The sequence below is a fragment of the Henckelia pumila genome, chromosome 4 (assembly GCF_033568475.1).
Source record: "Henckelia pumila isolate YLH828 chromosome 4, ASM3356847v2, whole genome shotgun sequence".
Classification (NCBI taxonomy): Eukaryota; Viridiplantae; Streptophyta; class Magnoliopsida; order Lamiales; family Gesneriaceae; genus Henckelia; species Henckelia pumila.
In genome coordinates this window covers 80,657,390-80,729,478 of record NC_133123.1, presented here as the reverse complement: position 1 = coordinate 80,729,478, position 72,089 = coordinate 80,657,390, and the positions used below count along the sequence as shown (strand labels likewise).

Sequence of the window (72,089 nt, the reverse complement as noted above, 5' to 3'; positions counted from 1 at the left end):
TAAGAATCACAACTCATAAGATAGAATAAAGAACTAAAGACAGTAAGAAGAACTCACGTCATCCGAATAACTCAGGAAAACGCTGTCTCATGTCGGATTCTGTCTCCCAAGTTGCTTCCTCGACGCCGTGATGGCTCCACTGCACTTTCACCAACGGAATCAACTTAGTTCTGAGTTGCTTCTTCTTCCGATCAAGGATCTGAATCGGTCGCTCGAAATAGCTCAAAGTCTCGTCTAACTCGGCTTCGTCAGGCTGAAGAATATGAGAAGGATCTGGATGATACTTCCGCAGTATAGAGACGTGAAAAACGTCGTGAATACAAGATAAAGATGGGGGAAGTGCAAGTCTGTAAGCAAGATCGCTGTAAGGCCCGAAAATATTACATTAGTAATTATGGGATTTGAGAATTAAATTCCATATTATGGGTTAATATCGATTTGAGAAGTGAAAGATATTATAGATTTAATTTCCAAGCCGAAAATATTTAATTTGAGAATTTATGGATTTTGAGAATTAAATTCCGAGAATTCTTAAATTAAAAGAATAAATATTAGATTTGAATATTTATGGAATTTGAGATTAAATTCCATATTTCGGAAATTAAAGAAGATGTATTTTGAAGATGAAACCCGATCAGGGGTTGATTGGAGAATATCGAAGATTCGAGGGCTAAAGTGCAAAAGGTCGGGATTATTGATTTAATCCGAATTTATTTAATTTTAATCCGAGTATATTTAATTTGATAATATTTAGAGTTTTGATTTTAATTCTAATATTCTTAAATTATTTTGGATTGAAATTGAATTAAAAAGAAAGTCGAGGACTGAATTGCAATTAATGAAGACTTGAGGGACTAAATTGCAATTTATGCAATACATATCTGATTTTAATCAGATTATCAACATGTACACGTGCTTATGTTGTATACAATTCAGAAAAGTGAAGAAATGAACAGAGGAGCCGAAGCTTTTTCCTTTTCCTTTGAATTCGATTTCTTCAAATCGTCGTAACTTTTGATCCGGTTGTCCGATTTTAATTCCGAAAAGTGTTCTGGAATCCTTGAAAAAAGGCCTTCGAAGTGATGTAAGTTTCTGAGTACTTCATGTATGTTTATGGATCGAAATATTATAGAAATCAGTATGTTGATATATAATCATGTTCTTCAACTTGTATATGTTCCGATATCGAAACCGAATAGACGAACAACTATTGTTTGCATGAGATGTGAATTTCCAGCTTATGGTTCGAACTCTCATCCTTCTAATATGGCTGATTTATGATATATGTTGGCTGGTTTAATATGTAAAAGAGTTGGAAAGGATTGAGACATTGTTCGGGTATCGAATTTGAGCCATTACGCCGTTGGTTTTGCGGTTTATGAATTCTGAGAATATGATGCTGTTGAGTTCGAGATTATGATGCTGAAATGAAAATGATTTTAGTTGAATCAGTTAGATATATTGTTGGTTTGATATATATACATGAGTGTATATAAAGTTTGAATGATTTCGATATTTCGTCGGTTACCGATTTTGAATCGCTACGCCGTCGATTGATGTTTTGAAGCCATTTTTGATAACCAATGACTGAACTAAGATGTTATTGAGATGTTGCTGATGATATAGCAATTTTATTCTTCAATTTCAGTCAAGTTTGGAAGACGAACGACGCATGACTCCAATTATGAACCGAAGAAGAAGAAGTGAGGTTTGAAATGAATTCGAATGAAGATATATTGATGAAATTGACTTGATTCTAAAATGCTTAAATGGAATGAAGTTTGATGTTTCTGTTTTGATGATTATATTTCAGATTGAAGCATTCAGAACCGAGGTATACAGAGGTATAAGACGATATCGAGATTCAGGACTATGATACTCAAGATTGATGAATCTTGAGTAATCCGCCAAATCACATACTAGTTATGTTTATTTTGATTATGAACTTTTTATTGTTCTTGTCGATCCATTACAGGTAGTGGATCTTTATTGCTTTTGATATGATATGATGATATTGAATTGATTCTAATGCCAAGGTCAGATGGACCTTATTTTCGAGTCTGATGAGACGACGATAGATGGATATCCATGTCAAGATCGGTTACGAATCTTGATAGCAACGAAGTGATAAGAATCAATTCTTGAGTTAGCGCGCTATATAAATTGAGTCTTGATTTGAAGTTTGAGTCGATATATGCGTTATTTTTACTCTATTCTTGAGTTGATATGTTTAGAGTTGATATGAATTTATTTAACGCATTTATATGTCGATTATATTGAGAATGATTTCTCACCGGAGTTTATCCGGCTGTTGTTTTGTTTTGTATGTGTGCATCACAACAGATGGGGCAGGAGCTGGTCTGAGATGACATTGACAGCTTGGGAGCGAGACTTAGCACGCACGTGAGGACTCGGGTTTATAGCTGAATGAATATGTATTAGAGTACATCAAACCTAGTAGAAGACTTGAGACTTGAAGCTCACTTATGTCATTGGTGTAGCTTGTGATTTAATGTCTTTTACGTTATCTGTTTAATGTAAGAATTGTATGATTATATGCTCAAGTCGTTACATATGATTTTATGCATGTTCCTAGATATTGTAGCATGCTTTTGGTGAATTAGATTGTTGGTGCATGAATTTGACAGCACCAAAATTCTTCTGAAACATTATTTTTTTTCAGAACAGAGCTCCAGGATCGATCTGAAAGAGTGGGTGCCCGGTGAGCCAACTTGTGGCTAAGGGCTTTGATGATTCTTTGTATAAACAATCTTTTGTTTAATATAATTTACACTTTTATTAATGGCAATGACTTTATCTTTCTTCATATTGTGATATACTATTGTTGTTTTGATAAAGACCTTGAATATACTATAGTGTATGTAAGATGTGGTAGTGCATGGGGATGACTATCATGAAACACATCTTATAGTCACTGTATATTCTAAATAGTTCCAAGTCGATTGAGCCGTCCGATAATAAGGATAAGGATCGCTCGAGTTTGAGACTAGCATTTGCGATACAGAGTACCACGTTTCATTGGTAAGGAACATAGAGATGTTCGAAGCATGCAAATGGATATTCATACGATGAATGATCGAATTACCCTATCCGGACTTTCCAAGTGGTTATCACTTATCGAGTGGATAAAGTCCGCGGTTTTGGTTGTACACCATTAGTCCTTACTACTTGAAACATCATTGAGACTCTATATGCTAGTACTGTACTTTGACTTGTTTACCGACTCTATTGGGGTCATCAGGTGTCGGGATTGGGTACATTTACGACACATATAGGAGTCGATGCTTTGTTGTCAAGGATTCACCACATACTTGCGAGTGTGGATATCCTATGCAATCTGAGGAGATATTAGTGTGACGAATCTCTGGCCAGAGTACATGATGTGTTTTAAGAAATGGTTTCTTAGTAACACATGCGATGTCACTATTTGATCTTCAAGATGCATTGCATAGTTATCGAATCTCGAACGACTCTCGATTTACCAATGGTTGTTGATTCGATCGGGATATATGGATGAAGGGACCGTACTGTACGCTAACCAAAATCTATTGGTTCTTGCAGGCACTATCAGTGATACCTAGGGAATCATGGGGCGATGTTGCTAGGCGCTCTTACCATGATTCGATGGGCAAGTCGGAAATTGTTGTTCCGAGTCACAAGGAGTTGTGAGCCCACGGCTAGCTGTATCCCTGAACCATTGAGGGTCACACAGAGTAATGGATTTTTAATCTCCGTTGAGATAGTTAAATTTAAAGAGTTAAATTTAATGAACAAAGAAGTGGGACTTCTTATTTAAGAGTAGAGCAGTAAGATTTCCTAAAATGACATAGGGATGGGCATTTTTGGAAATCACTGAATTCGGATTCAGAAAAATTTATCTTGACTTTAAAAGATGCAGAAATGGTTTCTGTGCACATTGGTGAAATTGGTTTATCAATCTGAGTCACGATGAATTTTATATTAATTTCTGAACATGCGGGCTTTGCTTGTCAGGTTTGAACTTATGACTAATGGGCCCTAAGCTGTTAGCAGCCCACATTATAAATAAGTTATTGCAGTACAGAAATTACACAACAGAGGTCACAAAATATTTTTGAAAACCCTAGCTATTTTTTACACAGTGGCCGCCGCCCCCTCCCTCTCTCTGTCAAAAATTCCAGCCTGTGAATTTTGAATTTGCAGTCTGGTTTAACGGATCAAATTCGTTAATTCTCTTTGTAGAAACTTCTGATAGATTTTCTAGTGCAATCTATCAGAGGGATTAAATCTCTGTTCGTGGACCTGATTGAAGAACAGTTCGTCCATCAGTTCCAGGGATATACAACAAGAGCAGAGTAATCTGTTGGTGTCCATAATCTCGATTCGAGATTGGAGGTAAAAATTTATAATTGTTATTTAATTTTTACACACACAATTTAATCGTAAAGTTTTGATACCCATTATGGAATCGTTCCATATAAAATTTTTAAACTTCCGCTGCACCGGGTATCAATTATGATTGATCTGATCGCCGTTCTCCAACAGTGGTATCAGAGCCAGGTTGCTCAGATCAAGCGATTAAATTAATCGGTTGTACAAAAATTTTTAAGCCTCGGTTTTTGAAACAAAATAATTTTTTTTTTTTAAATAAAATTTTTTCGGGCAAAACACGGGCAGCGATTGGATCGCTGCCCGGGGGGCAGCAACGGGCTGCCCGGCCCGAGCCCCTTTTGGGCGCGGGCAGCCCAAGAGCGTCCCGGGCGGCCCGCAAAAATTAATTTTTAATTTTAAAATTAAAATTTTAATATGTTAAAATTCTATTTTTGGTCCGATCGAAAATTGTTTTTGATTGGTCCACGAGGCGTCGGATCGAATTGTTCGAGTTCGAAAATTTTAAAATTGATTTTTGGATAAATTTGAATTTTTGGAAAATTTAAAGATTTTATCCGTTAAATCAGATTTTATGAAATTAATTATTTTTGGTACAATTGATGATAAGATATGATCTTATGGAAATATTGAGTAAAATATGATTTTATGTATAAAATTGGATTTTATATGTAAAATATGATTTTATTTGATAAAAAGATAAAATATGATTTTGTGTGTAAAATAAGATTTTATATATGGAATATGATTTTATCCTTTTAAATTTAATTGTCATTGCATGTTATCCAATAAATTAATTTTGAATTAAATGTTATTGGATAAGGATGATCGATTGCCATGACCAATTTTGTAGGTGTATGTTAGGAATTTACATTTGTTTTTATTGTTGTTGGATTTATTAATGGGCCTGGTTTATGACCCAATATGAATTGTCATATGTAATAAAAGTGGGCCTGGTTTATGGCCCGTTCCCACCCCTTAAAATGTATCCCCTACTTGTCATGGTTATTTATTGTAAATACATTAGACTTAGTGGGAGATGAAGATTTGAAGACGGAGGTGGGCCCAGCAGACAATAAAGACTGAAGAAATATAAATTGGAAGCTCAATGTAATAGGATTGCATTGCATACCTGCATATTACCTAGGATTGGACTTAGACTCGTGATTGGCAACCACGGGTCGATTAGAAATGGAATCGATCATCCTATATAATATATGATATTATAGTTGTATGCATGTTTTAGACAAAATTGTATGAATCCCGCAAGCATACAAATTTTTAAAATGATGAGACAAATTTTCAAAATTAAAAACCCTCATTTTAAATATGATTTAAAATTGATATCAAGATAAATAAAGGAAATTTAAAATTGTTTAAATATTCCTACCTTCCATCAACGATAAATGTATGAGATGCTACCCGCGGATACGGTCCGACTCATATTATTGGGGGGGCCCGTTCGTCGGAAAGCTGTACATTGGATCGACACATGTTGTAAGTTTGGTGGAACTCCCATGGGATCGGCTCATATTATTGGGGGATCCACATGGCGACCGTCCATCACAACTTAATATTGATGGGTCATCTTAACATGTCACAATAAACGGCGTCATATTATTGGGCCCTTATTGGACATGAGGTAAAAACGTGGAGGTTGCTTTGGAAGCAATTGGGCTCTACCTTTTGAAAATTATGGTTGGCTGATATTATTCGGGACCATAGTTTGTCAATTGGACTCCATGTTCTCACTAAGGAAAACAGTTTCCCGTTTTCACTAGAGGGTAGTGAAATCGTTAAAATAGTAGGAGTGAGATTCATAAAATAAATTTCGCCTATTTTATGTCTTAGTAAATTAATTAAACAATCACTGATTATTGTCTGTTTCTTTTCAGTATTTCATAAAGATGAATTCGCGTAATCCACTATTCTCTATCCTCGAACAAAATAAACTGAATGGCGCAAACTATACGGAATGATTCCGTAAGTTGAAGATTGTCTTGACCTCGGAGAAGATGCTCTACGTGTTAGAAAAATCTCCTCCGAAGGAAGCACCAGCTGATGTAAGTCCAGAAGAGTTGGCCAAACTTGATACATGGTGGGACCATGATATCAAGGCCAAATGCTATATGTAAGCCTCGATGTCTGATGAACTCCAGAGGCGATTTGAGGATACCGTGAATGCTGCTGACATTCACGTACAACTCAAGGAACTTTTTGGGGCTCAATCGAGAGCTGAAAGGTTCGCTACTGTAAAAGAGATAATGACGTGTCGCATGCGTGAAGGGACTTCGGTCCGTGATCATGGGGTATGAGTGATTTAGCTCATACAGAAGTTGGTAACGCTTGATTTGGTGTTGGAGCATGAACTCAACGTGGACTTATTGCTTCTATCTCTTCCTTCTTCGTTTGACGGATTTGTGGTGAATTTCAATATGAACAAGATAGAGGCTTCCCTTGAAGAGATGGTCAATATGCTTGTAACATATGAATTCACTTTAAAGAAGGATAAACCGGCTTTCTTGGTGGGCTCCTCTTCTTCTGCTAAGAAGGGGCCAAGTACAAAGGGTAAGAAACGTTCTGCCCCACCCAAGAAAACCGAACCGGAGAAGAAGTACAAGACAAAGGCTTCAAACATGGAAAAGTCCAAGGATGTTTGCCATTACTGCAAGAAGCCCGGTCATTGGAAACGTAACTGCAAGGAATATCTAGAGCAGTTGCGAACTGCGAAGGGTATGTTCTATATTGAAATAAATGTTTCACTTAATACTACTTCTTGGGTATTGGATACCGGATGTGGATCTCACATTTGCAATGATTTGCAGGTGATGACAAGAAGTCGCAGGCTTAGAATGGGTGAGACCCAGCTGAGGCTTGGAAATGGTTCTAGAGTTGAAGCTAAAGCTGTGGGAGATGTTTATTTAATTTTGCAGAACGATTTTAAGTTACTTTTGAGAGATGTTTTATTTGTTCCAGATTTGATTAAAAACATTATTTCTGTTTCTATGCTTGATAGAGATGGTTATTCTTGCAATTTTGTAAATGGGATTTGCAATATTTACAAGAATGAATGTTTGATTGGAAATGGACAACTTGAAAATGATCTATATAACTTAAAATTAAAAGACGTTCCAATAAATTATGTTGATAAACCGGTAACAACAAACAAAAGGAAAATCGATAGTCAAAACCCGGCAAACCTATGGCATGCTAGGCTAGGTCATATTTCCTCAAGGAGGATGAACAAGCTAGTGGGAGAGGGCATGTTTGATATGTCTGATATTAACTCTCTACCTACTTGTGAGTCCTGCCTGAAAGGAAAAATGACTAAATCTTCTTTTAAGGGGAAACCTGAGCGTAGTCAAAATCTGTTGGATTTGATCCATACAGATGTTTGTGGTCCATTTAGAATTGGTACTCAATATGGCCACACCTACTTCATTACCTTTACTGATGATTATTCTAGGTATGGGTATTTATATTTAATGAAATATAAGTCTGAAGCATTTGAAAAGTTCAAAGAATTCAAGGCTGAAGTAGAAAACAAGCTAGGTAAAAGTATTAAAGCACTTCGATCGGATCGAGGTGGAGAATACTTAAGTACCGAGTTTTTGGACTATCTGAAAGAGAATGGGATTCTCTCTCAGTGGACTCCTCCTATGACACCTCAGCTGAATGGTGTATCGGAGCGTCGTAATCGAACTTTGTTGGACATTGTTCGATCCATGATGAGCTTCACTGAGCTTCCACCTTCGTTTTGGGGCTACGCGCTTGAAACGGCGGTGTTGTTGTTGAACAACGTCCACACCAAAGCAGTGGACAAAACACCATACGAGTTATGGAATGGCAAAGCTCCTAAGTATTCGTACTTGAGGATTTGGGGATGTCCTGCTTACGTGAAGCAGACAGTGGGAGATAAGTTGGATAGTCGATCCACCTTATGTTATTTTGTAGGGTATCCGAAGAATTCAATCGGATATTATTTCTATCATCCTGCTGAAACAAAGGTGTTTGTTTCAAGGAATGCCACCTTCTTGGAGAAGGAGTTCTTATTGGATAAGAAAGGCGAGATGATGGAACTCGAAGAAATTCGAGAAGAACCCGAAATACAAAATAATGATCCAATACCTCAGGAACCATTGATGCACACGCCTATACCTAGAAGATCCGAGAGGACTTCTAGACCTCCCATTCGATATGGTCTTCTTCTTGAAGGGGATCAAGATGAACCCGATGTTGGATGTGATCCAAGAAACTTCAAGGAAGCAATTTCTGATGCGGATTCAAATTTATGGCTTGAAGCTATACAGTCGGAAATAGATTCGATGCATACAAACCAAGTTTGGTCTTTAGTAGATCCTCCCGATGGAATTGTTCCAATAGGGTGTAAATGGATCTACAAGAGAAAGCTTGGGCCTGATGGTAAGGTATTGACCTACAAGGCACGATTGGTGGCGAAAGGTTATACTCAAAGACAAGGAGTTGACTATGATGAAACCTTTTCACCAGTTGCAATGTTTAAGTCCATAAGAATCTTTATTGCCATAGCTGCTTGGTATGACTATGAGATATGGCAAATGGATGTGAAGACTGCATTTCTTAATGGAAACATTAAGGAAGAGATCTATATGACGCAGCCTGAGGGATACACATCCATGGGAAGCGAGCATAAGGTATGCAAGCTTCAGAGATCAATCTATGGTCTCAAACAAGCATCAAGAAGTTGGAACCAGAAATTTGATGAAACAATAAAGGATTTTGGTTTCATCAAGAACCCGGAGGAACCATGCGTGTACAAGAAAGTAGTTAAGGATGCTGTGACATTCTTAGTACTTTATGTTGATGACATCCTACTCATTGGGAATGATGTAGGGATGTTGCAGTCAACAAAGATATGGTTATTAGGTAGATTCTCGATGAAGGATTTGGGTGAGGCATCCTATATTCTAGGGATACAGATCTATAGAGATAGATCTAAGAGAATGATAGGACTCACTCAAGCAACCTACATCGACACCATATTGAAATGGTTTTCAATGGATGGGTCCAAGAGAGGACATCTACCTATGTGTCATGGAGTTTCTCTATCCAAGTCTATGTGTCCTAAGACTGATGAAGAGATAGAGAAAATGACACATGTACCATATGCGTCAGCCATAGGTAGTATCATGTATGGGATGATATCTACCAGACCGGATGTAGCATTTGCTCTGAGTGTCACGAGCAGATATCAAGCTAATCCCGGTCAAATGCATTGGAAAGCCGTGAAGGACATTCTTAAGTACTTACGAAGGACTAAGAATATGTTCATGGTATATGGAGGAAGAGAACTAAAATTGGAAGGCTATACCGACTCTAGCTTCCAAAGTGACGTGGATGACTCGAAGTCAACCTCTGGATTTGTGTTCATGCTCAATGGCGGTGCTGTCTCTTGGAAGAGTTCCAAGCAGGACACCACAGCGGATTCCACCACTGAGGCAGAATACATTGCAGCATCAGCTGCTGCTAAAGAGGCCGTTTGGATGAGGAATTTCGTCCAAGAGTTGGGCGTTATTCCGGAAGTTGTTGGTCCAGTCCCGGTGTACTGTGACAAAACGGGTGCCGTTGCTCAGGCAAAGGAACCAAGGTCTCATCAATGATCCAAACACGTACTGAGGAAATACCACATCATCCGGGAGATCGTGGAAAGAGGAGACATCACTGTCGAAAGAGTGGCCTCTGCAAACAATATCGCTGATCCACTTACTAAGCCCTTGCCAGGACCATTATTTGACAAACATCGCGAAGCAATGGGTCTACGTAGTATGACTAGTTGGCTTTAGGGCAAGTGGAAGATTGAAAGAGTGGGTGCCCGGTGAACTAACTTGTGGCTAAGGGCTTTGATAACTCTTTGTATAAACAATCTTTTGTTTAATATAATTTACACTTTTATTATTGGCAATGACTTTATCTTTCTTCATATTGTTATATTGTGATATACTATTGTTGTTTTGATAAAGACCTTGAATATACTATAGTGTATGTAAGATGTGGTAGTGCATGGGGATGACTATCATGAAACACATCTTATAGTCACTGTATATTCTAAACAGTTCCTAGTCGATTGAGCCATCCGATAATAAGGATAAGGATCGCTCGAGTTTGAGACTAGCATTTGCGATGCAGAGTACCACGTTTCATTGGTAAGGAACATAGAGATGTTCGAAGCATGCAAATGGATATTCATACGATGAATGATCGAATTACCCTATCCGAACTTTCCAAGTGGTTATCACTTATCGAGTGGATAAAGTCCGCGGTTTTGGTTGTACACCATTAGTCCTTACTACTTGAAACATCATTGAGACTCTATATGCTAGTACTGTACTTTGACTCATTTACCGACTCTATTGGGGTCATCAGGTGTCGGGATTGGGTACATTTACGACACATATAGGAGTCGATGCTTTGTTGTCAAGGATTCACCACATACTTGCGAGTGTGGATATCCAATGCAATCTGAGAAGATATTAGTGTGACGAATCTCTGGCCAGAGTACATGATGTGTTTTAAGAAATGGTTTCTTAGTAACACATGCGATGTCACTATTTGATCTTCAAGATGCATTGCATAGTTATCGAATCTCGAACGACTCTCGATTTACCAATGGTTGTTGATTCGATCAGGATATATGGATGAAGGGACCGTACTGTATGCTAACCAAAATCTATTGGTTCTTGCAGGTACTATCAGTGATACCTAGGGAATCATGGGGCAATGTTGCTAGGCGCTCTTACCATGATTCGATGGGCAAGTCGAAAATTGTTGTTTCGAGTCACAAGGAGTTGTGAGCCCACGGCTTGCTGTATCCCTGAACCATTGAGGGTCACACAGAGTAATGGATTTTTAATCCCCGTTGAGATAGTTAAATTTAAAGAGTTAAATTTAATGAACAAAGAAGTGGGACTTCTTATTTAAGAGTAGAGGAGTAAGATTTCCTAAAATGACATAGGGATGGGCATTTTTGGAAATCACTGAATTCGGATTCAGAAAAATTTATCTTGACTTTAAAAGATGCAGAAATGGTTTCTGTGCACATTGGTGAAATTGGTTTATCAATCTGAGTCACGATGAATTTTATATTAATTTCTGAACATGCGGGCTTTGCTTGTCAGGCTTGAACTTATGACTAATGGGCCCTAAGCTGTTAGCAGCCCACATTATAAATAAGTTATTGCAGTACAGAAATTACACAACAGAGGTCACAAAATATTTTTGAAAACCCTAGCTGTTTTTTACACAGTGGCCGCCGCCCCCTCCCTCTCTCTGTCGAAAATTCCAGCCTGTGAATTTTGAATTTGCAGTTTGGTTTAACGGATCAAATTCGTTAATTCTCTTCGTAGAAACTTCTGATAGATTTTCTAGTGCAATCTATCAGAGGGATTAAATCTCTGTTCGTGGACCTGATTGAAGAACAATTCGTCCATCAGTTCCAGGGATATACAACAAGAGCAGAGTAATCTGTTGTGTCCATAATCTTGATTCGAGATTGGAGGTAAAAATTTATAATTGTTATTTAATTTTTACACACACAATTTAATCGTAAAGTTTTGATACCCATTATGGAATCGTTCCATATAAAATTTTTAAACTTCCGCTGCACCGGGTATAAATTCTGATTGATCTGATCGCCGTTCTCCAACACGATCCTGGAATTTCACAGGATCGATCCTGGCCCAAAATGATTCTGGGCAGAAACTTTTCTAAAGTCCCAGGATCGATCCTGGAAGTTCCCAGGATCGATCCTGACCAAAATTTAAAAAAAAAAAATTCTGCTCTTGGTTTATTACTTTTAATTGTTTGATTAATTGATTAATTAATCATTAGTTGTCCTAAGACGAGATTAGCAACCCGAGGTCCCCACAATCGCCTATCTTCTCGAGAATCTCATACGGACCGATGAATCTCAGAGATAACTTCCCTCTCTTCCCAAATCTGACAGTACCTCTGAAAGGAGAAATCTTAAGGAATACACGGTCTCCCTGCTCAAAACTCAGAGGTCTACGTCTGACATTTGCATACTTCACCTGTCTATCTTGAGCTGACTTCATTCTCAACTGAATGATCTTAACTTGCTCTGCCATATCTCTAAGCATATCCGGTCCCAAATCAGGTGACTCGGACAAATCATCCCAAAACAAAGGAGATCGGCACTTTTTTCCGTACAAAGCCTCAAAAGACGCCATACCGATACTCGCTTGGAAACTGTTGTTGTAAGAGAACTCGACAAGAGGCAAAGAATCTTGCCAACTAGTGTCAAAGTCTAGCACTACCGCTCGAAGCATATCCTCTAACATCTTGATAGTCCGCTCTGACTGTCCATCGGTCTGAGGATGATAAGCTGTACTCAGATGAAATCGAGTACCAAGTTCCTCCTGAAGACTGTGCCAAAAGTGCGACGTGAATCTAGGGTCTCTGTCTGAAACAATCGACTTCGGCACCCCATGCAATCTCACCACATTGCTAACATACAACTCAGTCATCTGATCGTGACGATACGCCATTCTGTACGGAATAAAACAAGCAGACTTTGTCAATCGGTCGATCACTACCCAAATAGCATCGCATCCTCAAACAGATCTCGGTAGTTTCGTGACAAAATCCATAGAAATGTGATCCCATTTCCATTCAGGAACTGATAGACTGTGCAACAGACCACCCGGTGGCTTACTTTCTGCTTTCACTTGCTGACAGTTCAAACACCGAGATACATGTTGGAAAACCGTGATCAGATCAATCAGAATTGATACCCGATGCAGCGGAAGTTTAAAAAATTTATATGGAACGATTCCATAATGGGTATCAAAACTTTACGATTAAATTGTGCGTGTAAAAATTAAATAACAATTAAATTTTTACCTCCAATCTCGAATCGAGATTATGGACACCAACAGATTACTCTGCTCTTGTTGTATATCCCAGGAACTGATGGACGAACAATTCTTCAATCAGGTCCACGAACAGAGATTTAATCCCTCTGATAGATTGCACTAGAAAATCTATCAGAAGTTTCTACGAAGAGAATTAATGAATTTGATCCGTTAAACCAGACTGCAAATTCACAATTCACAGGCTGGATTTTCCCGAGCAGAGAGGGAGGGGGGGCCACTTTAGAAAACACAGCTAGGGTTTTCGAAAATATTTTGTGACCTCTGTTGTGTAATTTCTGTACTGCAATAACTTATTTATAATGTGGGCTGCTAACAGCTTAGGGCCCATTAGTCATAAGTTCAAGCCTGACAAGCAAAGCCCGCATGTTCAGAAATTAATATAAAATTCATCGTGACTCAGATTGATAAACCAATTTCACCAATGTTCACAGAAACCATTTCTGCATCTTTTAGAGTCAAGATAAATTTTCTGAATCCGAATTCAGTGGTTTCCAAAAATGCTCATCCCTATGTCATTTTAGGAAATCTTACTCCTCTACTCTTAAATAAGAAGTTCCACTTCTTTGTTCATTAAATTTAACTCTTTAAATTTAACTATCTCAACGGGGATTAAAAATCCATTACTCTGTGTGACCCTCAATGGTTCAGGGATACAGCTAGCCATGGGCTCACAACTCCTTGTGACTCGGAACAACAATTTCCGACTTGCCCATCGAATCATGGTAAGAGCGCCTAGAAACATCGCCCCATGATTCCCTAGGTATCACTGATAGTGCCTGCAAGAACCAATAGATTTTGGTTAGCGTACACTACGGTCCCTTCAACCATATATCCCGATCGAATCAACAACCATTGGTAAATCGAGAGTCGTTCGAGATTCGATAACTATGCAATACATCTTGAAGATCAAATAGTGACATCGCATGTGCTACTAAGAAACCATTTCTTAAAACACATCATGTACTCTGGCCAGAGATTCGTCACACTAATATCTCCTCAGATTGCATAGGATATCCATACTATCAAGTATGTGGTGAATCCTTGACAACAAAGCATCGACTCCTATATGTGTCGTAACTGTACCCAATCCCGACACCTGATGACCCCAATAGAGTCGGTAAACGAGTCAAAGTACAGTACTAGCATATAGAGTCTCAATGATGTTTCAAGTAGTAAGGACTAATGGTGTACAACCAAAACCGCGGACTTTATCCACTCGATAAGTGATAACCACTTGGAAAGTCCGGATAGGGTAGTTCGATCATTCATCGTATGAATATCCATTTGCATGCTTTGAACATCTCTATGTTCCATACCAATGAAACGTGGTACTCGGCATCGCAAATGTTAGTCTCAATCTCGAGCGATCCTTATCCTTATTAACGGACGGCTCAATCGACTAGGAACTGTTTAGAATATACAGTGACTATATGATGTGTTTCATGATAGCCATCCCCATGTGCTACCACATCTTACATACACTATAGTATATTCAAGGTCTTCATCTAAACATCTTATAGTATGTCACAACATAATTATATGATAAAAGATAAAGTAAACGCCTTTATAAAAGTGTAAATTATATTAAACAAAAGATTGTTTATACAAAGAGTCATCAAAGCCCTTAGCCACAAGTTGGCTCACCGGGCACCCACTCTTTCAATACAAACCTCGCAACATCGCTCTTCATTCTCTTCCACCAGAACTGGTTCTTCAGATCGTTGTACATCTTACGACCTCCAAGATGAACACTGAACCGACTGCAATGAGCCTCTCGGAGAATACGCTGTTTCAGCTCCGAAATATCAGGCACAACAATATGGTTATTCACAAACAAAAAGTCATCTCTAACCTGTAATTCATACTGATGCCCAGATCTGACTTTTTCTACTGAAACCTGAATGCTCGGATCAGACTTTTGTGCTTCTTTGATCGCAATAAACAATTCCTGCTCGGCTTGAATAGCAAACACTCTGATAATCTCCCTATCTGTTTAAAACTCTAAACCAGAAGTGCAACAATCATCGATTAACTGAGAAACACCAATAGTAGAAAGGGATAAAAAACAAAGCTTTCGGCTCAAGGCATCTGCAACTGCATTCGACTTTCCCGGATAATATTTGATTTTGCAGTCAAAATACTTCAATAGATCTAATCATATTCTCTGTCTCATATTCAGCTCTGCCTGTGAAAACAAGTACTTAAGACTCTTATGATCAGAAAAGATCTCAAAAGACTCACCATAAAGATAGTGACGCCAGATCTTCAAGGCAAAAACGATTGCAGCTAGTTCAAAATCATGAACCGGATAACGAGTCTCGTGCGGCTTTAGCTGCCTCGATGCATACGCTATCACATGCTTATGCTGCATAAGAACACAACCCAAGCCTCGGTTAAAAGCATCACAATAGACTGTGAAACCTCCAGTACCTTTCGGAATAGAAAGAATCGGAGCACTGGTCAGTCTCCTCTTCAGATCAACAAAGCTAGTCGCACAATCTGTAGTCCAGATAAAAGGCGCATTCTTATGAGTCAGCTGGGTAATACGCTTGGAAATAGCTGAAAATCCCTCGATGAATCGACGATAATAACCAGCTAAACCCATAAAGCTTCGGATCTCAGGTACTGATGTCGGTCTAGTCCAATTCATAACCGTTTCAATCTTGCTGGGATCGACAGAAATCCCATCTCCAAAAATAATATGACCGAGAAAGACAACTCGATCCAACCAGAATTCACATTTAGATAGTTTGGCAAACAACTGCTCAACTCGCAAAATCTGTAAGACGATTCTCAAGTGCTCTGCATGGTCAGTACGGTTCTTCGAATAGATAAGAATATCATCGATGAAGATAATGACGAACTCATTTAAATAATGCTGAAAGATACGGTTCATCAAACCCATAAAAACCGCTGGAGTGTTAGTCAAACCAAACGGCATGACTATAAACTCGAAATGACCATAACTCGTTCTGAATGCGGTCTTAGGAACATCTTCCTCTCGCACTCTTAGTTGATGATGACCTGACCTCAGATCAATCTTCGAATAGACAGAAGAACCCTGCAGCTGATCAAAAAGGTCATCTATTTGGGGTAAAGTATACATGTTCTTGACTGTAGCCTGATTCAGTTGACGGTAGTCAATACAGAGCCGCATAGAACCATCCTTATTCCGAACAAACAGAACAAGAGCACCCCAAGGCGATACACTAGGTCTGATGAATCCCTTGGCAATCAAATCCTAAAGCTGCTCCTTCAACTCTCTCAGTTCAATAGGTGTCATACGATAAGGAGCTTTGGAAATAGGTTGAGTACCTGACACTAAGTCAATGCTGAATTCGATCTCTCGAATAGGCGGTAATCCAGTAACATCTTCCGGAAACACATCTGCAAAACCTCTAACCACTGGTATATCAACCAATGCTGGGCTAAATTTCAGTACATCAACTGCGTAAACCAAAAATCCCTCTGCACCTCTCTATAACAAACAAGTCATAGATAACACTGAAATCAAAAGAATCCTAGATCGAGAACCCTTACCAAAGAATTTCCACTCGTTTGCCATTTCAGGTCTGAACCTGACAACTTTCAGAAAACAATTGACGGTTGACCTGTACTTGGTTAAAGCATCGATACCGACAATACAATCAAAGTCTGACAGCCCAAGTACAATACAGTCGAACTCTAAAATATTTCCCTCAAAACACAGTTCACAGTTCCTGACTAATCTGACAGAAACAATTCCTCCACCCAAAGGTGAAGTAACAGCTACTACAGTATGCAACAACTCAGTAGGAAAAGCATGCAATAACAAAAATTTCTCAGATATAAAGGAATGGGAAGCACCTGTATCTATCAAAACATGAGCAGAATAACCGAAAATCGAACAGTTACCTGCTATAACATCATCAGGTGCTTCATGAGCCTGATCCTCTGTCAAAGCAAAGACTCGTGCTTGCTGTCTCGGAGGCTGGTTTGCACTAGGGTTACCTCCCTGTCTGTTCTGCTGCTGGGGCTCGAAGGAGTTAACTGCAGAAGACAGTCTCTCAGGCTGAGCTATAGGTCGAGATGAACTTCCACCCTGAGCTCGATCTCTGTTATGCTGAGGGCACACCTTAGAAAAGTGTCCCGGTTGCTGACAGGTGTTGCAGTTTCCGAAGACTCCTACACACTAATTCAGTGAGTGTCTACCCCCACACTTATTGCAGTACATGGATGAAGATCCAGAACTCTGTCCTGAACTGAACTGCTTGGAACCACTGGAACTAGAAGAACTGTTCCCCTACCGCTTGAACTATTTTCCCCTTGCTTTGTACTGATCCCTTCTGTTTCCCCCACTGTTTCCACCTTCGTACCTCTGTTGTTGGTTTTGATACTGAGGTGGCTGATTTTGATGCTGAGATGGTTGGTTCTGAGACTGCCTCTGCTGCTGAAACACCATCTGATTACCTCTCTACCTCCACAAGCCTCCTTCATCTCCCTTTGCGTGATTCATGGCATCCGCAAAGTTATCTGGCCTAGCAGTGTTCACCAACATGAAGATGTCGGGATTCAAGCCATTGATGAACTGATCGGCTTTGGCTTCTTCACTGTCGGCAATGTGCGGGGCAAAACGCAACAAGCTATCAAACTTGGCTACGTACTCCTCGATGTTCAGATTCCCTTGCCTCAGATTGGAAAACTCTGCTCCCTTGTCCTTCCGGTACGAAACAGGGAAAAACCGCTTATAAAACTCAGTTTTGAAAAGAGACCAATTGACAACTGTACCTCTGTTCTCCATGGATCTCTTTGTCGTGATCCACCAGTTCTTGGCAACACCACGAAGCTGATGAATGACTAACCTGGTTTGGCGGTCATCTGTGTAATCAATGGAATCAAACAACTGATCAATGTCATCTAACCAACTCTCACAGTCAACTGGATTCTCAGTACCCATCAACAACGGCGGATTAAACGACTGAAACCTCTTCAGCAAGGTTTCCATAGGAGTCGTTGTAGCATCTAACTGATCAACTTCAGTGCTAGCTTGCTCAGTAGAAGGAATAACTGGCGGTGGGTTTCTGTTTATCACTCGACGAGGACCCATATGATAATCAAAGGTTAGGACACAAGATATCTCAATCGCTACAAATCGATGCCCTTACAACCGCTTGGAATACCGGATACCAGTCGATAATAGAAGCAGTTATATCTCAAGTAGTTCATGCTTTACAAATTAAATCACACAGTCATGTAATTAAATTAATTCTCAAGTAATAAAGCATGCTCGCATGGTATTAATTAAACAATTAAAGAACTCAAACACATGCGAGGAGTCAATACATGTGGACTCGAACTACCCCGCTCACTCTAGTTCAACCAAGAATCTTAACGCTTTGATACCACTTAATGTGAGACCTCGGTTCTAAACAACTAATCTCGGATTAATCAACAATTAAGCATACAAGATCCAAGACTAAAAGCAAAGCAAGAAATTTAAAAAAAAAAAAAAAAAAAGGGCTGCGCTCGATCGCATGAACTCGTGTGATCGAGCGCACCAAAAATTACTCAAGTTCTTCTAGGAATAATCAATCTGTGCGCTCGATCCTACGAACTCATGGGATCGAGCGCACAAAAAAAAAAGAACTTCTCTGCCTCGAAAATTTGGAGGGCCGCGCTCGATCCTACGTACTCGTGCGATCGAGCGCGCCCTCTGCCCAGAAAATAAAAACAGAACAATAAGCAAGGCTAACCAATTCCATTCAAACCATTCAATGCTTCAAAACATAAACATGCATTACCACTCAATTCCTCCAATTAGTACATGAAATTCTGGAGTTCAACAACTTCTCCAAAGTAGAGAACATGCAACAACAACATAACGACGAAGTTCGATAACTAAACATGTTCTAACATAACTAGGTTGACATGCTGAAATCGACTTCTAAACCGAGTCCCACGACTAACTCTCCCTCTTGCTGCTAACCAGGCCTTCGCTGACTTGGTCCTGCCCTACCTGTTGCCAAGTACACATACAAAATAAAGCAACAGCCGGACAAACCGATAAGAAACACATTCCCAGTAAAAGTAACATAACAAGTAAAATATCAACACATGCTATCAAGATAAAGCTAATGATATGCATGTCTTTTAAAACCAGGATTTCAATTCTGATAAACAAGGAAGTTTTGCTCTGCTTTTGGGATCCCGAGGATGAGATCACGCAACGACTCACCGACTCTCCCAATCGAGGTGGTGCAACGTATCTCAATCCTCTAGACTTTGGTGCAACTATGAGGAGTATGCTGACACTAGGTGAATTTCTACAACCTAGGCCACTCACAACATAGCCCCCAAATGTCTAAACAAAAAGGGCTATTCTGCCCGCTGAAATCAAAGTTGGCTCAAGATGAATGCATAACGAAACATAAAACATAAGCCACATAACAAAACTCAATCAATCAACAAAATACAAGTTCCACATGCTAGAACAAGTATTGATGCAATATGTGATTTTTAAGGGAAACTCGAGAACCAACTGTCCCGAGTATGCTATTCCGCTAACGATGACTGTTTTTACCTTTCAATGCAGCAGTTCCAACTTTGGATAAGCTACAACAAAAGATTGTATCAAAGACTATACAATCTAACAACAACTACGGTTCAAGGTAAATCTCTTTACCGTTCTTCGTCCAATCTCTTGACGATCAAATGTTGTTAACACCGGGCTTGACAAACTCCAAACGAATTTGTTCAGATACAAATAGAAGATCAACAACGACGATCAATACACAAGCCAAAGATCAACAACTCCAAACGGTTCAAATCTCCAAAAACTCAAACCGGCGGCATAACGGCTATAACTGAACCAACCGAAAACGCAGACAGCAGTTCAATATTGATATGAACCCAAATCAATACTAATACAACAATAACAAGGCAATTCCAACAAATCTCAAAACCTCATTTTTCGAAAATGGCTTCCAAAAATCATAACAATTTCGAACGTTGCTATATTTCAAAATCGACAGATAATAAACGCTCATAACTCTGTCAAGAACAACATACTTGAATCTCGAACGATTCTAACAACATCTGAAAAATAGAATGTATCTGATCATAGAAAAACTTACGATAGAACGAAGCTCTCGCAGCCGTGATCGCTAATATGCCTTCAGAAATAAATTCTAACGGACGGATCGTGCTCGGGGAGAAATCTGAAAGCTTGGGAATCGTTGGAGGCAGCTTCAATGGAGTCTAGGCGTGATGGGGGAGAGATGGAGTGAAAAAGATTATTCAACACTTGCTTAAATATCTAAAAAATCCAATATTTGCGTTTTAGTCCCTGAAAAATCCAAATTTGCAAAATAGACCCTGATCAAAATCAAGTCGGCTCTTGAACTCTGTAATCTCCGATTAATTTAAATAAACTCATTTAAGATTTAAAAAAAAAAAAAAAAAGGGCGTTACACTTCGTATTAAAAGACTTAAGGATACTTGCACTGCCTTTTATATAAAATTGTGGATTTGGTTTCGGACTGTAGATTCTATTTGGAGTCAATTTTTGCACAGCAGGTATTGTAAAAGTCTCCTTCCGCTGTAGTTCGGCTCATTCATAATGTCTCACCTATTTGGAGAAGGATGATTAAGATCCGTGATAGAGCCGAGAATGAACTCACGTTGATTATTGGTGATGGTAACATTAATTTCTGGTTTGATTCTTGGTTTCCAGGTGGCCCTCTGGCTTCGCAGGTTCCAATTCAGTGGAATCCTATTGTTATGGTTCAGTGGTTTTGTGATGATAGGGGCCAAAATTTGGAGAGGTTGCTTCTCGTTGTGCTGGATTAGGTGGAGGGGCAGATTATGGAGGTCTTGATTCAACAGGTTGGGATTGATAGAGCTATTTGGAAGAAGTAAACTTCTTGCAGATTCTCTGCTAAATCAGCATGGGAGTTGGTTCAAAACTCTAAACCAATTATGGGGTGGTTTAATGGCTATTGGTCTAAGCTATTGAGACAATATATTTTGATTTTCTGTTGGAGATGGTATTTTAGCGGTTGCCAGTTGATGATATTCTCCGGAATCGAGGGCTTTCATTGGCTATTATTTTTCAATGCGGTCGGGGACAAGAGACATTTGATCATTTATTTGGCTATGGTTTGGAGCTATTATGCTCGCCAGTTTGGCATTCAAAATCCTTTGATTTTTGATAATTGGAAGGTGGATAAATCTTGGTGGAAGGACGGGCATATTAAGGAGATTTTACCATTTCTGATAGTCTGGTTCCTCTGGAAAGCTAGGAATGCAAAGAAACATAAGGGAATCAGAATCTTCTCTTCTAAAATTATTTGAGATATTGATGAATATATTATGTCGATTGACCGTGCCGGACATGTGAAGGCTAATCATTGCAGAGGAATCGGCCATGCAGCTCGGCTATGGGGTTTGAAGTCTCAACCATCTCGTTCTATTACCATTCGGGTGGTGCGCTGGCTCCCTTCCCCACAGGGTTTTTTTAAACTTAATATAGATGGATGCTTGAAAAATATCGGGGATTCTTGAATTTGTGGTTTTGTTCGTGATCATCTGGGAAGACCATTTCTTGGTTTTCATGAAGGTGTTGAGCCGGTTTCTAATACTAGGGCCGAATTTCTTGCTATTCACAAGGGCCTTCAGCTTTGCAGGTTATTTAATTTATTTTCTCTTTGTCTAGAGGTGGATTCTATGGCAGCTTTGAATATTATTGAGGCAAACTCGGCTAGTTGGGAGCTTAGTCACATTCTTATCCGTATTAATCAAATTCGTTTTTCTTCAAATGTTCGCAAATCTCATGTCTTCAGGGAGGCGAATGCGGCGGTGTATGATTTGGCAAATCGGGCCATTGAATGTGGGACTTCCATTATTTTCCCTCAAGATTTCCAGGGGCAACTGAAAGGGATATGTCGTCTTGATAGAGCTGGGTTTCCTTATATTAGGTGCAGTTCGAAAGCTTTGTAGTTGGTTAAGTTTAAAATTTCTAATATTCTTGTAGTTTTTCGAGAGGTTTGGTTTGGCCCCCTCTATTGTATTTTCTTATTTCACTATAATAAACGAGTAGGGGTCCGCCTAACCCCCCGCCACAACAGGCGGCTTTTGAAAAAAAAAACATAATTCACATAATAGCACATAAAATCATTTAACCACTTTTTAACTTATTTTTAAATCATTAAATTTTCTAATTATGCATGCGGGTTTACGTAAGAGAATTTCCAGGAGTTACAAGTAGCCTTTTAAGTAGATGTAACCTCAACTGATTCACTCATCTCCTATTCTTGACTTGGCTGAAACACTATCAGCTCCCTACCGATTGGAATCTGTTTTGAAGGTTCAGTCATTGGTTTGGTCCTGGTGGTTCTTAGCTTATTTCTCAATGGTGGAATGGTGACATCTTCAATTTTTTCATCTTCACTATCAGACTGATCAGTCGTCTACGAGTCCTAGTCTTAGGGGTAGCCGGAGTGTCCTTTTTAGTTGTCTCTGAAGCTTTAGGAGCAGGTGCTCTAGAAACTTCAGTCATTTCCTCCTCAGATAAGGCAGATGGATGTCCCTTGGTCCTGAAATACATGATATTGCTAGCAATTAGTCGCTTCAACTTAGCCAGATGATTGAATTCAGGCACCATTATCCAGTGTCCTCAATCAATCGATTGATATACAGTGCAAAGCCAAAAAAAAACTATTTTCTTGGAACATCATTGTAACGCCCTAAATTTATATTAATTGAGTTTATTTGAGATAATCGCAAAATAGAGAATTCAATAGCCGATTTGTTTTAATCAGGGTCTATTTTGCAGTTTTCGAATTTTTCAGGGACTAAAATGAAAATAGAGGATTTGTTATAATATCTTAGTCCTTTTAATTCGTCTCTTCACTTCTTCTCCTTCTCCATATCGCCTCTCCTCCATTGAACCTTGAAAACGCCATCTTCAAGTTTTTTATTTTCGGTTTTCGGTCGATCCGTCCGGTAGAATTTTAATCCGAAGTCAGTTTAGCTGTGACGCCTAAAAATCCAATCTACTAAATCGAATGCATTAAATTAAATAAATATTAGGATTATTATTTTTTAGGTTTATTTAATTTAAATTCTTATTGTGAATTATGTATTAATAAAATATTTTATTATTTTTTCAAATAATTTTTATTGTACTAACTATTTAATTAATGTTTTTAATTGTTTAAATTTATGTGTCTAAATGATTTTATTGTGCAATTTGAATTGTTTTAATATTTTAAAAGTTTAGGCTTGCATATTTAAATGATTTTAATTTTAATTGTCTAGTTTATTCTTTTAAATGATTTTAACCGTTTAGCTTATTTGTTTAAATATTTTTGAGTGTCCAACTTATTTTTTTTTAAATAACCCATGTTTAGCAGTTAGTTATTTTAAATTATTTTAAATTATTTTAAATTCCTAGATTATTTATTTAAATTTTTTTTAATTTTCCAAATCTTTTTAAAAGTTTTAGTGCTGCTTGTGTGTTTATTTAAATTTTTTTTAAACGTTAGTTTAGTTTGTTTAAATTATTTTAATCGTTCTGCTTGTTATTTAAATATTTTACTCGTTGTCGTGACATCGAAATATTTAAATTGTTTAATTCTTGGATTTTTTAACTTGAGTATTTGCGAGAATTTGAGACGGACACTTTTACTCACACCATATAAATACTGCATATTATATAATATTTGTCTACACTTAAATACATGGGCCCAAATTCATGGCCCGTTAAGAATTATACTTGCCCATTTCATCGGCCCCATTTCCTTTCCCCTTCTCCAAGTAGCCAATGCGGTTTTCCCCATTTCCTCTCCAGCTCTCGCATCAATCGGCACTCTCATTTTCTTTATTCCTAGCTTACCTCCGCAGCAGCTCCACCTTTCCGGCGTGGTCTCCCCTGAGCTCGTTGTTCGAGCTCATTCCGATGTTCCTCGGTCTCGATTTCTAGCTCAGCGGAGCTCCCCCATTTCTGATTTGTTTAGCGTGAGGCAAGATTTATGTGCTCCTTTGGCCACCAAGTAGATTAATACGATTGTGTGCTTGCCTTCTTTCTTGCATTTCGAAATTTTTGGACTTTGGGAGCACGATAGATTTTCTGATTTACATAAGGGCCGTTTGATGTTTCTGTTTTTTGTTTGTTAGCGATTTATGTCCATTTCAGATTCCTTTGGAGTTAAATACTTGCTTATGATCTATTTATGTTGTTTTCTTGAGTTGGGTATGTGTTGAGAATAGAAGTTTTGATGAAGGTGTGTTTCTGCCTTATTTACAAATTCTTACAGTTTTGACTTTTCTGATTCGTTCTGTTGACTTGAGCAAGGAACTTGTCTTGTTTGTGAAGGGGCTGATGGTTTGGGTGAGGATTAAAGGTCGCTTTTGGAAGGACAGGGGCAGGGGCTGCTATTTTGAGTTTCTAGGCTTGGGGAAGGCAGTTTTAGTGGTATGATTAGGGTCTTGGGGTGGTCAAGTTGTTAGGATATAAGGTGGAAATTCAGAGGAGCTTGTTTGAATGTCTAGAAAAGGATCCTAGTGGGAAGGGCGTGAGAAGAATTTTGATAGTAACAGGGCTGTTCGGAAACTGATTTTTAAAACAGGGTTAAACTTGGGTTTTGGTTAAGGGCTTGGGTTTGGAAATAGTTTAGGATATTAGGAATATGCCGATTCAAGAGGAAATGAATTCGGTTAAGTGTTCGTCGAGTTCTAGGCTATTCATTGGATAGGTGCAGAATTTTGGATTGAATAAGGGGCTGTCCGGAATTTAATTTTTATAAAATGGTTTGGATAGGATTTATACCCCAAAGATGACTTCCGTATTTATTCCTAAGTGTCACGGAGTCGTGGTTTCAAGCGAAACTTTTTTTGAATAAGATTTGAGTGAGTTATTGGTTTTACAGGCGAACCGCTCGAATTGTCTTAAGCGCTAAATTATGGTTTAGATCCACATCCTTGGTTTGCTCCCTAAATCACCATCCCGATCATCCATATTCGATTCTTTTGCATTATTATCGAGTAAATATTTACAAGTACATTACATCTTCATAAGCATTCATAAGTCCATGAATTAAAAAGGAAAGAAAATACTTTGAACAAACTGAGATGGTTGGGACCACAGAGAGACGTGTATGGACGAGCTGGGAGACGTCCTGACTTCCCATACCACCAGACGTGTATGGACGAGTTTGGAAGAAATCCTGACTTCCCATACCACAGAAAGACATGAATGGACGAGTTTGGGAGAAATCCTGACTTCCCATACCAATCAGGGGCAAGACGAGTTTGGGAGACATCCAGACTTCCTTGAGGCATAGTGCACTACATCCATGATCATGATCGAAACCAGAGTCACAATTCAAGGATCTAAGTTCACAGTTACAGTTCAAAATTTATATGACTATGTTTCAGTACAGTTTATTCAGTTACATTCATTACGTTGAACTTAGCCATGCATATGTTATATTTAAGTTCACCCTTTTGGAAAGTCTATTTTGTTTAAAGATAGGGTACAAATTATTATTCAGTTCAGTTTATTCAGTTTCAGTTATGCATGAGGTTCAGATTAAATTTAAGAAAGTTCCAAGTTTAAAAGTATGAGTTTTGTGTGAGTTCATTGTGTGCAGTAAGTCTCATTCTCTTTTATCGTTCAACTTATCTGAGTAAGTTCCATTGTTTTATATGTACAGTATTTTAAGTTTTTCCGCATGTATTTTAAACCTTTGTTATTTCCCTCATATTTTTGCTGGGCCCCTATGCTCACTACATCTACTTGGTGCAGGTTTAGGTTATCATTGAGATTGCGGGGAGGACTATCGAGTTGACTGTGATGCGAGCACGACACATCCCTCTGACCATGCCAGTCTTCCGCAAAAGTTCACTTTAAAAAAAAAGTTTAAAGTCTTTCATATTGTTGTTTGGATAAATTTTATTGTAAGGATTTATAGAATTATTTGTGGGCATGTAAATATGTAATTGCTTAATCTGTTGATGTTTGTAATGTCGAATCATTTTCTCTGGTTCTCATTCCTTTCTCGGTCTATTTTATTTAGTATTGTTGGTCGTATTTTTAGTTGTTGTCTATGACAGGTGGGTTTGAAAATAAATAGTTAGGTTATGCCGAAATTTTTATAAAATTTTTTAAAAATCCGCATTTTTATTTAATTATTATTATTTAAAGTAGAGTTAGGGTCGTTTCAGTTGGTATCAGAGCATGGTTCTGGTTTGGGTTGTGCCTACTGCCGGTTGCAAAAAACTCGAGATATTTTGCCTCAAAGTCTATAAGTTTTAATGAATTTTATATGGTATTCGCTATTGATTTATTACTTAAAATGTTTTGATGTCACATTCTTTTTAAAATATTTTCAAAACTAAACGTTTAATTTATTTAAGTGTGTAGTTTAAAGTTTTTTTTTGTTTAAAACTTCTTTTATAGTTTAAAGTGTACTATTTTGACTGTTTATTTTTATAGCATGTGGTTCCAAGTTAAACGGAGTTGGTGTATTAATATTTCTTTCAGTTTTGGACAGTACATGGTTGTTGTTTGAGTTATTAGGTAGTGTTAGTAATTTTGATGAGATTGTATGAGTTTGTTGGAAGATATCAAACTTGCGCAGTAGGAGATACTAATTGTTGGGTTCTTGTTGTAATTTATTTTCTCATAATGGATTTTAGTCAGATGCCACCAAGCGTATATTTTGTTTAAGAAATTGATAAGGCGTTGACCGGCTAAATCGATGTGATATAAATCTACTGGCAAGCGTACCAGGTCAAGTAATAGTAAAGTGGACAGAGAGTCCAAGTATCGATCCCACAAGAACTGCAGTCAATTCTCAAGAATTAATTATTTTACTTAATCTAGACAAAATAATAGAAGGATTTTGAATTAAATAAAATAAAAATATAAAATAAAAACTGATTAAGAAATAAAAATAAAAATAACTGAAGATAAAAATAATTAAGACAAAGACAACCAAGACACACGTAGGTACCGAACAAATCACGTAACATGTAGTCAATTTAGGATTCAGATTTAATCTTAATTCACGGGAATTCTCCTAATTTGTTCAAAGGTCTATTTCTAGAACAATCAAACCTATTCAAATATTGATGAACTAATCTTTTGTAATTCTAATCAAATTTGAATGCATTAAATATTTGTGAAAATTCAGTTTACACCTAAACCGCACACTGAAACCGAATTCTATTTCTAGTCGGTTTTACAATATGTTAATTATCAGAGTGATCAAAATCAAAACCTCCTCTGTCGATTTGGAATTGATTAATATGCAAGCAAACAGTTGATCAGACTATTCACAAGACAAATATAAATCTGACAATCAATAAAATAAAATCAACTCTAAAAAATCCCAAACAAACATCCAAGTTTTCTACATAAATTTGTTCGGTCCAATCACGCCGTCTTGGTTGAAAATAAACTACTCAATAATTAAAAATAATAATTTAAAAATAAAAATAAGAAGAAGAAAAGAAAAGAGAAATCTTCTCTCCCAAGCCTTGTAGCCGCCTCCTCTTGCGTTCTGCGCGTTCTGGAACTTCGGAACCCTCAAAAATATGTTATATCTTGTATATATATAGTCCGAAACGCCTACCAGTTAATTTCCTCTCAAAACAAGGATTTTTTGGAACACATATGACCCCCAAACACGCGCGCGCGCGCGGCATAGGCCTCGCGCGTGCGCAACACATAAAAACAGAGGCCTGGACACGAAACTCGCGCGCGCGCGCGAGTACAAAAATTCTGCACCGAGCGACGATTTTCAAAAATTCATACTTGAGATCTAGCCGTCGGATTGAGCTGAAATTTGGACAGCAGCTTCCAAACATCTTGAAATATAATCTGAACGGTGGAGATCGGATATGGAGCTCTCTAAAATTAAATTTGAATTTTTGAACAAAGATGGTCCGGAATTCATTCTTCAAAAATATATTTTCCTACAAAATTAACCCAATGAGTGAAATACACACACATGCACTAAAACACATATAAAGACATAAAAATAATATGAATGCACACAAAATAGACATAAAAATAACATGAAATAATGCATACAAAATGCACTTATCAACACCCCCATACTTAACTCTTGCTCGCCCTCGAGCAAGACATGCAAAAACAAAATACAAACAAAAACATAAGTAAGGACGATTCATAAATGTGCAAAGCCTCTGAGAAGTTTAATCACAAAACAAAAAACACAGACATGCTCTCAACTTTTCATAATACACCTTCGGTTTAACGTGAACGTGTGTGTGTGAAATGTCATTCCAGTTTCATTCAACTTAGACCGAATTCGTTTCAAAACTGCTTGGCGACCTATGACAAATCAGTACAAGTTTCACTCTTCAAGTGCCCATTCCTTCCAACGACCTCTAGACTAAACCCACCTCCCTTGAGATAATGAATTACACACCTCCGGATTTTGCACCCGATATTGCATTAGCCCCAATAATTACCCGCTGACTTAGCTATAACTGGCTAGGATACGAAAAATCATTCTATTTTTCTTTCTAATCCCCTCGTCTATAGCCCGGATGGAGCATCAATCCCATTGAATCCGCATACTTAGCCTTAAATTTGATTTTTTTTTTTAAGGATTTTAATCCTTTCAAGGCCCGGATGGAATTGTATATAAATTTTTTCTAGGTGCGCCCAAGATCATAAGTGTAAACTAGAGCCTCATCAAAATTCATAGAACACAATCAAGATCCACAAACCACCTATTACCGTGCAATGGTCAAACAGACAGAAACTTCATCAAATATTTCTCTACAATTCACTGGTCTAACATTAGTGCTTAAAAATATTCACGGTTCAACCTACAGTTTCTCATGTCCAGTCAAGAGCAAAATTTTTTCAAAAATCCATTTTCAAATAAACTTCATCATCATTGGCTATTATGATTCATCCTACTCATGCAAGACAACACAAACGAACTTAAACAAACAATATGAAAACAAACACGAAATATGACAGATGCAACACAAACAATGCAAATAAACTATTCTACCCCCCCCCCCCCAATACTTATCCAAAGCATTGCCCTCAATGCTTCAAAACAATTAACAAAATGCATAACAAACACACAAATGCAAAGACGAACAAAAATCACAATGAGAACAAAAATAACACTCCCCTGGTTTTCGATTCATCCTCTTCCTTCTTGACAGTATCAGTTAGGACAGAAGCAACAAACTGTGTATATCGGCAGGCTCGGCAAACTTGAATGGGAAAGAAGTAAAAATTAAATAAAAAAAAACCAAGAATAAAATAAAAAACAAGGGAAAGAACTCTGGGTTGCCTCCCAGTAAGCGCTAAGTTTATAGTCTACAGCCCGACTATGCAGAAGCAACCATCAAAAAGCGGCTGCCGCCCATAGTAAGAATCATACGACTCTACGTATGGGTCTTGATTTCCTTCGCCCTCAAGCTTGGCGTGATATATGCATGGGAAGCTCGTCGGTCCAATAACACTCAGTCGGAACTGATCAGTTCGGAAGGAGACTCGGATTGCAGGCTGAAGCTCATGGAGGATGGAATATTTTGGAGGTGGCGTCAATGGCAAGAAAGTATCTTCTAACGGTGTACATGGAACGACCACTGACGAGGTAAAATCTCTCTCCTTGAATGGTTCTTCCTCCTCCACTATCATGTTTGGCTCATCCTCACAAGAAGATTCCTCAAAAATGATTTCTTCATGCTCTGGCTCAGTTACTTCACTCAATTGGCAGATATCCAAAATTGGTTCTCTAATAAGCGCAATATGTTCATCCAAAAGACTTATGCGGCTTTCTAAAAATTGATTTGTCTCTGTCTGTTGCCGCAAAAAATTCTCCAACTAAGCCACATAATCTTCGGAACGCCCTATACACTCTTCTTGATGCTCTGGTGGTTGGTTCGTAAAATTTTTAGAGTTGATATCTGGAGGATATTGGTGATTCCAACCCTGCAGTGAAGGATCACAATGCCAATGGTAGTCAAAATCTGCCATATCGTTCAACAAGTGCATCACACTGTCTTCATCTCTTCTAAACAATTTACTGCCAGTGGCCAGAGCTCCAGAATCTACCCAACTTCTTGTAATCTCATCCAAACCACCATAAAAAATTTTAGTGATGGTGTAAGTCGAAAACTGATGGCATTGAAATCTGTTCGCCAAATCATTGAATCTCCCCCAAGCAGCATAGAAAGGCTCCAAGTATTGTTGGCCAAATCTTGTGAACACCTGTCGATGGTCCATCTCCAAGTACCTCACAAGCAAAAGAGAATAAAATTAAAATTAAAATAAATAATTAAACAAATGCAAGAAAAAAAAATCTAGTCTCAAGCAAATAATCTATCCTAATATTAACTAAACAGTCCCCGGCAACGGCACCAAAAACTTGACCGGCTAAATCGATGTGATATAAATCTATGACAAGCGTACCAGGTCAAGTAATAGTAAAGTGGACAGAGAGTCCAAGTATCGATCCCACAGGAACTGCAGTCAATTCTCAAGAATTAATTATTTTACTTAATCTAGACAAAATAATAGAATGATTTTGAATTAAATAAAATAAGAATATAAAATAAAAACTGATTAAGAAATAAGAATAAAAATAACTGAAGATAAAAATAATTAAGACAAAGACAACCAAGACACACGTAGGTACCGAACAAATCACGTAACATGTAGTCAATTCAGGATTCAGATTTAATCTTAATTCACGGAAATTCTCCTAATTTGTTCAAAGGTCTATTTCTAGAACAATCAAACCTATTCAAATATTGATGAACTAATCTTTTGTAATTCTAATCAAATTTGAATGCATTAAATATTTGTGAAAATTCAGTTTACACCTAAACCGCACACTGAAACCGAATTCTATTTCTAGTCGGTTTTACAATATGTTAATTATCAGAGTGATCAAAATCAAAACCTCCTCTATCGATTTGGAATTGATTAACATGCAAGCAAATAGTTGATCAGACTATTCACAAGAAAAATATAAATCTGACAATCAATAAAATAAAATCAACTCTAAAAAATCTCAAACAAACATCCAAGTTTTCTACATAAATTTGTTCGTCTCAATCACGCCGTCTTGGTTGAAAATAAACTACTCAATAATTAAAAATAATAATTCAAAAATAAAAATAAGAAGAAGAAAAGAAAAGAGAAATCTTCTCTCCCAAGCCTTGTAGCCGCCTCCTCTTGCGTTCTGCGCGTTCTGGAACTTCGGAACCCTAAAAAATATGTTATATCTTGTATATATATAGTCCGGAACGCCTACTAGTTAATTTCCTCTCAAAACAAGGATTTTTTGGAACACATATGACCCCCAAACACGCGCGCGCGCGAGGCCGCGCAACACATAAAAATAGAGGCCTGGACACGAAACTCGCGCGCGCGCGAGCTTGATTCTCGCGCGCGCGCAGTACAAAAATTCTGCACCGAGCGACGATTTTCAAAAATTCATATCTTGAGATCTAGCCGTCGGATTGAGCTGAAATTTATAGCATCCAAACATCTTGAAATATAATCTGAACGGTGGAGATCGGATTTGGAGCTCTCTAAAATTAAATTTGATTTTTTGAACAAAGCTGGTCCGGAATTCATTCTTCAAAAATATATTTTCCTACAAAATTAACCCAAGGAGTGAAATACACACACATGCACTAAAATACATAAAAATAATATGAATGCACACAAAATAGACATAAAAATAATATGAAATAATGCATACAAAATGCACTTATCAGGCGTATGTTTTGGTCTGTTAAGTTAATGAATCGAAATCTTGTGAAGACTTGGGATACGAACTTGGTTTTATATTTTTATGGATAGTTTGAGTTTTTCTTTTGTTATTTGGGAAAATACGATTTTTTTTGGAAATAGTGAGTCGGTTACTATGAGTCTTTCAATTTTGTGAACTATTATTCCGATCGTTATTTCCTTTTTCTTTTTTTTTTGTGCTCAAATCCGTTGCAACATAAACTTTTGCGTATCTGGAATTTCTTTCCACATCCATTGTTTATTTATGAATTCGTATGACATCAGTCAGCATTGTATTCAACTACTTTGGAATTCGTCGAACTTCTTAATAAAATCTTGTTCATGTTTTATACCTCTAGAAATTTTTCTTTGATTCTAGAGTCACATCTTGATGTGAGTAAGATTCACTATGTCTTTCTTTCTGGTAATCTTATCATGTTATGTGGTTGACATCAGATTTTATTTTTAGACCGTTGTTTTCCCTTATTATAGTAACTTGTGTGGAATTCTCTCGACTGAAGTCACACCGATTGCTCTTAATTATGCCTGGATTGTTTGAGCATGATTTCTCTACCCCTGGATGAACGATCACAAAATTTGTATCTTGTTGGCTCATATTCATTATTCATGAAGCCTTCATTATTATTCATTCACCCCTAGAATTGGATCATGAGTGAGTTGTTTTCACTAATCTAGATTTGTGTTTTCGGCTCGTTTGTTTGTAATGCTTGCGCCATTTAATTTCATATTAAGCAAGCATTATTTGTATGTTTGATTTCTTTCATGATCCATCATAACGAGAATATGGGTGGGCCATAAATCCAATTATCATTTCGAATTTTTTTTTGTGTTGAGAACTGGTTCGTAACCGCATAGTAAGGGTTTAGACCATTGGGATTTGGTATTAGTGCTAGATAAAATCCTAAGTTATTGTTGCGATCCGAGGAGTGATGACTACTAATTATATCTAGTTTTAACGAAGAGACTGCTAGTTAGTGAATTAGTTGATTGGGTGAACAGTTATGAGATAGAAAATAGAGTTGTTCCTAGAGACTTTTGAGTACTTTACATTTATATTCTAAGACTTTGTGATTGTCGACCGGTAAGACTAATGCACCACCTATGGGAATAGAATGATGAATAGAACATTCAGGTAGTTTTTTTGGATAAGCTGTAGGTTTATTTATTGGAAATTTTAATTAAGAGTTGAACTTGCGGTAGAATCAAAGACGCTAGAGATGAACGCATAAATTTGTGAATGGATATTTGGGATCTGTCTAGTCACCTATTTGGATTCTATATGTTATCGGATAATATCTTGGAACCGAACAACATGTTATGGGTATATTTTCTTATCAAGGATTAGATTAGATTTATTTATAGAAATGAGTCAGATTCATATCATATCTTGAGGCCTAACGAGGTAGAATTGTATAGTCCCTTAGCTGTCCTATTTAGAAGAATTTATAGTTTAGTCTCTAATTAATTTGAGGACTTGTGAACTTCTTAAGAGCTCGAGTTTTATATTATATGAGTTAAGTTTAATTGGTAAATAGACGTTAAGCATAGCTTCATTTGTTAGAATGTTTTTAAGTTATGGTCGAGGTCGACATAAACTATTTATTGGTTACGTGGGCTCTATTGCTTGGAATCCTGACGTAGGATATAAGGTTAGCAAAATGTAGGTCGTGCAATAACATAAAGACCTAAGAATTTGTAGGGTGTAGAACTTATCAGTGCGGTAGGATGACATTTTTAAGTTGATAAATTTAGATTGAAGGTAAATTGAGGATAAGACCATTTGGAAAGATGTAAGAATTGTAAATTTTGTATTGAAATAAGAGTTAGTCAGTTTCTTGACGATATAAATAGCAGTAAGCATCAGAGTGTGCAGCCCTGGACCAACTAATGTGGGGGCAGAGTTAGAGAAATTTAGTGTTGATCTGGTCTAAGGTATTCGAACCAAGTTAGTAAGTCCTGAATTTCGAGGACGAAATTTCATTTAAGGGGGGAAGGAATTGTGATGCCTAAATATCCAATTTACTAAATCGCATGCATTAAATTAAATAAATATTAGGATTATTATTTTTTAGGTTTATTTAATTTAAATTCTTATTGTGAATTATGTATTAATAAAATATTTTATTATTTATTCAAATAATTTTTATTGTACTAACTATTTAATTAATATTTTTAATTGTTTAAATTTATGTGTCTAAATGATTTCATTGTGCAATTTAAATTGTTTTAATATTTTAAAGGTTTAGGCTTGCATATTTAAATGATTTTAATTTTAATTGTCTAGTTTATTCTTTTAAATGATTTTAACCGTTTAGCTTATTTGTTTAAATATTTTTGAGTGTCCAACTTATTTATTTTAAATAATCTATGTTTAGCGGATAGTTATTTTAAATTATTTTAAATGCCTAGATTATTTATTTAAATTCTTTTTAATTGTACAAATTTTTTTAAAAATTTTAGTGCTGCTTGTGTGTTTATTTAAATTTCTTTTAAACATTAGTTTAGTTTGTTTAAATTATTTTAATCGCTCTGCTTGTCATTTAAATATTTTACTCGTTGCCGTGACATCAAAATATTTAAAGTGTATAATTTTTGGATTTTTCAACTTGAGTATTTGCGAAAATTTGGGACGGGCACATTTACTCGCACCATATAAATACTGCATATTATATAATATTTACCAACACACTTAAATATATGTGTTGAACAGGCCGAAGGAATTTTTCCCAGCCCAAATTCACGGCCCGTTAAGGATTTAACTTGCCCATTTCATCGGCCTCATTTCCTTTCCCCTTCTCCAAGTAGCGGATGCGATTTTCCCCTTTTCCTCTCCAGCTCTCGCATCAATCGGCACTCTCATTTTCTTCATTCCTAGCTTACCACCGCAACAGCTCCACCTTTCCGGCGTGGTCTCCCTGAGCTTGTTGTTCGAGATCATTCCGGCGTTCCTCGATCTCGATTTCTAGCTCAGCCGAGCTCCCCCATTTCTGATTTGTTTAGCGTGAGGCAAGATTTATGGGCTCCTTTGGCCACCAAGTAGATTAATACGATTGTGTGCTTGACTTCTTTCTTGCATTTCGAAATTTTTGGACTTTGGGAGCACGATAGATTTTCTGATTTACTTAAGGGCCGTTCGATGTTTCTGTTTTTCTTTTGTTAGCGGTTTGAGTTCATTTCAGATTCCTTTGGAGTTAAATACTTGCTTAAGATCTATTTATTTTGTTTTCTTGAGTTGGGTATGTGTTGAGAATAGAAGTTTTGATAAAGGTGTGTTTCTGCCTTATTTACAAATTCTTACGATTTTGGACTTTTCTGATTCGTTCTGTTGCGTGATCGTGGATGGTCATTTAGAGGCTGCCATTGTTGAGACCCAGCTCAGATGGTTGTACTTAGGTTGTGTTGGATATAGGTAGCGGATGGGTTGAAGGGCTGTTGATTGGTTGTTGAAGGAATCAGGTTTCTGGAACAGGGCCAGCGGTGTTTCTTGGGCTGGGTATTGGCTCAAGAACAGTGTCATTCTCGGGCTGGGAATCTTCTCAAGAGCATGGGCTGACTTGAGCAAGGAACTTGTCTTGTTTGTGAAGGGGCTGATGGTTTGGGTGAGGATTAAGGGTCGCTTTTGGAAGGACATGGGCAGGGGCTGCTATTTTGAGTTTCTAGGCTTGGGGAAGGCAGTTTTAGTGGTATGATTAGGGTCTTGGGGTGGTCAAGTTGTTAGCATATAAGCTGGAAATTCAGAGGAGCTTGTTTGAATGTCTAGAAGAGGATCCTAGTGGGAAGGGCGTGAGAAGAATTTTGATAGTTACAGGGCTGTTCGGAAACTGATTTTTAAAACAAGGTTAAACTCAGGTTTTGGTTAAGGGCTTGGGTTTGGAAATAGTTTAGGATGTTACGAATATGCGGATTCAAGCGGAAATGAATTAGGTTAAGTGTTCGTCGAGTTCTAGGCTATTCATTGGATAGGTGCAGAATTTTGGATTGAATGAGGGGTTGTTCGGAATTTAATTTTTATTAAAAGGTTTGGATAGGATTTATACCCCGAAGATGACTTTCTTATTTAGTCCTAAGTGTCACGAAGTCATGGTTTCAAGCAAAAATCTTTTTGAATAAGATTTGAGTGAGTTATAGGTTTTACGGGCGAACCGCTCGAATTGTCTTAAGCGCTAAATTATGGTTTAGATCCCCATCCTTGATTTGCTCCCTAAATCACCATCCCGGTCATCCATATTCGAGTCTTTTGCATGATTATCGAGCAAATATTTACAAGTACATTACATCTTCATAAGCATGCTTAAGTCCATGAATTAAGAAGGAAATAAAATATTTTGAACAAAGTGAGATGGGTGTGACCACAGAAAGACGTGTATGGACGAGCTAGTAGACGTCCTGACTTCCAATACCACCAGACATGTATGGACGAGTTTGGGAGAAATCCTGACTTTTCATACCACAGAAATACGTGTATGGACGAGCTTGGGATAAATCCTGACTTCCCATGCCAATCAAGGGCAAGACGAGTTTGGGAGACATCCTGACTTCCTTGCGGCATAGTGCACTGCAGCCATGATAATGATCGAAACCAGAGTCACAATTCAAGGATCTGAGTTCACAGTTACAGTTCAAAATTTATATGACTATGTTTCAGTACAGTTTATTCAGTTACATTCATTATGTTGGACTTATCCATGCATATGTTATATTTAAGTTCACCTTTTTGGGAAGTCTATTTTTTTAAAGATAGGGTGCAAAGTATTATTCAGTTAAGTTTATTAAGTTTCAGTTATGCATTAGGTTCAGACTAAGTTTAAGAAAGTTCCATGTTTAAAAGTACGAGTTTTGTGTACAGTATTTTAAGTATTTCAGTTATGCATGCAGTAAGTCTCATTCTCTTTTATCATTCAACTCGTCTGAGTAAGTTCCAAAGTATTATATGTACAGTATTTTAAGTATTTCCACATGTATTTTAAACCCTTGTTATTTCCCTCATATTTTTGCTGATCCCCGAGGCTCACTACATCTACTTGGTGCAGGTTTAGGTTATCATTGAGATTGCGGGGAGGACTATCGAGTAGACTGTGATGCGGGCACGACACATCCCTCTGACCATGCCAGTCTTCCGCAAAAGTTCACTTTAAAAAAAAAGTTTAAAGTCTTTCATATTGTTGTTTGGATAAATGTTATTGTAAGGATTTATAGAATTATTTGTGGGCATGTAAATATGTAATTTTTTAATCTTTTTATGTTCGTAATGTCGAATTCTTTTCTCTGGTTCTCATTCCTTTCTCGGTCTAGTTTATTCGGTATTGTTGGTCGTATTTTTAGTTGTTGTCTTTGACAGGTGGATTTGAAAATAAATAGTTAGGTCATGCCGAAATTTTTATAAATTTTTTTTAAAATCCGCATTTTTATTTAATTATTATTATTACTATTATTTAAAGTAGAGTTAGGGTCGTTTCATTAGCGATTCCGGCAGCGAGATCTTCGTTCTAAAGTATGTTTTTCTACGATCTGTCATATTTTTATTTTGAGATGTTAGAATCGATTGAGTTTTGGTTATGATGTTTTGGAACAAGTTCTTATCGTTTATTCTTAGTCGGTTTTGAAAAAAAGCGTCGTTCGAAATTGTTATGATTATTGGAAGCCTATTTCGAAAATGGGTGTTTTGTGATTTGTTGGATTGAAATTTTTATTGATGTTTTAGCATTGTATTGAGTTGATTGGGATTTTATACTGCTGTCTGTGTTTTCAGTTTAATCAGAATATAGCCGTTATGCAGCCGGTTTGATCAGAATATTTTGATTCGTTTGAATTGTTGAACCATTGGCAGTTGGGTTGATTGTCGTGGTTGATCTTCTTTTTCCTCCGTACAGATTTGTTTGAAGTTTGTTGAGCCCAGAGTTAGCAGAGGTCGAACGTCGAAGAGTTAGACGAAGAGCGGTAAAGAGTTTACCTTGAGCGAATGTTGTTTTTGTTGCATAGATTTTGATATAACCTCTTATTGTAACTTATCCAGAGTTGGAGCTATTTGAACGAGAAAGGTACAAGAAGATATCGTTTTAGCGGGATAGAACACTCAAGACAGATGGTTCTTGAGTTTTCCTTAAATCACATACTTGCATCAATACTTGTTCTAGAATGGGAAACTTGTATTTTGTGATTAAATTCTTGTTATTAATTTATTTATGGTTTAATGCTTTGTGTTTTCTATATGCATTGATCTCGAGCCTAAATCTTTGATTTCAGCGGGCTGTACGGCCCTTTTTGTTTAGAAGTTTTGGGAGCTATATTGTGAGTGGCCTGAGTTGTAGAAATTCACCTTATGTCAGCATACTCCTTGTAGTTTCACCAAAGTCTAGAGGATGGAGATACGTGACACCATCTCGATCGGGAGAGTAGTTGGGTTGTTTACGTGATCTCATCCTCGGGATCCCAAAAGAATAGCAGAAATTCCTTGATTATTAGAGTTTATATCCCGGTTTTAAAGACATGCATTTCATTTGTATTAACATTGAATATGTTGTCTTTATATCATGTTATTGATATATTACTTGTTATTGCATGTTATGTTTTTTTTACTGGAAATATCATTCTCACCGGAGTTATCCGGCTGTTGCTTTTTTTTTTTGTATGTGTACTTGGCAACAGATGGGGCAGGATCGAGTCAGAGGAGACTTGGTTAGCATCGAGATCAAGGGATAGAAGTGGGACTCGGTTTAGAAATCGAACAACATGTCAATCTAGTTATATGTTGGAACATGTTTAGAACTCGAACTTTGTTGATTATGTTGTATCGATTATGCTAGTATTGAGGTTTGTATGCTATTGTTGCATGTATTTTGCACCTCAGTATGTATTGAATGGATTTATGTAGTTGAAGCTGGTAAGTTTATATCTGAAATTTGTTCAGAGATGCTCTTGCTTGATCGGTAGAGTTTGACCAATCGAACGAGATGTCCGTAGCCTCTTTTTTGTTTTTTTCAAAAACTTGCCGGCTCGATCGGTTGAGTTTTACCGATCGAGCGGAGCTGGTCCTTCAGGCGGACAGCAGCAGGGCAGAACTTGCCCGCTCGATCGGTTGAGTTTATCGATCGAGCGAGGCACTGTTCACCTGAATAATAAATTTTTTTTATTTGACTTATCTATTGGTTTATCTTAGCTTATTGTTTTAAGTATCCGAGATTAGATGTTTAGAACAGAGGTCTCACAATCATCTCCTTGAAGATCTAGAAAATTAGGTGTCCCTAGTCCACCAAAATTCCTTAACGATGGTAGACATTTCCTGAAACTTCTCCATAGTCATAGGAGCAAAATAACCATCCTTGGCCAGCAGACATTTGGCTACCATGTCAGCCAACACCTGAAATTCAAGTTTTAGCTCCTTATTGTCTTCTGAGAGCTTGAGTGGAGTACCAGATGAGAGAGCAATGTCTTCATCTCTTCAATGTCTTTGGTCGGAACATCGTAGAGATTGGACAAGCTTTCTTGAGGTAGAGATAAAAGTATTGAAAAATATTCCTCTGTACTAACTAGTCGATGACCTATGATTCAAAGAACCAACTCTCCATCATTGTTAACAGAACAGTTGCGGTACAACTATAACAACTCCGCTTCATAGTAGTCCAGATTCTCGATTGATGGAAACTTCCTAAGACTAAAAGCTTACACATTTGAAATACCCCGACTAGGGCTTGATACTCCATACCATAGATGGACTCAAAGTCCATGGATATAGCATCCATGAGGTAGGTGGCTGCGATGAAGATGCCATTGAAGTTTTTTTGCTGAAAAATTGAAGGAACGAGTGATTGCTAGGGTTACAGGAATGAAAAATTTGCAGAGAATGCTCAGAAATGCTAAGTGCTTGGTGAAGAAGATAAAATGTGTGAGTTTTGATACATTTTTACTCTGATGATTTGAATTTCTCCTGACATGACACATGGCACTCAGTTAGTGGATAGTTGAAACGTTCAAAATAAAGTAATTCAGCTGAATTCCAAAATTATAACTAACATAAAATTATAACTGATAAAAATATAATTAGAAAAGTTGTCAATTCAATCACATAATCTTAATCACGACTGAGTCAAACTTTGGTCAACTATGTGAAAAGAAAAGCAGAGTTAAGAGCTCAGTCGACTTGGTCAGTCGAGCTCAAGGGCAACTTACTCATTTCTTATCAGTCGTCCGTTTGAAAATAAAATGTTCCCCCTAAAGAATTTAACTAAGATAAATTAATAAGTCCTAAAACATTTATAAATTAAGAAAACTTTGTCTCGGGATGTGGCTGGTGAAAATTCCAGCTTCTTGTTGGTTAGTCAAGATGTATAACATGCGGATATCCTTCTTCGATGCATGATCTCTAATGAATTGATATCTGAAATCAATGTTCTTGGTCTTAGAATGAAGAATTGGATTGTATGTGATAGTTATGGTGTGTTTGTTGTCACAAAAGATTGCTGACTCTTTGGCCTCAATCCCATCATCTCTCAACTGTTGTTGAATCCATAGAAGTTGAGCACAACAACTCCTATCAGCTAAGTACTGTACCACAGTTGTGGAAGTGGCAATGGATGTCTGCTTCTTGCTAAACCATGAGATCAGTAGATCTCCTAGAAATTGGCAGATCCATATGTGTTTTCATATCTAACCAGCCAGCATAACCTGAATCTGAATATCCAACTAGATTGAATGATTTGTTCTTAGCATACCACAACCAAACATTTGGGGATCCTTCAAGATATTTCAATATGCGTTTGACATATAATTAGTGGGACTGCTTTGGATTGACCTGAAATCTAGCCCACAAAAAAACAACAAACGCAATAGTGTACTAGTAGTTCAGTATAGCAGTGAGCATATTAGACCTCGATATAGTGTTACCTCAACTGTTATTCCTCCTTCATCTTTGTCAAGCTTAACTAATGACCTCATAGAGGTTGTAGCAGCTGAGAAGTTCTCCATGATAAAATTCTGAGTAGTTCTTTGGTATAATTGGTTTGGCCGATGAAGATACCATTCTCCAATTGCTTCATTTGTACTCCAAGGAAAAATGTTAGTTCACTCATCATACTCATATCAAATTTATCTTGCATCAACCTTGCAAAATTCTTGCACAGCCTTGGGTTAGTTGACAAAAAAATATATCATCAATATAAATTTGGACAAGCAAGGTATGTTCGTCCTTAGTGAACTTGAAAAAGGTCTTGTCCACTTTGCCTATTGTGAAGTCATGATCAATTAAGAATTTATAAATGGTTTCATACCAAGATTTTGGAGCTTGTTTCAGTCCATATAGAGCTTTGTTTAGATTATAAACATGATATAGAATTTGATGACTGATGAACCCAGGATATTGTTCAACATATACTTCTTATTCTAGTTGTCCATTTAGGAATGCACTTTTCCCATCAATTTGATATACTTTAATATTATTTAATGAGGCATAGGAAAGAAACATTCGAATGGCTTCCAATCATGCAACTAGAGCATAGGTATCATGCAACTGGATTAACATAAGTGGTCTTTCCATCAGTCAGGATCTCCTCAGTTTTATGTGAATCAAATGTTTGAACGAACCGATCAATTTGTTAATCTACAACATCAGATTCTGGAGACTGAATTGTCCTCAACTATACATCATCTTCACTACCGTCTTCCAGAGTTATATCTTATAAGCGGGTTGGTCAGTTGAGTTGGATCAGTCGTCATGTCATCCAAGTTTGTTTCATCAGAAACAACATGCACAATAACTTCAACATTTAGAGTTATTTTATTAAAGAATCGATAAGCTCTACTAGCATAAGAGTAACCAAGGAAGATATCCTCATCTAACTTAGCATCAAATGCAATAAGATGACTTTTACCATTGTTGTGGATAAAACACTTGAAACCGAACACCTTAAAATAGGATACCATTGGCTTCTTTCCATTGCAGGTCTCTTAGGTGTCATTCCAAGCTTTTTATTGATCATATGTTCCGAGTATAGAAAGTCATGTTCACTGCTTTTGCCCAAAAAAGTTGAGACACCCCAGAATCAGCCACCATATTTCTATTAGCTTATTTTAGAATTCTATTCATCCCTTCGACAACACCAGGTTGTTGTGGTGTTCTAGCTACTGAGAACTCATGTTGTTCTCATGATGCTCTAAAAAAGAAGACAAAGTTTGATTGACAAATTCAGTTTCCCTATTAAAAGCTTGATCAATTGAGAAGCAGTATGATGTTTTGATTTTAAAAAGATGACCCAAATGAAACGGTAATAATAATCTAAAACAACTAGAATGTAATTCATTTATCCTAAGCTCATGACTGGTATAGGACCCAATAAGTCCATGTATAGTAGTCCTAAGCATCGGGTTGATGAATTACACCCTTTGTTCTTAAAAGATGATATAATACGCTTCCAAAGTTGACATGATGAGCATACTTTATCTTTGTTAAAATCTAATTTTGGCATAACAATGACCAAGTCATGCTTATTCAAACTAGCAATAGCCTTAAAATTAAGTTGGTTCAGATGCTTGTGCCAGCGTCAGTACTTCTATTGATTTGCAGCTATAAAGCATACTGGCTCGACTAGTTGGGTAACTCCTGAAAATTCCATAAATTCACTCATGAGTATTAAAGGGATTTTAAATTAATTTTAAATGATTTATTTTATATATTTATGATTTAAAAGTTATGTTTAATTAAATTATTTTATGTGATATATTAATGATTTATGTAATGCACAAAAATTCGTTTACATAAAACAGTATGCATAATTAGGGAATTATCTAATTTAAAAATATATTAAAAGGGTTAAATGATATTTTTATGTGAATTATATGACATGTTTATATGTTTTAAATTTAATTATGACATTTAACCCAATTATTTTGAGAGTTATGAATTTTTAAGGAAAAGTCGAATTACGATCGCGTAGACTGGACCGTGGACGAACGAGATAAAACTTTTCATCGAAATTAATGCCTAAGGTTTTCAAAAGTTCTAAATAATTATTTTAAGGCTTAAATTATAGAAAATTATGGGTTTTACATATATATATATACAATTAAAAGACCATTTTTCACCTAATTAGGCCATTCCAAGGGCTTTTAGATTATTTTAAAAATCATGTCTTTATTATGTACAAAAATTATTATATTTTAATGTTAAATTAGCATTTTTAAATCTGATAAATAATGGGCTAAGACTTATTAAGTGTTTTAATAAAAATCCCAAGTCCATTTTTTATACAAACAAATACATAGAACTAGTTTTATTCATCTTTCACCTATTGTTTTCGAAAAACAAGAGGAAAAGCTGAAGGAACAGCCACCTCACACACTCACACACACCTACACAAAAATTTTGAAGAAAATTCAAGGGAGTTGGCGCTCCGTTCGTCCCGTGTCACGATCTACGCAGCCGTATAAAGTTTTTCGTGCGTTAGAAACGCAAAGACACGTTTTTATTCATTATTTCTCACCATTTAAATCATATGTACACTGTGTTTATGATGCCAAATTATGATGGTTGCATTGTATGTGGTTTAGAAAACCAAAATTCATGGATTCATGGATCATATTTTCATGTTTTTTACTTGATGGCTTGTGAATCCCGACGCCACGCACGTTGGTTTCTAGATTGATCAATTTCTTATGTTTGTGGTCAAACATCGCTGATAGGACTCATAGTGATGATTTTACGATTATGACATGTTGTATTTATGTTACGTTTTTAAGAACATGCATGCATAAGTCACCCTCAAGATAGTTTATTATGATACGTGCTTGCATGCGATCTTATTATATGGTATTTCTTAGTACTAGATTGAACATATTGAGCCTCTAGGCTCACTGGATTTAAATGATGTGCAGCTGAGAATGATATTTTAGTTGAGGATGTGGTCTCTACTAGTGGTGAGGACGTCTGAGCATCCATGGCAGCTAGCACCCGTGACCGTTGCACGTTTATGATACGATTTATTATGTTATTTTAATACATTATTTTATTTCCGAACATGATTAATACTTTTCACTGATTTTCATGGTTTTGAGATTGTAGACGTATGTATGGGATTTGACGATGGATTATGACTTAAGTATTTACGTTATAAAACTTGTATGCTTGATATTTTAGTTATGCCTGAGTATTTAAATTAATTTCATGCAAACGAGTATATTATGTATTATATTTTATGAAGAATTATTTTAAGTTTATATAAATATATGTATGGGCGTATATGTAGCATAACTATTTTAAAGTAAATAAAAAAAATTTATCGGACGTTTCAATTTAAAATTTAGGTTTAAAAGATTTCATGCTATTTAATTTGCATGAGATTTAATGTTTCAAAGCTAAGTTTGGGATATTAAAATATATGTTTAAAGTTATGTTAAATTATTTAATGTTATATTTTCCTGATGTTTAATGGTTTCAAGTTAGTTTTAATATGTTTTAGGTATGAGATTAATCCCGGTGGCGAAAAAATCGAAGCTAGCCTATGAACGAGATTGGAGGATTTTAAAGATGTATACAGCCATTATGCAGCTTTTAATTAAAAATTAATACATGGTATTTTATACGCCTCCCGAAATATATAAACATTCAAGAGTGTGTTTTTCTATGATCATATTGAAAATCCTCTCTTCCGAGTGTCAGATTCCAAATAAATTTAACATTAAATCTATGGTCAGTAAATTGAAAGCATATAAAAATCTAGAAAACACGATTAAACTTGAGGAATTCAATCACATAAATCATAAAGTCATAGAGATCATATCAACCAAGCTACGTCATTCTTCTAGAATCAAAAGTTATTTCATAATGAAAAACACACAAAAACTAATCATTTTTATGAGTGTAAACATCAAACTTCAATAATAGGAGAGAAAAGATAAAGAATAGTGAAGCCAAATCCGCGTCTCTGTCCCTAGCGTTATTTGTCTTCCCAATCGATCTTTCTTCTGTGCCTTGCTCTCTCGTGTTTCTGCTCTGTGTGCATATGTTGTGTGTAAACTATCCTTTTAGGTTATATCCTCTCTTTTATAAGTCTCTAAGTTCGATGAATAAAGCCCTACAAGTCCAATCTTTTGAATTGCGCAAACTATTTTTTCTTTGTATTCCAACGCAAGATCAGCGCCTAGGATCTTCTCTATAGTGCCTCAGCTCTTCTTCTTCATAGGCATCAGTGCCTAGGCACCACACTCATGCTCCAAAACATCATCTAGGCGCATATACGCCTCAAAGTGGATCCTAGACAGCATTGATTCGCACCTACTTCTTTTTTCGGCGCTTAGGTGCCTCTTCTTGGTGCTTAAGCTCTTCTTTTGTGCTCCAAAATCATACTTAATTCTTCTTCAACCTCCTTTGTATCCTCAACAATTCTTTTTTCATGCAATTCATATCTTTTGTCTACTTCTTGAATACCAAAAAAAACAACACCAAAATACGCATAATACCACTCCATTCATAACAAAAGCAAAGCAAAATCGTATAACATTTAAGTGCATAAATTTCACTTATCAGCGGGATAGGGAGCACATTTTTGCGTGCCCCAGCCCGGCAAGGCATGTTAGGGCGCACATTTATGCATGCCCTAGCCCAACGCAGTCTACATGAACTTTTAGGAAAATGGAACCATGGTTTTCTTCAATTGTTTTGCTTCCAAAAACTTTCATGCACACACAAACACGCTTGAAAATTGAAATCGAATGAGAAATAATTTTAAAACGCGACATAATACTCATAAAACGATTCGTCCTCAAAGCTTTTGATCCCAAAAATTCATTACACCCAATAAAACACCAAAACTCAGAAATTTACTCCTTTGAAATCTTTTTCACACACAATCTTACTCACGATTCGACGAGAACGGCTCACGCTTCACGGAATACATGTCATCACACAATGTCGTTCCTTCAAAATCATACAAATTCCTCTCAAAAGGGCAACAAATACATTAGCATATACACAATCATATCAAAATACATGCTATTTTTTAAATGATGGTTCAAAAATTGAATATACTTGTCTTTCTTCATTTCTAGGGAGAAATAGAAACTTCGGGATACGATCTAGCCTTTGAATGAACGAACGAACAGAAATACTTTCACTCAAGGTGTGCAGATTTTCGAAAAGTGAGGGGGAGAAGGGTGAGTGGTGGGGTGAAAGGTGAGAAAAGAGGGGAAGGAAATTTGACGCAAAGTTTAGCAGTAAAATGATGGGCTGAAGGCTGGCCCGTTAACTTAAAATACTCCCAACTTCCTATAATTTATTTAAATTAAATACTAAGCACTAATTTTAAAATAAAATCTGCACAATACACACATTTTGACTTAAAATTGCTTAGACTTTGTTCATAGGCCAGTCTCGTTTTTCTTGGTCACCTGAATTAAACCCACACCTGAAAAAAAAAAAATCAAAACCAACATTTTGCATAAAATCTCATAATCTAAAAATTTAAACACAAAAAATTTCAATAGTTTAAATAAATCCTTTTGATTGGGTTTTTTGAGTTTTGGACCTTACATTTTCGGTCTATATTTGTAGTGTTTCAGTCATATAACAGAGGGTCGTACAATAGCTAAGAGTTTTCAAGGTCATAGCGAAGTAGTTGTGCCTAGGTTTTTGAGCTTCCAACATCAAAGGTCTAATGACGGACGCAGATACAGTCTTGGACCCTAGTAGTTATTGAAAGTAGTCATTATCTTAGCTAAGTCATTTAGAGAAGTTATAATGATAAGATATTTTAGTAACCCAGAACCCATTTTAAGATAATAATATGATAAACATGATTAAGGGTTAGTATTTAACCAATTCAAGGGCTTAATTGGGCTTCATAAGCAAGAACTGGATTTCCAAAGTTTGGGCCTGATCGGACGGTCCGAACCCAGTTCGGACGATTCAAACCCAGCAAGATCAGAAGCTTCGATTTTTACTTGATTAATTCGGAGGGAAGGCAGGATCGGACGATCTGATCCAAGAACGGACGGTCCGATCTTCCCCGATCCAGCCATGCATGATGACTCAACCACGAATTTTGACAAGTGTTGAGTAGTCACTAGATCGGATGATCCAATCCCGAGTTCGGGCGCTCCGATCGGCACGTGCCATGCATGCATAGTTCAGACGCTCCAATCCCGAGTTTGGAGGCTCCGAACATATCCGAGTTTTGGCCTATAAATAGGGGTCATTCGGATTTATTTTTGAAATACGAATTCCAAGTTTCCTTCTTCAGTTATATATATAGTGTGAGGTATACACTTGAGGACCCTATCGGTTAATACAGAGGTTCTGGAATAACAAAGGTGTTGTTATATTCCTCCAAAACGAGCGACTCCAAAAGGCTTACTACAGACGAAGGTATGGCCCGGGAATCTTATAAAGTTTTGGGAGTATCTATTAGCATAATTAAGGCTTATAGAACTTGTATAGTGATACGGTGAACTTTTGATTATAGGTTTGGAACCTAGGTCCTATTAGACTCGATCTAGCTTAGAGGTACGTACACATTGACTGAGATTTCCAGCGAGTATACATGTTTATATGTTGCATTTCTGTGGCATTATTATGTGACATGATGTGTGATTTACCGCTTTTCATATTCATATGTCATGTTTGCATATACATTGAGCCTATTCTTTTGTTATACCTGTATTTAGTCTAGAGTCAGATGTACCGCCATAGCGGGGGGTTCAAGGAGATACTCTAGAACCGGATGTACCGTTATAGTGGGGGGTTCTAGGCGAGTGTGGTTTTACCCAGACGTTTGATCCTAGAGGTCACAACATTCATTGGCGTCGGTTATTAGCATGACTTTCAGATGACTTATTACCTGTCATCACGATTGCATACATCATATACATATGTTTACTCATATTTATGTACTGGGCGATAATCTCTCACGTCCTAGTTATTATCTTGAACAGCCCATTCCATGGGGCAGGTCGCAGGATGGACGGAGCTGGTAGTTCGAGGCAGGACTAGGAGCAGGAGCTTTCAGTGGGCATTTTATACAGCAGGATTCGATATAGCTGTATAATGTTTCTGACAGTTTTATTTTAAAGTCTTTTCGATAGGTTGTATCACTACTAAGTTTAAGCTTTGAAATATATTATTAAGTTTGATATGTAAATTATGGGTTATGTTTCCGCATGTTTTACTTTGTTAAGTGATTATGTTTTAATTAAGATTAATGCATGTCATAGTTGCCAGTTAGTAGGTGACTCAATGATTGGTCACTACATTTGTGGTCTTAGAGCATGCATAGATTTTGAGATTGGTACTTGGGATTTAGTCTAGTCTTGAGTAATTATTGTGCATTTGGGATTTAAATGTGCAAATATTTTTCAGATATGGCTGAAAGAGGTGACGAGAGCCATGGAAGTGTTGGCCAGGCATCATCATCGTCATCACCAAGAGGGTAGATGTAACACCCGGTATTTTTAAATACGTAAATCCGCATGCATAATTAGGATATTTAATTATTTAAATTTTAGATTTATGGGTTAAATAATTATGTGAATTATTTGTGCATGATTTAATTTATTTTTAAGCATTTAACCCATAATTAGTGGTTTTTATGATTTTTAGTATTTTAATTATTTTATCGCGTTGACGGGACCGTGGACGGACGAGATGACAACTTTCCACCCAAATTATTTTATGAGTCTTTTTAGAGCCCAAAAATATTATTTTGAGTTTTATTATCTCAAAATTTTAAGTATTTAATTTTATATAATTTTAGGAGTCCATTTTTATCCAAATTGAGCCATTTTAATGACTTTTTATTATCTTTAAAAATTCCCTAAATTAATATTTCGGGAATTTCAATTAATTATCAGGTTTCTTTTTTTTTAATTAGAGTTCTAAGCAATATATGTTATATATTAAAATCCTTATTAATAATTTTTAATTTACCTAAAACCTATTTTATTAATTAAAACCTAAACCTAATCTACCCAACCCCACACTCACACACGCCTCCATCACTCAGCCGACACCCCACTATTCATCATCCTCTCCATCGGTCGAGACAGTCCCAAGGACTCCATAGCCAATCCCCTCAAGTTTTTTTCTAGGTTTCTCGTCGCCCCGTCGTCCCGGAATCGTCATCTACGCCTACGTCTTTCCATTTTACGGTTCAAGGCATGATTCTTTCTTTAATTTTCGCACCATCTCAGTTATTATAGTGTGCGTATGGTGTATGCATCAAAACTTGAAAGTATTTTCAGAAAAAGATGGGTTTGTTCGGTTGCATGCACTTGGCTCTTTGATTTTCATGGACATGCTCATGTTTTTATGGTTATGGGCGTTTGGGTTGCTGGTCAGAGGTTCCTAGGTTGAGGGAGGGTGGCTTGGACTCGAGTGGCTTGAGTGGTTCGAGCCAAACGAGCCCAAGATTGGAGCTAGTGCAGATCGGGTGCTTGGGGGTGCACAGACTAGGGTTCGGGAAGAGGCTTCGGCTTGGGCTTCGTGGACTGCATGGGGCTGGGGGCTGGGGCAGGTTAGCACCGCCCAGACGTGGGCCACGTCTGGGCGGCGGCGCTCCGGCCAGGGGCGGCCGGAGCAGGCCGGCAGCAGCCATGGAGTGGCTGCTGCTCACGGCCGTAGCAGATTAGGGGGGAGGGGCGATCGGGTTTAGGGTTAGGTGATGGGTCCGGGTCGGGTTGGTGGTCCGGGTCAAGTCAATAGGGTCTAGGGTCGGGTCAAGTGTGTCCGGGTCCGGGTTAGGTGGGCCGGGCTCGAGTCTTTTTAATTTTAAAGTATTTTATGAATTAATTGGTTTTTGGGCCAATTAATTAGAAATAAAATTATTTGGACTCCCAAATAATTTTATTTGGGTTTTTAAAATTTTAATTAAGTTAGTCCATGAATTTTATGGGCTTTTGAGCCCATAAAAGTTATTGGGCCAGTCTTTGGGCTTTTGGGCCCATTGGGCCAGTTTAAGTTGTTATTGGACCTAGAAGGTTTTATGGGCTTTGAATTAATTTAATTGGGCTTAGAATAATTTTATTGGGCTTAAGTATGTTATCGGGCCAGTCTCAGTGTTAATGGGCCAGATTTAAGTAAATGGGCTTGAGTGTTAGGGCCAGCAGTCCAGTACGATCCATGAGAAATTTGCATGTGTCCTGAATATATATTTAATTATTTTTATGCATTTAAGTTATTTTAATATTTATATGTTAGTAAGAAATTAAATTAAATATATATGAAGGACACACATTTTATTCAAGTACATGCATTCATGAAATAATATTTTATGCATGATTTAATGTTTAAGGTTGAGCAAGAAAATATTTTATGTTGGAAGTTGAAGTAGTGTGACAATTTAAGGGGGATTCGTCCCCATATGATTGAAGGGCAGTTTACTGCCAATTTAAGAGGTGATTCGTCACCGGCCACGTACGTTGGTTTCCACGCTGATCAGTATTTAATGTATGATTTAAGGTTACACTATGGATACAACCATGCTATGTTAGAAAATTAATTTGCTCAACAATTTTTATGTATTATGTTATTTAAGTTTATTTAAGTTAAGTTATGTTATGTAAATTTTAAGCATGCTCATTCATGTATATGTATGTATTAGTATTTAATTGTTTTAAATTATTTTCAAACCCTTGTTATGTTAGCATGTTGGGCCTCTAGGCTCACTACACTGGTATGGTGCAGGTGAGGACGTTGAGGATGATGTTGTACCCACCGGAGGCGAGGATGTATGAGCAGACATGCAGTGACCCCGTGACCGTGATAGATGTCTGAGTCACGTGCATGTTTATTTTTGTCAGCATGCTACATCTTATATTATTTTCAGTGGTTGGGAATTTTGAATATTTTATGGAATATTGTTAGTGCATGCAAATTTTAATCATTTTATTTATGCAGTACTTTTAATTAAACATTTGACTCAGATATTTATTTTATTTTAAAGAATGCATTTTTACTTAAGTATTTAGTTATTTATTTATTTATTTATTTTAAAACTTTTTATTCTGTGCGTATATGTATGGGCATATATGTACTTATTTTATTTAGTAAGTATAAAAAAAAATTTCCGCATATTTATTTATTAATTATAGAGTTAGGGTCGGTTCAGTAGACGTCGCTATTCTATCATTAAATTTCTACAAGTTGGACCAAAACCCTTGATGGGAGGCGAGAATCCTGAGGAGGCAAGCAACTTGATGGCCAGGATCAAAAATGCTTTTCGAGCTTTTGATTGTACTGAGGAGCAAAATCTTGAAGTTCTTGATTTTGTTCTCGATGGACGAGCATGCTTATGGTGGGACTCAAAGGCTGCTCAGGTGCGTACTGAGAGAGGACGGGTGACTTGGGAGGATTTTCGTCAGCAGTTTTAGAGACTTTATTTTCCTCCAGCTGTCTGTCAGGCATGATATATGGAGTTGCTTACACTGAGGCAGGGATCCATGACTATTGATGAGTATAAGTATCGATTCATTGATCTGCTACCTTACAGTCCCCATATCAATGAAAGTGATGTACCCAAGTATGATATCTTTTTGCAAGGCCTCAATCAGGATATTTATTCACAGGTGGTTATTTGTGATGATCTGACATCAAATGAGACTTTGGTTAATCGGTGCCATCAAGTGGAGAACAGCAACAGACGGGCACAACTGATGATTTCAGGATCGCCTAGTGGATCTCTTGGGCCTAGAGCTCAATATGTTGTGCAATCAGGTACTACGTATTATTCTACTACTACTTCTTCTGGTTCTTGAGGCATGTTCCGATTTGGGAAGAACAAGAAGAATGACCGTTGTAATCATTGTGGTGGGAAGAATCCTACTGCAGCCTATCGGAAGGCATTTGGTGCTTGTTTTATTTGTTGTGAGCAAGGGCATCTACGAAGGGATTGTCCTACTCTTATAGGAGCTGCTAGTGGATCGAGATCACAGGCTAGATCTCAGGCTTCTACTTATCCACGTCAGCCGCCAGCACCACCTAGTTCTTCTAGTCTTCGCCCACGTACTCAGGGGAAGGTATTTGCTCTTTGTCAGGAGCAAGATACAGAGGGAAGCGATCGCATGTTGGCAGGTACCTTTTTGTTATGTGGTATTCCTGCACTTGTTTTAATTGATACTGGAGCATCGCATTCCTTTATTTATAGCCGTTTTTTTAAGAAACTTAGATTACCTTATGTATCATTAGACCTGGATTTAGTTGTATCTACTATGCTGGAGCAGGAGGTAGTAACTAAGCGTTTAGTGATGGGTTGCCTTTTAGAGTTTGAGGGTCATGTGTTGTCTTCTAATCTGATGATTCTAGCGATGGTAGATTTTGATTGTATTTTGGGAATAGATTTGATGACTTTGTATCACGCTACTTTGGATTTTTATCAGCGTCTGGTACAGTTTCATCCGGATGAGGGTAATATCTGGTACTTTTATGGTGCGGGAGCACGACCTCCGATGCCACTTGTAAAGGCTCTGAAGGCATGTCATGTCTTAGAGTCAGGTGGGGAGGGCTACCTCATATATGTAGTTGATACGTTCACGAGTAGTTAGGGTATTGATCAGTTACCAGTAGTCAGTGAATTTCCTGATGTATTCTTTAATGAGATTCCTAGTTTTTCTCCGGTTAGAGAAGTTTAATTTGGTATTGATCTAGTACTAGGAACAGCGCCTATATCCCGAGCACCTTATCGTGTGGCACCGTCAGAGATGAGGGAATTGAGAAAACATTTACAGGACTTGCTTGATAAGGGATATATACGTCTGAGTGTTTCTCCGTGGGGAGCACCTGTTTTGTCCGTTAAGAATAAGGATGCATCGATGCGGTTGTGTATTGAATACATACAGCTGAACCGTGTCACCATCAAGAATAAGTATCCTTTGCCATGAATTGATGATATGTTCGATCAATTATAGGGTACTTCTGTCTATTCAAAGATAGATCTGAGATCAGGATACCACCAGATGCAGGTACGAGACTCGGATATTACTACGACTGATTTCAGAATCAGATACGGGCATTATGAATTTTTGGTAATGCCATTTGGTTTGACGAATGCACCGTAAGTCTTTATGAATCTGATGATTCAAGTATTTTGAGAATATCTGGATAGATTTGTCATCGTCTTTATTGATGATATTCTTGTTTATTCTCACGACAGGAATGATCATGCACAACATCTGAGAATTGTTTTACAGACGTTATGGGAGAAGTAGCTATATTCGAAGTTGAGCAAGTGCGAGTTTTGGCTTGATTGGGTAGTGTTTCTCGGTCATGTGATTTCAAGTAAAGGGATATATGTTGATTCAAGAAAGATCGAGGCAGTGCTGAACTGGTCTCGTTCGACGATGGTTACTGAGATCCGAAGTTTCTTGGATCTAGCTAGTTAATACCGTCGGTTCATTGAGAATTTTGCACAGTTTGGCCAGACCTTTGGCACAGCTTACATGGAAGAATGTTGCCTTCACATGCTCCTCGGAATGTGAGGAGTCGTTTCGCGAGCTTCGTAGACGTCTTACTACTGTACATGTGCTAGCTCTACCTTTTGGATCAACAGGTTATATTGTTTATACTGATGACTCTGGTCAGAGGGCTAGGATGTATTTTGACACAGCATGGGCATTTTATTGCCTATGCTTCTTGGCAGTTGAAGACGCATGAGACGAATTATCCAATGCATGATCTCGAGTTAGCCGCCATGGTATTTGCACTCAAGATTTGGAGGCATTATCTATATGGCGAGAAGTTTGAGATATTTACGGATCACAAGAGTCTAAAGTATTTATTCACTCCGGCGGAGTTCAAATATGCGACAGAGACGCTGGATGAATTTACTGAAAGATTATGACTGAGAGATTAAGTATCATCCAGGTTCTGCCAACCTTACTGCTAATGTCCTGAGTCGGCAGGTGAGACTTTCTGCACTTCAGACTAGTGATTTATCTCATATGATTTAGGAATGTTGTTCAATGAGTTTCTCAATCAAACCCAAGAAAGGAAGAAATAGAATTCATTTGTATATTGTTCTATCTGAGCCAGTATTGTACTCTCGGATCAGAGAAGCTCAGATATCAGATGTTAAAACTCAGCGTTTGGCACGTCTAGCCAATGGAGTTAATACATCTAGATTCTATTATCGGACAGATGGTTTATTATGCTTATCAAATCGAGTGGTTGTACCTGATGATGCGGAGCTCGAGAATGATATTCTATCAGAAGCTCACGGGATTCAACTATCAGTTCATCCTGGAAGCATGAAAATGTATAAGGACTTGCGAACCAGATTTTGGTGTAAGGGGATGAAGCATAGTGTGTATCAATTTGTGTCTAGATGTCTTGTTTGTCAACAGGTCAAGGTTGAACATCGACGACCAGGCGGTTTACTGCATAATCTTGAGATTCCCGAATGGAAGTGGGAGCATGTGACTATGGATTTTGTCACCCTCTTGCTTACGACTACACATCAGTGTGATGCTATCTGGTCGTTGTTGACCGTTTAACGAAATCAGCACACTTCATTCCTTACAACAGAGAGTATTCTTATGATCTCACGGCACGCTTATACATCCAGGAGATAGTGCGATTACATGGGATTCCGGTGAGCATAGTCAGTGACAGAGATCCACGGTTTACCTCACATTTCTGGGGTAGTTTTCAGCGTGTGTTGGGTACCACTATAAGTTTGAGCACTGCATATCATCCGGAGACTGATGGCAAGTCAGAACGGACGATTCACACACTTGAGGATATGTTGCATGCTTCTACGATGGATTTTGGTTTTACTTGGCAGGATCAGTTACCTTTGATCGAATTTGCCTTCAATAATAGTTATCACCGCAATTTTGATATGGCACCCTTCATGTCATTGTATGGTCTCCGATGTTGTACTCCATTATTCTGGGAGGATGTGGGAGAATGACAGATAGAGGGTCCCGAATTAGTACAGTAGATTGTAGACAAGGTAGATTTGATCAAGCAGAGAATCAAAGCTGCTCATGATAGAAAAGCTAGTTATATTCACCGCAGGCCACTTCAGTTCGAGTCTGGTGAATATGTATTCCTTCGAGTATCACCTTTCAGGAAGGTGATGAGATTTGGTTTGAAAAGCATGTTATCACCTCATTTTATTGGGCCTTTTCAGATACTGGAAAAGATCGGATACATTGCTTATCATTTGGCGTTACCGCCATATCTTTCTAGTATACATGATGTTTTTCACGTGTCGTTACTTCGATGGTATATAGCTGATGAGTCACATGTTATCCAGAATACTGACGTTCAGCTAGAACCAGATTTGTCTTATGTTGAACGAACACTCCGTATCCTTGACATGAAGAAAAAAGTTCTTCGGAATAAGACTATACCACTTGTGATGGTACAGTGGCAGCGCCGAGGCATTGAAGAAGCAACTTGGGAGACGAAAAGTCGTATGCGAGTAGAATATCCTGAGTTGTTTTCTTTATGTTATTGATTACCATGTATCAATGTAATTCTAGTTTGCTGTAATAAAACATGGTTGTATGTTTCATATTATTATCTTTATCGTTACTTTAGATTTTATTTCGCGGACGAAATATCTAAAGGTTGGTAGAATGTAGTAACCCATAACCCATTTTAAGATAATAATATGATAAACATGATTAATTGATTTCCAAATTTTGGGCTTGATCGGACGGTCCGAACCCAGCATGATCGGAAGCTCCGATTTTGACTTGATTACTTCGGAGGGAAGGCAGGATCGGACAATCCGATCCAAGAACGGACGGTCCGATCTTCCCCCAGCCATCCATGCACGATGACTCAGCCACGAGTTTTGACAAGTGTTGAGTAGTCACCATATCATACGGTCCGATCCCGAGTTCGGACGCTCCGATCGCCACGTGCCATGTGCCACGCATTCAGAGTTCGGACGCTCTGATCCCGAGTTCGGAGGCTCCGAACGTGTTCAATTTTGGGCCTATAAATAGGGGTCATTCAGATTTAGTTTTGAAATATTTCCTTCTTCAGTTATATATATAGTGTGAGGTATTGTGAGACTCGGTTCAAATCAACTAATTGAGAATAAATCTTTTAAAAAGAATCAAATTCCGAGAAATTTTTTTTTACAACGCAGGTGCGCCCGGGGACAGCGCGGGTGAGCCCAACTGGGCAGAAACATTTCCACGCCCAGAGCACGGGTGCGCCTAGACAGTGCGGGTGCGCTAAAAAAAGGCAGAAAAATTCATTCTCTTTGGCTCTTTGACTCAAACTTGGCAAAACTTGAAATAACCACCTAAAATCTAAATTTCAACATGAATTAGTACAATCAACTCGCATAATACAATACATGATACGTCTAAAGTTGTTCGAGTATTCGAAAGGTAGAACATGCATCGGTTCTAATTGTTACAATACAAAGTAAAAATCGAGTTCGAATACATAATCGACTCTAAACCAAGCCCTCACTTCTATTTCTAACAATCCCAATCTAGCCACGCTGCCTTTGGCTCGATCCTGCCCCACCTGTTGCCAAGTACACATACAAAACAAGACAATAGTCGGATAACTCCGGTGAGAATAATATTCCAAGTAAAAGTAACATAACATGCAATATCAGATAATATATCAAAATCATGATATATATAACAACATATTCAAAATGAATAAAATGCAATGTATGTCTTTCAAATCATGGTTGTCTAAATCAGATAATCAATTCATTTCGTTATTTCTTCGTTTTGTCGGTTGGGATCCCGAGGTCAAGATATCACAACAACTCACCTACTCTCTCACTCGTGGTGAAAGATTGTATATCTCGATCCTCTAGACTTTGGAGCAACTATAAGGTGCATTCTAGCTCTTGGAAAAACACGAAATCCAAGGCCACTCGATTATAGTTCTCAAATCGTCTAATTCGATATGCAATCAAATCATTTAATTCGGTATGAATGCATATGTAAATCGAAAGGCATTTAAAACACATAATTCAAGTAATCATATAATATGCAAGTATATGATTTCAGGGAACTCAAAAATCAACTCAGATTCGAGTATTCATCCCTATTCGATTCGATGTCAACTCATACATTTTCTCGATTCGATTGATGCTCCAAATCTGGAAATGAACAACAAATATTCAATCAAAATCTATTTCAATCTCAAAACAAATATTCAAGGTAAAACTCATTACCAACTCGATCAACTCGTCTATCGCTTCGAATTCTGATAACTCCGATTTCAAAAGTCTTGAATCAAAATCTGTACGGAGATATTTCATTCTCAATATAAATCAAATAAAATAAATCGAATACGGCTCAATCAAACCAAACCAATCGATATTTCAAAACTCGAATCGACGTCATAACGGCTAAAAACCGGCTAACTGAAAAATCAACAATTTCAATATCCTCGAACTCAACTTATATCAATACCAAGTGAATCAAATCAATTCAATATCAACAAAAACCAACAGCCCCTATTTCGAAAATCACTCAAAAATTCATAACAAATCCGTACGTCATTATTTTCCGGTCTGACTTCGAATAAACAATATATGCTAGCTCAAGCACGTTATATCCAAAGATAATCAAAATCCATCGACATCCAAAAATGATGTATAACCAATCAAAGAAATACTTATGGTAAAACGAAGCCCACGAAGTCGTGATCGCAAATATATATTCAAATAGAATTTCAATCGGTCGGATCGTGGAGATCGAAGAAATCAAAAGCTCAAAGAGGCGGCCATGGAGTATATCTCGTTGGGGAAGAAGAGAGAAATGATTGAATAAGATAACCCTCTCATCAATAAATATCAAGTGCAAGTCTTAGTCAAAATAGGTAAATTGCACTTTAGTCTCAAAATTCTTTAAAACTTGCAATTCAATCCCTGTTCAATTATCAATTTAGCCCTCGAATTTCATAATCTCAGGTTATCAATAATAATCTCAATAAGATAATTTTTGGGGCATTACAATTCTCCCCTCTAAGAATTGATTTCGTCCTCGAAATCGAATACAAATCGATCACATAAGATAGAAAATAGAATCAAATACAGAATAAGAACTCACATCATAGAATTAAATCTAGAAATCGCTCTCTCATATTGGATTCTATTTCCCAAGTTGCTTCTTCAACTCTGTGTCGGTTCCACTGCACTTTCACTAATTGAATCGATTTGTTTTTGAGTTGTTTACCTTTTTGGTCTAGAATCTGAATTGGTCATTCGAAATAACTCAATGTCTCATCAAGTTCTGCCTCGTCCCTCGAAAGGTTCTTTCGATTTCAAGATCAAAAGGGATGAATTCCAACTTAAATGGGTGTTGCATGCACTGCAAGAGAATCCTGCAGTTCACAGATGAAAATAGTCATTAAAATTGGTGTAAAGAAAATTAAATAAGATAAATCAAAGTAATCAATAGTCCCCGGCAACGGCGCCAAAAACTTGATCGAGCAAATTACTTACACTTGAATTCAATATAAAAATCTTCATATTACGCTCAAAATTATCGCAAGTGCACGACTCAAGTTATAATAAAGTTTATTGAGTACAAGTATCTTCCTCAAGGACTATGTCGATGATGATTTATTTATCTTATCTTTTCTACCCAAAGTATCGAAATTTTGAAATTTGATTATAACTAAAATTTATAACTAAAGAACTCAACTTAAACCACTAGAATTAATGCAGAAAATGAAACCAACTTTTCAAGATCAAAAAATATAAAATAAAAGGATTTTGTTGGAATTTCAGTTCACCTTTCCCCTAATTGAACTGAATGATTGAATCTTAATTTAATACCCATAAATTTGACAGAAATTCCTGACGTATCGACACTCTCTCTCGAGGTTATGCCAATCTAATTCAATTTAATGAAAAAATTAAATCTCTTTAATTATTTATCATTAATGATTGTTTTGCGTTCTTTGAATTCCTACAACTTTCAATCTGGTGATCTATGGTTATCAACATGTACTAAATATCATATATCTATGCATATTTTAAGTCCGTGGATTTTATCATTCTTCCTAATCATGAATCTATCTCTCGACGGCAATTCACAACTTACGAATCTATGCTAAAGTTAGCTACACCTCAACATAGAATAATAAATGATGATAAAATCAAATACTAGTATAAATCAAACTCAATTCATCCAAAGATTCAATCATACAAACATGTTTCGGGGTTAGGATCCCCTAAATTCCAACAAAATATAATTTAGCTACTACAACTCATCATAAAATTCAACCTAACAATATTTTTCAACATAAAAATTCAGAAATTATGAAGAAGAAAAACTCCCAACGAGAAGAAGAAGTCTTTGATCTTCAGCAGCCGCCTCCTCTTGATCTTTTGTATTTTCAACCCTTAAAAAGTCTTAAAAATATCCTTTTATACTGACCCCAGAGTCCTTTCCTTACAAAACACCCGAAATAAAAATTTCCAAGATTACGCGGGAGCGCCCAAGCGGTGGAAAAGAGCCGCTCGGGCGCATGGTTTCTGCCTACCTACTGTCTGAAACTTTTAAGCATGCGCGCGGGCGGTAGAAAATCACCGCTCGCGCGCATGGTCTCTTATTTGCTGCTGTAATCTTCAATGATTGCGCGCGCGGGCGGTAGAAAACTACCGCTCGGGCACACACCCCTGTGAATCACTGCCTTTGCTGCTGCTCTCTGGTGCATTCTGGTGCATTCAGGCTTTTTCTAAATAAATTCTTCTTTTTATTGTTTTCCTGCTAAACAACCACAAATAACAGAGGAGTGAATGAAATGCAAGACAAATCACTAAACATACAAAGAATCAATTAAAATAAACAAAATGACACAATACTGATGCAAAACACATAAAAACCACAATAATAAAACACGCAAAAACGACTCCTATCAAGCAATGAGATTTTATGACATGAAATTTTCATTCGTTATTCTTGTGAAACAATGTTTCCAACATTGAGGGGGAGAAAATAGATTCTACAAGAATAATTTTTGAGATCGATCTCAATGAAATATAAAGTGAACATGACGACGTTCAAAGTTTAAATCTCAAAATATATTATTTGATCTTGTGTAAAAGATCGTTTAGCTTCATTTATGTTCAAGTTGAACAATTTATATAAATCGTCTTTAGTGACGAAGAACCCCTTTAAAGAAAATGAGTGAATAAATTCTTTTTTTTCTTGTTTTCCTGCTAAACAACCACAAATAACAGAGGAGTGAATGAAATGCAAGACAAATCACTAAACATACAAAGAATAAATTAAAATAAACAAAATGACACAATACTGATGCAAAACACATAAAAACCACAATAATAAAACACGCAAAAACGACTCCTATCAAGCAATGAGATTTTATGACATGAAATTCTCATTCGTTATTCTTGTGAAACAATGTTTCCAACATTGAGGGGGAGAAAATAGATTCTAAAAGAATAATTTTTGAGATCGATCTCAATGAAATATAAAGTGAACATGACGTTCAAAGTTTAAATCTCAAAATGTATTATTTGATCTTGAGTATAAGATCGTTTAGCTTCATTTATGTTCAAGTTGAACAATTTATATAAATCGTCTTTAGTGACGAAGAACCCCTTTAAATAAAATAAGTGAATATCTCAATGTGAAAAAAATAATGGAGGCTAGCCGTTGTGAAAAGAAATTTAATATCTTATATTACTTGCAAGTAAATGAAAAAGGACGCTAGAAGCGTGAACGACCAATTATTTCAATGAATCTAATTTTGATTGTGTTATTCTTGAAGAATAACAAGTATATTAAAATATGAGAATTCACAAATTGTTTGGAATCAAAATTATATAACTATTAATATGTTTTTTGCTATTATGCATAATGATTAATGTAAATATTAAATGATTGACAAATGACATGTGACATATGAGCAAATATTAGCAAAGTTTCTCAAAGTATTTCAAGCGGATTATGAGAAAATATTTGCACTCGTCATGGATGTACTGATTTGATGGTAATATATACAAGAATATCCTCGAAGGATTTGGTGCTCAAAATATTTTTTTTGACAACTTGAAGAAGAAGAAGAAGAAGAAGAAAAGATATTTGGTCTTGAAGTACCATATATATGGTAAAATCAGCAACTAAATCAATTTTTGGCAAATAAGTGCACAATATTGGAATAAGACGAGTTAATAATTTCAAGTGATCCTTGCAAGAGGGGGATCAATCAAAGTTGTACTCTTTTTTCCTTGTTTATGATTTTTTCCACGTAGTTTTTTGTAACACCCAGAAATTTTAAAACGTAAATCCGCATGCATAATTAGGAGAAATTAATTTTTAATTAAGGGTTAAATGTATTTATGTGATATTATGTGATTTATATGCATGATTTAATTTATTTTAGCATTTAACCCATAATTATGGAAATTCTAGATTTTTAAGGAATTTATTATTTTTGATCGCATAGACGGGACCTTGGACGGACGAGATACCAAAATTCTTAGCCAAAAATATTTTATGAGTTTTATGAGCCTTAAAATAATTTTTAAGGTATTTTGTCAAGAAAATTTTAGTACTTAATTACATATTTATTTAAGAATTGATTTTTGGCCAAAATAAGTCATTTTAATAACTTTTATTGATTTTTAAAAATCCCTTAATTATTAATTTCGGGATTTTGGTTTCATTATCAGAATAATATATTATGTTTGAGTTTTAAATATTATATTTTAGGTATGATTTTATCCTAAATTAGTTATTATCCTAGTTAAATTCTAATTAACCAAAAATTTATCTTATCTACCCTAAACCTACGTTGATTCTCCCATCAGCCACCTCCCCCATCCCATTCTTCAATTTTGCATCGGCTTCCAGCAGAAAACACAGTCCATAGCCGATCCTTCATAGATTTTTGAAGATTTTGGTCCGTTCGTCGTCCCAGAGTCTCGTAAACACATCAATCTCCATTCAAAGATTAAAAGGCATGTCTAAAACTTTTATTTGCCACCATATAAGCTATTACTCTTGCATGATGTGTTTTATTTCAGATTTTTCATGGAAATTTTGAGTTTATGCATGTATGCCTTGTATTGATGCATGTTCTTGCTTGATTGGTCATGACTCACGTTTTTGCCAAGCATGGTATGGTCCAGAGGCTGGGGCTCGGTCAAGGGGTGTCCTAGGGTGCCTTAGGTTCGAGTGGTTTGAGTGGTTTGAGCCAAGGTTGGTCAGAACCGAAATAATATCTTCTGGTTGCATAGAAGGTCGCAGTTTGAGCGGTTTTGGGAGAATGGTTCGTGTGCACTGTATAGGACGGGTTTGAGGGTGATTCCAATTATGTTAGAACCCCAAGACATAGACAAAGTTATCTCAGGTAGTTCTCTAGCCAGTTATGGTCGGAGTTGGGCGGCCGAACGGCCGGAAGTCCAGCATTGCACGCAGCGCGCGAGCATAAATTAGGCAGATTTTGTTTTGGTTAGTTCTCCTTCGTTAGGACTCCGTTTGGTCTGGTTTTTAGCTTTCTGGAAACTTCTTGAAGTCTTATAGGTGTAGGTGGTGGTGCTCCAGCCATTTGGTGGCCGGAGTAGGGCGGCCGATGCCTCTAAACAGAAGTTGGTCGCAGCCAAGAGTAAGGAACAAGAGGGAAACGGGTTTAGGGTTTTGGGCAGGTCCGGGTCGGGTCTTGGGGCCTGGATTGGGTCTGGTAATTTGTGGGTCGGTTCAGGTTGGTCTGGGTCCGGGTTAGGTGGGCCGGGCTCGAGTATTTTTTATTTTTAAGTGTTTAAGGTTTTAATTGGTTTTTGGGCCAATTAATTAGAAATAAAATTATTTGGGCTTCCAAATAATTTTATTTTGGGCTTTAAATAATTTATTTAAGTTAGCCCAATGATTTTTATGGGCTTGGGAGCCCATGGGAATTTTTGGGTCAGTCAGAGGATTTTTGGGCTAGTCTAGTGTCTTATTGGATTTATTTAAGTTAATGGGCTTAAATATTTTTATTTAGGCCCAGTTAAGTTTAGTTAAGTTATTTGGGCTAAAATATGATAATTGGGCTCTTATTTAAGTTTAATGGGCTTAGAGTGAGTGACCAGCAGTCTGGACCAACCCATGAAAAATAACTAAGTTCGGAATATATATTTAATTATTTTTATGCATGAAGTTTATATTTTAAGTATAAGTATATTTATTATGAAAAAATCAATTAATATATATTACGGACAAATTTTCAGTGCATGCATTCATGAAATTTTATATGATATGATTATGATTATGTATGAGTTGAGCAAAAATATTTTCTTGATGAAAATTGAAGTAGTGTGACATAAAAGTGATTATCCACCATATGATATATGATTTATGAGGTATTTTACTATCATAGGAGGTGATTTATCACCGCCACGTACATTGGTTCATGAGACTGATCAGTCGGCACAGATAAGCGTCACACTTACGGATAGGACCATAAACTGTTTCAAAAATACCATGCTCAACTATGTTATGTATGATGAAGAAAGCTTATGATTATGCTTAAGATTATGATTCAGCATTTATGTTATGAAAATATTTTCATGCATATTCATGTATCATGTATATGTATTAGTATGATTATGTGATGCATTAGTTTAAACCTTGATATCCAAGTTTAGACATGTTGAGCCCCTAGGCTCACTACGCTTATATGGTGCAGGTGAGTCAGATGATACTTATGTAGCTCCTACTGGTGGTGAGGATGTATGAGCTCACGGAACAGTGGCACCGTGACCGTTGCAGTTTTTAGATGATGTTTTAAGATACATTTATTTTTATGACATTGAGTTTTTAAAACAAGTTGCATATTTCTATTTTATTATTTCCCCATATGAGAGTTTCAAACATGTATTATTTGCTATTTTTGTTTCATGCATGAAACCCTTTTTAATTATTTATTTGTTTATTTTTATTTAAGTTACTACTAAGAAGTAGTATTTTATTTTAAATGTGATACATATATGTATGGGCATATATGTATTGTTATTATTTTAAAAAAAAAAATTCCGCATTTAATTTTAAAAAAGGTCTAGATGTTTCAATTGGTATCAAAGCACGGTCCTTGGAGGGTGTCCATCTTGTTGGAAAACTGTGTTCAGATCAATTAGAATTGATACCCGGTGCAGCGGAAGTTTAAAAAATTTTATTTTATTAATATGGAACGATTCCATATCTGGGTATCAAAACTTTACGATTAAATTTGTGTAAGTAAAACAAATAATCACTATTAAATATTTTACCTTAAAATCTCGAAGCGAGATTATGGACACCAACAGAATTTAATCTGCTCTTGTTGTATATCCCCGGAACTGATGAACGAATGTTTCTTCAATCAGGTCCACGAATAGAAAACAAAACCCTCTAATTGACTGCACTAGAAATCAATCAGAAGTTTGCGTAGAGAATAAACAGATATGATCTGTTAATCCGGATTGTAATTTTTCACAAAAATCACAAGACCGAATTTTCTCCGAAAGGGACAAGGATTTTCGAAAAACCCTTAGAAAATAATATGTGTGTGTTCGAAAATTTGATGAATGAATTCTCTTTCAATTTTCGAACCCACTACATGTATTTATAGATAATTTCTAGACTAGGTTAAGTTATAATTGTGTTAGGACTCTAACTCCTTAAAGCCCACAATCCATAACTTAAGCCCAACAAGTCAAGCCCGTTGTTATAGAAATTAATATAAAATTCATCGTGACTCCAATTGATAAACTGATTTCACCAATATGCACAGAAACCATTTCTGCATCTTTTAGAGTCAAGATAATTTTTCTGAATCCGAATTCAGTGATTTCCAAAAATGCTCATCCCTATGTCATTTTAGGAAATCCCACTCCCTTTAGTTAAGAAGTCCAACTTCTCTTTCATTAAATTTAACTCTTTAAATTTAACTATCTCTACGGGGTTTTAGTAATCCATTACTTGTGTAACCCTCAATGGTTCAGGAATACAGCTAGCCGTGGGCTCACAACTCCTTGTGACTCGGAACAACAATTTCCGACTTACCCATCGAATCATGGTAAGAGCGCCTAGCAACATCGCCCCATGATTCCCTAGGTATTACTGATAGTGCCTGCAAGAACCAGTAGATTTTGGTTAGCGTACAGTACGGTCCCTTCAACCATATATCTCGATCGAATCAACAACCATTGGTATATCGAGAGTCGTTCGAGATTCGATAATTATGCAAAACATCTTGGAGATCTATTAGTGACATCGCATGTGTTACTAGGATAACCCATTAACCTAAAACACATCATGTACTCTGGCCAGAGATTCGTCACACTAATATCTCCTCAGATCGCATAGGATATCCACACTCGCAAGTATGTGGTGAATCCTTGACAACAAAGCATCGACTCCTATATGTGTCGTAACTGTACCCAATCCCGACACCTGATGACCCCAATAGAGTCGGTAAACGAGTCAAAGTACAGTACTAGCATATAGAGTCTCAATGATGTTTCAAGTAATAAGGACTAATGGTGTACAACCAAAACCGCGGACTTTATCCACTCGATAAGTGATAACCACTTGGAAAGTCCGAATAGGGTAGTTCGATCATTCATCATATGAATATCCATTTGCATGCTTTGAACATCTCTATGTTCCATACCAATGAAACGTGGTACTCGGCATCATAAATGCTAGTCTCAATCTCGAGCGATCCTTATCCTTATTTGCGGACGGCTCAATTGACTAGGAACAGTTTAGAATATACAGTGACTATAAGATGTGTTTCATGATAGCCATCCCCATGTGCTACCACATCTTACATACACGATAGTATATTCAAGGTCTTTATCAAAACAACAATAGTATATCATAATATAACAATATGAAGAAAGATAAAGTCAATGTCATTATAAAAGTGTAAATTATATTAAACAAAAGATTGTTTTACATAGAGTCATAAAAGCCCTTAGCCACAAGTTGGCTAACCGGGAACCCACTCTTTCAATCTCCCACTTGCCCTAAAGCCAACTAGTCATACTACGTAATCCCATTGCTTCGCGATGTTTGTCAAACAATGGTCCTGGCAAGGGCTTAGTAAGCGGATCAGCGATATTGTCTGTAGAGGCCACTCTCTCGACACTGATGTCTTCTCTTTCCACAATCTCCCGGATGATGTGGTATTTCCTCAGTACGTGTTTGGACTTTTGATGAGACCTTGGCTCCTTTGCCTGAGCAACGGCACCCGTGTTTTCACAGTACACCGGGACTGGACCAACAGCTTCAGGAATTACACCCAACTCTTGGATGAATTTCCTTATCCAAACCGCCTCTTTAGCAGCAGCTGATGCTGCAATGTATTCTGCCTCAGTGGTGGAATCCGCTGTGGTGTCCTGCTTGAAACTCTTCCAAAAGACAGCACCGCCATTGAGCACGAATACAAATCCAGAGGTTGATTTCGAGTCATCCACGTCACATTGGAAGCTAGAGTCGGTATAGCCTTCCAACTTCAATTCTCTCCCTCCATAAACCATGAATAAATTCTTAGTCCTTCGCAAGTACTTAAGAATATACTTCACGGCTTTCCAATGCATTTGACCGGGATTGGCTTGGTATCTGCTCGTGACGCTCAGAGCATAGTCCACATCCGGTCTGGTAGATATCATCCCATACATGATACTACCTATGGCTGACGCATATGGCACGTGTGTCATCTTCTCTATCTCTTCGTCAGTCTTGGGACACATAGACTTGGATAGAGAAACTCCATGACACATAGGTAGATGTCCTCTCTTGGACTCATCCATAGAAAACCTTTTCAATATGGTGTCGATGTAGGTTGATTGAGTGAGTCCTATCATTCTTTTAGATCTATCTCTATAGATCTGAATTCTTAGAATATAGGATGCCTCACCTAAATCCTTCATCGAGAATCTACCTGATAACCATATCTTTGTTGACTGCAATATCCCTACATCATTCCCCATGAGTAGGATGTCATCAACATAAAGTACTAAGAATGTTACCGCATTCTTAACTACTTTCTTGTACACGCATGGTTCCTCCGGGTTCTTGATAAAACCAAAATCCTTTATCGTTTCATCAAATTTCTGGTTCCAACTTTTTGATGCTTGTTTGAGACCATAGATTGATCTCTGAAGCTTGCATACCTTATGCTCGCTTCCCATGGATGTGTATCCCTTAGGCTGCATCATATAGATCTCTTCCATAATGTTTCCATTAAGAAATGCAGTCTTTACATCCATTTGTCATATCTCATAGTCATACCATGCTGCTATGGCAATAAGGATTCTTATGGACTTGAACATTGCGACTGGTGAAAAGGTTTCATCATAGTCAACTCCTTGTCTTTGAGTATAATCTTTTGCCACCAATCGTGCCTTGTAGGTCAATACCTTTCCATCAGGCCCAAGTTTTCTCTTGTAGATCCATTTGCACCCAATTGGAACAATTCCATCAGGAGGATCTACTCAAGACCAAACTTGGTTAGAATGCATCGAGTCTATTTCCGATTGCATAGCTTCAAGCCATAAATTCGAATCCGCATCAGAAATTGCTTCCTTGAAGTTTCTTGGATCACATCCAATGTCGGGTTCACTTTGATCCCCTTTAAGAAGAAGACCATATCTAATAGGAGGCCTAGAAGTCCTCTCGGATCTCCTAGTAATAAGCGTGTCTTGTGATGATTCTTGAGGTGTAGGATCACTATTTTGTATCTCGGGTTCTCTCGAATTTCTTCGAGTTCCATCATCTTGCCTTTCTTATCCAATAAGAACTCCTTCTCCAAGAAGGTAGCATTCCTTGAAACAAACACTTTTGTTTCAGCAGGATGATAGAAATAATATCCGATTGAATTCTTCGGATACCCTACAAAATAACATAAAGTGGATCGACTATCCAATTTATCTCCCACTATCTGCTTCACGTAAGCAGGACATCCCCAAAACCTCAAGTACGAATACTTAGGAGCTTTGCCATTCCATAACTCGTATGGTGTTTTATTTACTGCTTTAGTGTGGACGTTGTTTAACAACAATACCGCCGTTTTAAGCGCGTAGCCCCAAAACGAAGGTGGGAGCTCAGTGAAGCTCATCATGGATCGAACCATGTCCAACAAATTCGATTGCGACGCTCCGAAACACAATTAAGCTGAGGTGTCATAGGAGGAGTCCACTGAGAGAGAATCTCATTCTCTTTTAGATAGTCCAAAAACTCGGTACTTAAGTATTCTCCACCTCGATCCGATCGAAGTGCCTTAATACTTTTACCTAGTTTGTTTTCTACTTCAGTCTTGAATTCTTTGAACTTTTCAAATGCTTCTGACTTATATTTCATTAAATATAAATACCCATACCTAGAATGATCATCAGTAAAGGTAATGAAGTAGGTGTTGCCACATTTAGTACCAATCCTAAATGGACCGCAAACATCTGTATGGATCAAATCCAACAGATTTTGACTACGCTCAGGTTTCCCTTTGAAAGGAGATTTAGTCATTTTTCCCTTTAGGCAGGACTCACAAGTAGGTAGAGAGTTAATATCAGACATATCAAACATGCCCTCTCCCACTAGCTTGTTCATCCTCCTTGAAGAAATATGACCTAGCCTAGCATGCCAAAGGTTTGCCGGGTTTTGACTATCGTCCTTCCTTTTAATTGTTGTTACCGGTTTATCAACATAATTAATTGGAACGTCTTTTAATTTTAAGCTATATAGATCGTTTTCAAGTTGTCCATTTTCAATCAAACATTCATTCTTGTAAATATTGCAAATCTCATTCACAAAATTGCAAGAAAAACCATCTCTATCAAGCATAGAAATAGATATAATGTTTTTGACCAAATCCGGAACATATAAAACATCTCTCAAAAATAACTTAAAATTGTTCTGCAAAACTAAATAAATGTCTATTATAGCTTTGGCTTCAACTCTAGAACCATTCCCGAGCCTTAGCTGGGTCTTACCCATCCTTAGCTTACGACTTCTTGTCATCACCTGCAAATCATTGCAAATGTGAGATCCACATCCGGTATCCAATACCCAGGAAGAAGTATTAAGCGAAACATTTATTTCAATGTAAAACATACCCTTTGCAGTTCGCAACTGTTCGAGGTATTCCTTGCAGTTACGTTTCCAATGACCGGGTTTCTTGCAGTAATGGCAAACGTTTTCATCTTTTATCCCAATTGAAGCCTTGGCCTTTCCCTTCTTATTTGGTACAATCTTCTTGGGCGGGGCAGAACATTTCTTACCCTTTCCACTTGGTCCTTTCTTAGAGTTAGAAGATGAGCCAACCAAGAGTACCGGTTTATCCTTCTTTAGTGTGACTTCATATGTGACAAGCATATTGACCATCTCTTCAAGGGTGGCCTCTATCTTGTTCATATTGAAGTTCATCACAAAACCGTCAAACGATGAAGGAAGTGATAGAAGCAACAAGTCCACGCTAAGTTCATGCTCCAAAGTCAAGTCAAGTGTTACCAACTTTTCAATGAGCTCAATCATGTGCACCCCATGCTCACTGACCGAAGTCCCATCTCGCATGCGGCTCGTCATGAGCTCTCTAACGGTGGCATACCTCTCCGACCTTGACTGAGCTCCAAAGAGTTCTTTGAGGTTCTTGTGAATGTCAGCAGCATTCACGGTATCCTCGAATCTCCTTTGAAGCTCATCAGACATCGAAGCCTGCATGTAGAATTTGGCCTTGATATCATGGTCCCACCATAAATCAAGTTTGGCCAACTCTTCCGAACTTGTATTAGCCGAGGCTTCCTTCGGAGGCGGATTCTCTAACACGTAGAAAGCTTTTTCCGAAGTAAGAATAATTTTCAACTTACGGAACCATTCCGTATAATTTTCCCTAGTCAATTTGTTTTGTTCGAGAATTGAAAACAGTGGATTGCGAGAAGTCATTGTAATATTATACTGAAAAGGAAACAGACAATAATCAATGATTGTTTAATTAATTTACTAAGACATAAAATATGGCGAATTTTATTTTATGAATCACACTCCCACTATTTTGACGATTTCACCACCCTCTAGTGAAAACGAGAAACATTTTCTTTAGTGGGAACATGGAGTCCAATTGACAAACTATAGTCCCGAATAATATCAGCCAACCATAATTTTCAAAAGGTAGAGCCCAACTACTTCCAAAGTAACCCCCATGTTTTTTACCTCATGTCCAATAAGGGCCCAATAATATGACGCCGTTTATTGTGACACGTCAAGATAACCCATCAATATTAAGTTGTGATGGACGGTCGCCATGTGGATCCCCCAATAATATGAGCCAATCCCATGGGAGTTCCACCCAACTTACAACATGTGTCGATCCAATGTACAGCTTTCCGACGAACGGGCCCCCCCAATAATATGAGCCGGACCGTATCCGCGGGTAGCATCTCATACATTAATCGTTGATGGAAGGTAGGAATATTTAAACAATATTTAAATTCCCCTTTTATTAATCTTGATATAAATTTTAAATCATATTTAAAATGAGGGATTTTAATTTTGAAAATTTGTCTCATCATGCAATTTATGTATGCTTGCGGGATTCATACAATTTAGTCTAAACATGCATACATCAATAATATCATATATTATTTAAGGATGATCGATCCCATTAACTAATCGGCCCGTGGTTGCCAATCACGAGTCTAAGTCCAATCCTAGGTGATATGTAAGTATGCAATGCAATCCTATTACATTGTGCTTCCAATTTACATTTCTTCGGTCTTCATTGTCTGCTGGGCCCACCATTTCTTAAAATCTTTGTCTCCCACTAAGTCTAATAAATTTACAATAAATTTCGATGACAAATATGGGATACATTTTTAGGGGTGGGAACGGGCCATAAACCAGGCCCACTTTTATTACATATGACAATCATATTGGGCTATAAACCAAGCTCATTAATAAACACCAACAACAATAAGACAAATGTAAATCACCTAACATACACCTAAAACATTGGTCATGGCAATCGATCATCCTTTATCTATTAATTAATTCAATAATTAAATAATTGAATAAACATGCAAAGGCATCATAATTTAAAAGATAAAATCATATTTTATCTTATCCATCCATAAGATCATATCTTATCATCAATTGTACAAAAATAATTAATTTTATAAAATTTAATTTAACGGATAAAATTTATAAATTTTCCAAAAATTCAAATTTATCCAAAAATCAATTTTAAATTTTCGGACTCGAACAATTCAATCCGATGCCTCGTGATCTAATCAAAAACAATTTTTGATCGGATCAAACACTAGAATTTCAAAAATTCAAAATTTTTAAAAAAATAAAATTTTAATTTTCCGGGCTGCCCGAGACAATCCCGGGCAGCCCGTGCCCCGATCGGGGCTCGGGCTGGGCAGCCCCGTGCGCTGCCCTGGGCAGCGACAGTCGCTGCCCGTGTTTTGCCCGTCAAAATTTTGTTTTTTAAAATTTGTTTTGTTTCAAAAACCGAGGCTTAAAAATTTTGTACAATCGATTAATTTAATCGTTTGATCTGAGCAACCTGTCTCTGATACCACTGTTGGAAAACTGTGTTCAGATCAATTAGAATTGATACCCGGTGCAGCGGAAGTTTAAAAAATTTTATTTTATTAATATGGAACGATTCCATATCTGGGTATCAAAACTTTACGATTAAATTTGTGTAAGTAAAACAAATAATCACTATTAAATATTTTACCTTAAAATCTCGAAACGAGATTATGGACACCAACAGAATTTAATCTGCTCTTGTTGTATATCCCCGGAACTGATGAACGAACGTTTCTTCAATCAAGTCCACGAATAGAAAACAAAACCCTCTGATTGACTGCACTAGAAATCAATCAGAAGTTTGCGTAGAGAATAAACAGATATGATCTGTTAATCCGGATTGTAATTTTTCACAAAAATCACAATACCGAATTTTCTCCGAAAGGGACAAGGATTTTCGAAAAACCCTTAGAAAATAATATGTGTGTGTTCGAAAATTTGATGAATGAATTCTCTTTCAATTTTCGAACCCACTACAT

General features: G+C 37.1%; 2 long non-coding RNA genes across 6 annotated transcripts; both read left to right on the top strand.

Moving 5' to 3' along the window:
* Positions 1-24,097: 24,097 nt before the first annotated feature.
* LOC140867091 (uncharacterized) lies at positions 24,098-26,352 on the top strand. Its single transcript, XR_012145041.1, has 2 exons — positions 24,098-24,319; positions 26,104-26,352. It is a non-coding gene; the product is annotated as an uncharacterized lncRNA (long non-coding RNA).
* Positions 26,353-34,906: 8,554 nt separating this feature from the next.
* LOC140864230 (uncharacterized) lies at positions 34,907-38,988 on the top strand. 5 transcript variants are annotated; one of them, XR_012144162.1, is made up of 4 exons: positions 34,907-35,124; positions 37,149-37,300; positions 37,989-38,055; positions 38,764-38,988. It is a non-coding gene; the product is annotated as an uncharacterized lncRNA (long non-coding RNA). The 5 variants fall into 5 exon arrangements; XR_012144161.1 differs by adding an exon at positions 38,132-38,156 and having other exon boundaries at positions 37,149-38,055; XR_012144160.1 differs by adding an exon at positions 38,132-38,203 and having other exon boundaries at positions 37,149-38,055.
* Positions 38,989-72,089: the final 33,101 nt, after the last annotated feature.